The 60,948-nt window shown below is 34.8% G+C and overlaps 3 protein-coding genes across 3 annotated transcripts in view; 1 reads left to right on the top strand and 2 right to left on the bottom strand.

Annotated features, from left to right (window-relative positions):
• Smp_127500 (hypothetical protein) overlaps nucleotides 1-10,542 on the top strand; it is a gene marked incomplete at both ends in the record, with an annotated part of 19,745 nt that extends 9,203 nt beyond the window's left edge. The window contains 5 exon segments of the mRNA XM_018799255.1: nucleotides 4,195-4,323; nucleotides 6,331-6,384; nucleotides 7,364-7,451; nucleotides 10,455-10,458; nucleotides 10,462-10,542. Of these exon segments, the coding sequence (XP_018651062.1) occupies nucleotides 4,195-4,323; nucleotides 6,331-6,384; nucleotides 7,364-7,451; nucleotides 10,455-10,458; nucleotides 10,462-10,542 (356 nt within the window).
• Nucleotides 10,543-12,330: 1,788 nt separating this feature from the next.
• Nucleotides 12,331-12,415, bottom strand: Smp_010000 (putative translocase of inner mitochondrial membrane; the record flags this gene model as incomplete). The annotated part of the gene is given in 2 exon segments (XM_018799256.1): nucleotides 12,331-12,393; nucleotides 12,398-12,415. Coding segments are annotated over 2 exon segments (81 nt in total).
• Nucleotides 12,416-26,929: 14,514 nt separating this feature from the next.
• Nucleotides 26,930-60,574, bottom strand: Smp_009990 (tyrosine kinase; the record flags this gene model as incomplete). Its single annotated transcript, XM_018799257.1, has 23 exons — nucleotides 26,930-27,922; nucleotides 31,041-31,184; nucleotides 32,746-32,931; nucleotides 36,992-37,250; nucleotides 38,058-38,415; nucleotides 39,510-39,732; nucleotides 40,585-40,678; nucleotides 41,741-42,038; nucleotides 42,977-43,152; nucleotides 43,983-44,163; nucleotides 44,633-44,829; nucleotides 46,026-46,123; nucleotides 47,333-47,465; nucleotides 47,655-47,825; nucleotides 49,780-49,946; nucleotides 50,758-50,811; nucleotides 51,231-51,411; nucleotides 52,690-52,943; nucleotides 53,891-54,044; nucleotides 55,632-55,733; nucleotides 56,781-57,039; nucleotides 58,545-58,723; nucleotides 60,556-60,574. The coding sequence occupies 23 exons, from the start codon at nucleotides 60,572-60,574 to the stop codon at nucleotides 27,277-27,279; spliced, it is 4,533 nt and encodes a 1,510-aa protein (XP_018651064.1). The 3' UTR covers nucleotides 26,930-27,276.
• Nucleotides 60,575-60,948: the final 374 nt, after the last annotated feature.

Raw genomic sequence — 60,948 nt, forward strand, 5'->3', positions numbered from 1 at the left:
TGTTTAAAATTATTAGTCTCTTTCGGCAAATAAATGTAAATCACACAGTCCTGTCTTCTTTAAGCCACTAACAACAAACCTACTAACTCCATTATTGTATTCACTGCACTATCAATAGGCTATTTCAAATTTTTTCACACTTTCGGTCAGCAGACCAGAAAGTCAAACAACTAGGTCATAAGCATTTTTATTATTTGAATAAACAACATAAAATGCAAGGTCACAGCACACTTTTATTTATGAATCTTTGTATTTGCATAAGTAGGATCTTTGGACTGGTATAGCACTGATTAATAGATTTAGAAGCAACAGACTGTAGTTTATGAACGGCAAAATATGTATTAATCAGTATATCATACAATAAGTAAAATTACCATAAAACAAAAGTTTGATAAATATGTTATAACTTGTGCCCTGTTAATATATCACGCGATACCGACGTGCAATGTTTTATAGTGTAGAAGTAGGTTGGGAGAAAGCTCAGGGCGGCCAGACCAAAAAGTGGCACAAATCCATGAAGTCACTGACAAGTGGACTGAGCCATGTCGGTAAGTGTAGACTACCTGGTTGGGATCCGCGAGATGATAGCAATCTATGGTTTGAGACCTTGAATGACATGGCTCAAAATCGTTTGCAATGGCGAAGGTGCATCCACTCTTTGTGTTCTCCCAAATTCTAATCTTCTGAATTCTTCATATCCCTACCCTTTTTCTCATTCCAAATTTATTTACTGGATTATACCCCTTGAATAACATCTTCAAACGCTAATCTTTCACATTAATGCTTATACTCTTACTACTTCTACCACTATGGGATTTGAACTGACAACTGCATCTCTGTGTTAATGTTGTATGGCAACTCGAACTGATGTACGTACGTACGAAGTTCTACGTTGTGACTGACTGACTGATATCACGCGATACGATCTCCAGTTTGTCACCAACTTACTTACCAGACCAATGACACATAAGCCAGTAGGAGCAACTTAGAGTCAACTCTGAGTTCTTATTGGTCCTTGAGATGGCAGCTTTTCGCTTAACCCAACCAATATATGTATAATATTAGTCCATAAATAATTCTTAGCGGTTACCATTTATTAATTCTCGTCCAGATATAACAAAATATTCACTAAAATTATATAAAATGATTTTTAAACTAGTTGCACATCACTAATTTATTATCGTATTTCAACACAAAAATCCTAAACAAAAATTATTTGACTTTTAGCAACTATAGGTCGCTATTATGAATCATTTCGTTTGTTTGTTATAAGGAAAAAAAACTTGGATCATCTGACCTGTATAAATTTTCTTAAATATTCTGATCAATAATGAATAAAATTTTTGATACGTAGCAAATGAACTTCCAGATACTTTTTATCACATTAATAAGAGTCTTATTTCGTAAATTTCAAAAAAATATTAGTCGTGCGTACAATTGTACGCCCATATTACATGAATCACTACATGACTAATTTACATGATTCAATCAGCGTTGTAACGAAATGAGAACTGTATATTAAATTTGTGATTAAATTTATAACACCCTTCAAGTGAATATGTTTTATTATAGACTACACTTAGTAAAATTATGTGTAATTACGTTTGTACAGTTTAAAAAAATGCCATTTTGTGAACATTTCACTCACTGAAACGTCGACATTCCTTTTATTATTTCATTAAATTCATGAACCAATCAACGCTAGGCAACCATTGGAAGCACTGGACGGCCGCTTTGTCCTAGCAAGAGACTCCTCAACAGTGTGCATCCATAACCATGCACGCGGTATTCGAACCCAGGACCTTCAGTCTAGCTCGAAGCATTTAATTATTCCTAGCTTGAATGGTGTAGGTAAAGGACGTGTCATTGATAACTCTTTTAAAAATGGTTGATTTTCACCTATTGTTGATTGGTTTAATTTTTTTTAGGCGAACTAGTAACTATGATCACGATAAAGTTGTGTTTATTTAGAATGAACTTCCCTATTTCGTCCGATTGATTGGCATGTAGTATATTCACCATTGAAACTTACTACACCATTTTGGCATCATACATATTTTATCTGTGCAACAATTGACAATTGAGTAGTTCTACATTCCACCTATTTCTATCTCATTTTTATGTCTTGTGACTCAGATGACATTTAAATAATATTCGAAATTTTTCTTAGCGGGACAATCTAGAAATAACTACACATAACTGAAAAAACTTATTCTAGTATCTACATGACTGGTGATAATAAAAAATACTATTTTTTCTATTTTAGTATTTATTCTATAGTATCATTTCTTGCAATCTTTTTTCATTCAAGTCAAGCAATTATTATCAGTATTTCATTCACAGTTTAATAATACTCCTTAGTATGTCTGTAAATCCTTAAAACCTCTTTATCATTAATGTATAAAAGTTAGAGTCTCCAAGATTAAGATATTTTAATCATATTACAATATATTCTTTGATATTAGTTGATAATGGTTATAAAAAATTGTATTTGACATAATCGTTTGTACAAACACATTCGAATGTTGCTTTTGAGTAAAGTAAGACTATGAAACATGATGGACCAAATGAATTCTTTGTACTGGTAAACAATGTTTATATCTTCAGTTCACTTTAAGTAACATTAGAACGCGCTTTCATGCTATTAACTATCACTACTTGCGTCCATGTGATTTCATTATGTGTATTATTGTTTTGATAATAAACAAAACGGTTAATTTGTCGATACCCAATTGATTTTCTAAATTCCTAATCATAATAATGCACTGGTATACATGTTTTACATTTCGAATTTTGTTGGCATTCCACATCAAGCCACTTTAATTCTCGCTATACTCTATTGAATATGTTTGGACAAGCGTTCAGCATTAATTGTTTTAAGCCCTATACATCGTTGATAATTAACATTTTGGTCAATGAGCAGTTAGCCCATTAACATAGAAGTATCATTAATTGTCTTAATTCATTATTCATTAAAACCGTTTACCAAATAGATGAGCCGACTGAAACCTATGCTTAGAATCATCCAATCAAAATGAAGCATCATCCATTGAAATCAACCAATCAAATTGCAATAAAAAGGAGGAGTATTAAGGGAATAAAGACTATATAATTGGTCTGGACCATATACTAGGAAATTTAGATCGAACCAATCACATGAGTAATTTTCGAAAAAATAAAAATGGTAGAAATTTACGAATTTCACTCCCCAGCACCCCGCTCCGTACGAAACTTGTCAGCCTTCACCCGAAAAAATGATTCTTGTTGAAAATTCGTTTTCACTTACGTCTTATTTGTCTCAAGTTTATAGGCCCTAACTAGAGTATGAAAGTTAACCATGTTGAGTGTTAGGCAGTTACCCACCGAAGACAATGGAAGATGGTTTCTCAATATCGTGGATTGGTTGAAGTTAGACATTAACACCATTGGATGTCGGCTAAGTGATCTCTAGGCGCGCGCGTGTGAGACCGAAGGTCCTAGGTTCCAGTCCCGCACACGGGATCAAGGATACTCACTGCTGAGTAGTCCCAAACTAAAATGGAACGGTCGTCCAGTGCTTCCAGGTTCTCAGTGGTGGTCTGACGTTTATCGTCTCATAATCTCAATTAAAACTCAACAATCTACACAACCCTATATTGATAAATACTGAATAAATGTTTAATAAATCCACCTATACTTTGTCTTTCTGATCAGAATATAACTATAACTTAATAATTTCTTGAATAATGCCTGACTTACTGATGCATTCAAAGAGTATTGTAGCCGTGTAGTGATTTCAGTCTGAATCCTAGTAAATTTTCATACAACCAAATGTTTCTGTCATAAAAGTAAGGCAAATCGCTAACCTATATAACAATCATGATGGGTTTTTGGAAAAAAGGTGATTGAATTCATCCAGTTATCCACAAAAATGGATGGAATTAGTTACTTCTTTTCAACCAATACAAACTGTCAGTCCCGTGTATACAATTAAAAGCAGTGCATTCATTTGTCACTATAAAGACATAATATAACTTGTCCTACTGACAAAAAATTACATAATTAAAGCCATTTTTCCATCTACCTTTTACATTATCAGGGACTTCGTCTCACAGGATAATTTACTACTTATCAGTTATTGTTATACAGATTTTATTATTAATTTATTAATCACTACACTAACTCCTTATAATTAACATTAATTAACAGTTCTAGGACCATCATACAACTGTCCATCAGATACATTTCGTTGTTGGGATGCGGCTACTAATTGTATACCCGATTCTCTGACATGTGACACAATTGCGAATTGTCATGATGGATCCGATGAAAATGGTTATTTGTGTAAGTGTAGTATAGTAGTGAATATTTTTCTCGTCTTTTTATTGGTATAGTTTACCTATTATAATCCCTATTAATGTTATGAATAAAACTAATAATTCTAATCCATATTTTTAAGTGTTGGATGGATTATAGTCCGTTTGTAAAATAAAAAATATGTTCTAATTAAGTTATTCTATGGGTATTTAAAAATTTCTTTTGATGGAACCTCACCGGAAAGGTACTCATATTACTGATTATATGAGTAGAAAGTATTGAGAATCTACCGACTGGGTTAATCAAGTGCTAATTTACTCGTCTATGACTCGCACATCATTTCTGTAAAAAAATCTGACTTAAAGGTTATGTCATCGACTAGTGGAACGTTTTAAATAGTAAACTCTGTATTCATGGAGAAAAATTGTTCAACTGCTAATAAATTATACTTTTCTAATATTCAGATTAACTTGAACGAAATATTGAAGTTTATCTTTGTTAATTTTAGTCTGTTACTTATTGATTGCGGTGAATATCTTGATATATTTTATTTGGTGTTAATTGTCAATGAGCAAATGTTTTTCGAGCCGTTCAAATAAATATTCTTTCATTCTAATCGAAATTCAACCTTCGAACCCCTTAACTGACTGGTTAGCTTAACGGTACAATGATTGTCGCTGATCCAGATCCACTAAAAACAATGTATACAGTTCTTAAATTTTGTAAATCTGATTGTAATTGTGCAGTCTATTAACATTCCAAGATCGATCATTTCTTTCTGTACTTCACTCATAAAATGAGGAACTACTCAGTTTAGTAGCATCTGACTAGGCGTATAATGTTATTCAAAATGACACTGTAGGTGTTCTACAGCTAAATATATGATTCTACATATCATTAGGTTCCAACGTTTGTGTTGGAACGTCGTTTGGCGATAATCCTATTGAATCACAGAGTTAAGTTTTACAAGTATACATTATGTGATTAATTAACAATGCAGTACAATATAAGCCACACAGTTTAGAAACATGCACATTATCGCTCATCATATTTGATGACATTGAAAGCTTATTGATATGAAAAACCGAACACAGCAGCCAATTAAAATGATGTCATTTAGCCTAATTATTTCATTATAATGCTTGTTCAGTAGACATCCGTTTACATTTAACAATCTCTTTAACTGGTTGATTTAACGAAGCTGCATTAAAAGCTCGAAAGGTTATTCGGAAAAAATATAAAGTCTCTATAGCATCTTTCATGTTTTTTCAACCCAATGTTCTCATAGAGCCATCAGTGAATTTCAACAGAAATGTGGTCTGTTATTAAATTCAATATGACCTACCTTCTATCCGACCATACATTGTACTAATGAGCATTTACTTCTTAGGTATTTTTATGCAAATGAAATGTAAACACTGTTAGCTTCCCATAGGTCTGTAGATTGAACTTCACCTAGAGTTCCTATCAGCTCTCAAACGTATTCTAGATTTTTCTTGTTTTTACACTTCCATTGATTAGGATATCAAGTTATTACGTTTTATATATCAGGGTAATTTCTTATAATGGACGATTTGGAAATTCTTCCAGTTCAAAACGGGTTCCATACAATAATTATTTGCGCGATGAAAGAGAAAAACGTCCCATAAGGAAGATTTGCTTTGGTGAAGACTCTAGAAGATTTAAATTAAAACCAAGTTTACACTGATTCAATTTAGTGGTTATTAATCATAGTAATTACCAAACTGAACAACTCTCACTTGAACGTGAAATACCATTAAATATTATACTTAATAAAACTATACTGAACGAAAAATCATAATGTATTAGTTAACAAATATTGTTATGTCGAGTAGAAGTTTACATTGAATCAATTCAAGGTCAAATGAACAGAAATCCTATTTAAAATTAATACATAATCTTCCCTTTAATTTGTGACTAATAGATTATATGAAGGGATTTAAGATTCACAATATGACTATAAGAGAAGTAAGTGATTAGACCAATTTTGAATTTTCTTTCCATTCAACATAGGTACTGGAAGAATTAACGGTATCCCCATCCCATTATTTGCAATTATTATAACCAGTAAGTAAAAAGTTGACATTAAAATAAATAATTCAACGTAGTAGTCTGACATTCAATAATTCTGTTCGCTTGTTTTATACCTTCTTTATTTGTATAAAAAAAGCTACAACTGATAATAAAAAGGGCAGTACAAATTATATATATATATCATTCGTTCAATGGTTACATAATTATTTATCCAGCTCATTGATAACTAAATCTGTTAAACATTCGCATAACATTTCAAGATATAGCTGTATCAACTTATTCATACTTTAAAATTTAGAAAATTCCCATATCGTTAATCAGAATAACATTCATGTTATTCAGACTGTCGAATTCCTATTAGTTTGCGTATAACAGAGAAATCCTGCTTAAGATATTTTCATGTAATTACGTACAGTAGTAATATATGCTACTATATATCATGATCTTTTGAAAACTAATTGGTCTTTGTTCAAACTTCGTTTTATGTACCGTATTTCTAGTTTTTATTGTAAATTATACTGAAAGCAATTTAAAGTTATCCTACAAAAATAGTGGATGTTTTGCAATCACCAGGACACTACTACAACTAGTATCCGGTTGTCATCATTATCATAGCTTAAAAAAACCACTCAGTGTGGGATATAAATTTTTCAATAGAGTATAAATTCTCAGGAATTTGTGGGTCCAGTATTAGATATTATTAAGTTAGCACATAGTCTACAATAATAATTCGGTAATTATCTTCGTTCCAAAGGACACATCATTGTTATCTCAGTTGTGAGGTATTGTAACGAAGAATACCAGTGAAGTATCTAATAAAATAAATTAACCGAGATGAAGAACCGCTATCTTTGTTATTCTCACAATTCCAGTCACTTTCTATGGGGGTATTCAATGTACTACTGTTTACTTCAGTTAACTGAGTTTAAATTCTCTGCTTCAAAACAATTTATTTTACAGATCACCCTACTGATTTGTAGTAAATATCATGTTCTCTTCTGTACTGTTCTAGTATCAATTTTCGGACTTATTCTCTTGGTTTTAACTATTGTATTTGTTATTCGTAAACAAAGGAAGCATAAGCGCAAAACAGAGCAAACGTAAGTTATGACGATTACACTATGTATGCTTTCGTAGTAAACATTTTAATTTCTTCATTTGATCAGCAGTATTTTATTTGTCTTAAAAATAACCTGTTATATTGTGATTTTAAACTGATTTTTTGAACCTTTAGTCGATAGTGTTTTCCAGCTGAACAGTGAAAGCATCTTTTATCATTATAAGATGGTGAAACATTCCAGGACTTTTCGACTTCTAAGTGCTTTTAATCTATTTGTAGCACAAAAAGACTCGTAGAATAGGCTCTATTTTTCATCAATGTTATTCTGTACTATACAGTTTACGAAGTCTAAAAGGGATGGATAGTTAAATTAACTTCACGAAAACTCTGTTTAATAAACTTCAGGAAATAAGCGGTGTTTGTATGGTAGGAAAGAAATCCCTACTTATCCAGGATCGTAAAGGTTATAGTGTAAGAGGTGACCTAGAGAATCTTTCGAATTTTGTTTAGAAAATATATTGAGTATTCACTTACACATCCGATAAAAATTTATTTGATAGCTGAATAATATTTGATAACTGCCTTAATTTGACTTGGGAATATTCAGTATTTTATCATTGAAAACAACACCATTTAGTCAGAATCCAACAGTTAATATTTTCAAATTCTGTTAGTGTTGTTATTTGGCGCCAACGTTTATCTATTATCACCGGTGGATAAATTCCTCGCTTGAGAATGAAATAAGCATTTGTGGCTCTTTGGTTCCCACGGTTCTCCAGCTTTAGTGTGCAAGTATATGAAAAATTGCAAGGGATCTTTTTTGCACAAAGCCAAATTTCTAGAATGCAATATTTGAAAATGCCACTTCTCTTGTCAATAAAATGTTTGTAACCAACTAGGGTCAACAGGTAGATATCAGCTGCTGCTACCCATCGAATCTTAATTTACGACAACAGACCAATAAGAGAAACTATGCAAATGTGTAATTGCTTCGTTTTAATGGTATTCCCCGATTACTATTCACAAAAGTTTGAGAAAGATTAAATTGTACAGTGAGAGATTGATACATTGACTTAAAGAGTTCACATTGTATAAAGACGTATAAATATGTGCAACCAACTTATATTTGAACAAATGAAATCTGATCAGTAATTGTGTCCTATCCCTATCATATTTTTCTCACAAAAATATCCCTAAAACAACCCAAGGACAAAAATTTACGAAGCGCATCGCTTTAAAAAGACATTAATGCTATTTTCCGAAACAAATTAATAGATTTACGCAATGGTCGTGCATAACTAGTAAGATTCATGATCGAGATTAATGATATTGAGAAACCTGACATCCCCTTATACTTTTCCCATCTTCTGTATATACCTAATTTCTTTACTTTTCCGGGATTTGTCCTGATAATTTTATCTCACTGTGTTAATGGTAACTTAAAGCCATGCACAAACATGTTAGATTCTAAGTTACACGAAACTGACTTTTCATATTAATTTTGATTTTAGGTGGATAGATATGACTACACAACCTTCAGCCAACGCACATCAGTGTAAGTCCATTATATGTAATAATTTCAACCAATTATTGATCTATAGTGAAAGGAAATTAACCAAAACATGGAGAATACCATTCTGTCCATTAGGATGGACGGCGTGTGGAGTTTGTGCAATCTGAATATTGTTTACTTACATAGGCTGACATCAGGGAATTGACTGAAGTTGAAGGTGCGTACTACGAAGTCTCGACCAAGTGGCATACAACTCAAGTAGATAGACCCAAGCGTCGATGGCGAAATCTTGTATGCTGTCGTGGAGCCCGCAACGTAGTACGAAACAGCCTTCCAGTTATTGTTAGACCAAAATAAATCCATATAATCTATCCTTAGACCTACTGTTTTTTAGAAGTCCACCATTCTAATGACTCAACTTTGCCGAAAAATAATCATGTAGTTGTCATGTTTTTCACTATCATGAAGGAGTTTGTGCTGGATCATTAATTCTCTGGAGACTAAAGATCCCTATCTGGACTCTCACAGTAGTTCTAGGTATCTGCTACTAGTGATTTAAACTGCAGATTCCTTAAGAATCAACTGGATTTGTAAATCGAAATGTGACTACTGAACAGTCTTCATTACATTGACAAACGATTTTGGGTGTTCTATCACATCCCTGACAATATTTCTAGTGGCGTTTTTGTTGTGCTATTGCCTGTTTTTTTTATAGCTCTTCTTACTGAGAGAACATGACAAACTGACCAGAATTTCGAAACGATTTGGGAGGATGCGAAGAGAAATCTGTGCAGTCACCATTCTGCCACAAGAAGCAACTCTTTTATATTGGTGTACATAACTCTATTTCAATAGAACACTACTTGTAATCAATATACATGTACAACCTCTATACTTGTAATATCTTTGGGTTTCTATAACCGGTTTCATGTCCAATGCTAAACGGTGATAGTTTATCTTTCGTTTTTTTTCGGGTACGTTATATGGTGGTAGACATGTCGGTTGATATCCACAGATGTTAAATATAACTAACTTATTCATCGGTTGCCCAAACCAGAGTAGGTAGAACAGAGCTGGGACTTGAGAACTAAGAGTTAAACGCCTTGACTACCAAACCATCCCTCAATTTACCTAAGATTCTTGAGCTGTTTTGAGTTATTTATCGCTAAGCATTTACTTCATTTTTATAAAAGCAAACCACTCGCAATACATAGCAGACTGTTTGCATATCTACAGGCACATATATTTCATTTAAATGTCACCATCTTACGGATGTTAAGCGCGATCTAATACATTAAAGGATTTTCGCAGTTTGCCACTATCTGGTCGAAAATCTGGTAAACAAAATAGAACGTTTATGCTCAGTGCATAGATTTAGGCAAAACTGGTAAATCTGTTGTAAACCATTATCTGCCGATGTTGAAATGTCTAGTTAAGGTCTCCCTGGTGTGCTTTGTCATCTGGTATCGAAAGTTAGAAACTGATTAAATAAATAAAACCCAGTATTACTTGTTTCAAGTTGTACAAGTGGATATAAGCGCCTCACTTAGAACCTCTTAACAATTACAAGCTTAATTTAATCACCGTGTTGAAGATACATTCATCTTTTATTCACTAACTTTTGAATGTGATATTACTTTAGGGTATTTACCACTTGAAGTATAAAACAGGAATATTCTTATCAGATAAACTTCCGTTTATATAGAAAAGACCCAAAACATGAGTTAATAACTAGATTTTACAATTGTACACATGAACAAATGTCTCCGTAGCCAGTGCAGTTAAGTATAGGAACAGGGTATTTAGTTAGTAGAAAATAAAGACATTTACTACACTATATACAGGAGTCCAAATATGATTACAAGTGAAGTATTTCACTTGTTAAAGCACGCTACTGTTGCATATTCGCCAACATAGATTGAAATCTGCTACGAAGAAGCATGGAAACGTCCAAGTAACGTTCTGTACAGTTTTCGATACAATTTGCTTTTTTCGCATCCATTTTCGAGGACGGGTATCCAGCAGCACACTTATCCCAACACACCGAAGTCAGATGATTGACATGATTCTGAAACTCCGCCCTTTGTTGTATCGTTTGTATAAATGTCTGCAATTCCTTATCTACCCCATCCGAATCTCGTGAAGAAAGAGCGGATTCGTAGCTGAAAAGTTGCATTTTATAACATTTTTTATCTGATCCATACTTTAACTGGAATGTTTGAATATATAAATGTCAAATATCAAAATCCTGACCGTTGCTGCTACCTTGACGTGGTGGTCGGGCTTGCCTATCGTGATGAATCAACCGAGCTATACTGGCTGGAACAATCGTTCCTCAAGGTCCTACCATGCCAGGCAGGTCGTTTGAAGAGCGGTGAGACTAAAAGCAGCAAATCCAAGGTCCGAAGGCGAAGTCGTACTGCTGACTGTACAGAGGTGTGACAGCAGTAAGGTGTTTCCTTCAGACAACCAGCATGACAGCGATGCTGCCTTCCCACAAGGAGGGGTGGGGTTAGAACAGGTCGACCCTAAAAATGCACACCTTGCCTTATCCCACGGATACCCGTCTCCGGCGGTAAGGTCCTTTGAAGAACGGAGCTAACACAAAAACTACCCAGAAAAAGGTCGTGTGTGACCGACCTCAAGCAGTTGTCCCTTGGGGACTGCGGTCACGCTCTCAGGTCATTAAGACCACTTCTAACCCAATTTCTTTTTCAGGTACCTCTAGAAGAACCCTTCCACGGTGTGGGCAACCGGGAAGTGATAACTGCCCTCATACCTCTAACAGCACTCAAGACCACTGTATTCATAATCAATCTCCTTCTTCAATTCCTACTATTCCTTCTACCTTGACTTTCAACGCTAAACTTCCTCTCTCGGTTTCCTCCTCAAGTGTCACCATGGCCAACGATTCTAGTGCGCGAAACGCTGTCCCAGGTCTACTAAAACCTCGCTCCAAACTACACATTGGAGCCTTCAACGTACGTACCCTATGCCAAATCGGTCAACAGGCCTCCTTAGCTAAAACCCTAGAATCTCGTACCATTGATGTATGCTGTGTCTCCGAAACACGCATACAGGATCCTAGTGTGGTCATTCACTTGACCTCACCTCGCCAAAATGGACAGCCAACGAAATACACCCTCCGTGTATCTGGCGACCCGTTGGCTAGTTCTCGTGGACTTGCAGGTGTAGGCATAGCACTAAGTACAAGGGCAGAATAGGCACTATTAGAATGGATCCCCGTTAACAGTCGCCTGTGTGCTGTCCGGCTAAATGGCTCCATAAGAACTCGGAAGGATAGGGACACACGTCGTTGCCTTTTCGTCGTCTCTGTCTACGCTCCCACTGACTGCAGCCATGATGAAGTGAAAGATGACTTTTACAGAAAACTCTCTGAACTTCTTCAGAAAGCTAAGCGCTCAGACATAGTAGTCGTAGCGGGTGACTTTAATGCCCAGGTAGGCAGCTTAAATCAAATAGAAAGACATTTAGGTGGGTGTTTTAGTATTCCGGCTCAACGAACCGATAATGGTGATCGTCTGTTGCAACTATGCTCAGACAATCGTTTATTTTTAGCAAGCACTAATTTTAAGCATAAGGAGAGACATCGTCTAACATGGCGACCACCTGCACCAAACCAACGATGGACTCAAATAGACCATATTGTCATCAGTCATCGTTGGAGAGGCTCAATAGAAGATTGTCGCTCGTATTGGAATACTTGTTTAGACTCTGATCACGCTTTAATACGAGCGCGCATTTGTCTGCGCCTCAATGGACGCAGGAAAAGTACACTAAGAAGACCCATTAGGATTGAACTGGAGGACGAGAAAGCCAAATGCGAATTCCAGAAACAACTGAGTTCACATTTAGGCGGTTCTGTAAACGAGACTGACCCAGATACTGCTTGGAAAGACACACGAACAGCTGTAGAAACAGCAGTAACATCTATTAGTTATTTAAATCATAGGGTTCCAAAAAACCAGTGGATTTCTTCTAAGTCTATTTCACTGATGGATTCTCGTAAACTCATGCCATCAGGCTCTGAAAACGACGAAGAGCGTAAACAAATTAGATCTAGGTTAACTAAAAGTCTAAGGAACGATCGTGAGCAGTGGTGGGCAACGAAAGCAAAAGAGATGGAAAAGGCAGCGGCTGTAGGCAACACTAGGCAACTATTCAGACTAATAAAAGAAACCGGAATTAAGAAGTCAAGTGTAAGTGAGACAATCTCGGAAAAAGACGGAACCCTTATCTACTCTCAACCCAAACGTTTAGAACGATGGGCGGAACACTTTAAGGAGCAGTTTAGCTGGCCTTCAGCTACTGCACAACTACCCACTATTCCTAGAAAACCTGAATGGAACATTGAAGTAGGCCCCCCGACCCTACTTGAAGTTCAAAAGGCTATAACTAATCTGAAACGAGGAAGAGCAGCTGGTCCAGATGGATTGGTTCCAGAGGTCTTTAAATATGGTGGTCCAATTTTAGCGATTAGGTTGACTAATATTCTGGCTAAAATCTCGGAGACGGATGTAATCCCATCCGACTGGTCACAATCACTGATTGTCCCAATATATAAAAAGGGGTCAAAATCATCCTGCGATAACCATAGAGGGATCAGTCTGACTAACATAGCATCTAAAATAATAGCCTCAATAATTATCAGGCGCCTAAGTAAAACTCGTGAACTGCAAACACGAGAAAATCAGGCTGGCTTCAGATCGGGTCGTGGCTGTATCGACCACATATTCACTATTCGTCAAGTTTTAGAGCACAGACACGCTTATCGGCGTCCGACAATGATAGTTTTTCTTGACTTAAAAGCAGCATTTGACTCTGTAGACCGAGAGGTTCTGTGGCAGTGTCTGTCATTGAAAGGTCTACCTCAGAAGTACATAAACCTTGTAAAGGCTCTTTACTCGAACACTATCAGTCGAGTGAGAGCTTATGGCGAACTGTCATATGATTTTACAACCTCAAGTGGTGTCCGTCAAGGCTGTCCACTATCCCCTTTTTTGTTTAACTTCATTATAGACCTATTGCTGGAAATAACACTCTCTTCGACTGAATTTTCAGGAATTGATCTCCTACCAGGGGGACCACTAAGCGACTTAGAATACGCAGATGACATAGTCCTGTTTGGTGAAGACGCTGACAAAATGCAGAGTCTTCTGTTGGAACTCAGTAATAATGCCAGGATGTTTGGGATGCGTTTCTCCCCATCCAAATGTAAATTGTTACTCCAGGACTGGCCTGCGTCAACACCCGAACTAAGGAGTGAAGTGGTCGAACGCGTCGACAACTTCACTTGGAAGTCTGATCAGCCCTAATGGGTTGGTGTCTGACGAAATCTCAGCACGGATTCAAAAAGCTCGTTTGGCTTTTGCCAACTTACGTCACCTATGGCGAAGACGAGATATCCGTCTATCAATTAAAGGACGAGTATACTGCGCATCAGTTCGCTCTGTTCTACTTTACGGCTGTGAAACATGGCCATTAAGAGTAGAAGATACTCGTAGGTTACTAGTATTTGACCGCAGATGCCTTAGAAATATTGCTCGCATCTGCTGGGATAACCGGATAAGTAATAGTGAGGTTAGACGCAGGGTATTAGGGAACGATGGTAAATCAGTTGATGAGGTCATGAATCTTCATCGACTGAGATGGTTGGACCACGTGTTACATATGCCTGAACACCGATTACCACGACGCGCTATGCTGACTAGTGTAAGGGATGGTTGGAAGAAAGTTAGGGGCGGTCAAACCAAAACATGGCATCAGTGCTTGAAGTCGCTAACTTCTAGTCTGAGCCATGTTGGCAGATGCAGACTACCTGGTTGGGGTCCGCGTGACTATCGTAACCAATGGTTGGAGACTCTGTGTGACATGGCTCAGAATCGATCACAATGGCGTAGGTGTATACACTCATTATCTTCCCTTAAACCTTGAGATTAAAATTGCTTCATAACTTTTTTCCTTCCTGTACTATATCCTTATATACAACCTATAATTTATATACTACCACCAACATTAAATTAACTACTATGAATCCGGTGTTCATCTTGTTGTGCTAACGAGGTATGGCAACTTGGGCCGATGCGTATATGTGCCTGGTCCTACGTTGTAGCTGACTGACTGACTGAAATATTAAAGTCAACATAAATCCTAACAATTTGATGTATGGAATTCTAGATTCAACCAATAATTAGAGCTTTTGGAAGGTAGGACACTAAATGACGAATATCAGCTGTTACCAGTATTTCCTCGCGCCTACACGGAAACTCACTCCTGATAGTTTCATTTCTTTATTTTTTTAAACATATAAGCATTGGGAACAAGGAGGCACCAAACAGATATGAACCACACAAATCACTCGAGTCATGTGAGGGCTGGGTTACCGTCCGGGTGCCCAAACCGAAGCAGGTGGCTTTCTTGAGGGGGGCGCTCCTCAAGTCTTTGATATAAAGGTCTGACCCACACGGCAGTGGGGCGACGTAAGGAGATGCAGTCCCATGATAGTCGGTGACCAACAATAGGTTCACATGCCATTAGTCCCCTCAGGGTACTGGAGCCCATGTGCACCACTGGTTTTCAAACAGGGTTTCCCAACTCCCCTAGGTGGACGCGCCGTGTCCACCAACCCGGTTAGAGCGCTGGGCATTCGCTCTTTGTCCTCTCAATTTCTTAAACACCCCTGCCGCGAGACAGTGAGTAGGACTTCCGTGGGTAAGTTATTATAGTTTCCAAAAAGAAGATATCTTTCCTTCTGTTGACATTATTTACCCTTTCCTATTAGTTTTGAAAGAAAACCTAGTCGGATTCTAAAATGTACATCAGTAGTGCATGAGATGTTTATGAATTTTAACATAGGAAAGAAAAACTATAAGCCGAGAAACTTACTCAAACGACATATATGATCAAAGGGGAGGAAGGACTCAAGGTTATAACTACAAACACTAAAACGAGTGTGTTGTTGTAGCGATTCAGTTCGGCCAGAAGGTATTATTTGTGCAGAGGTAGCATGCAAAGTAGTGTGAGTGAGGAAAAGTGAGAATGAAAGAAAAAGCGAAGATCCAGAAGGCTCATACAAGGCACTTACATTCAGAAAAGCAAGTAATAGACAGTACACCTCGCTAACAAGTGCCAATTAGCACGAAACCCGGGTCAAAGCCTTCCTGTTGACCACCTCCAACCACCATCTTTACTCTTAACATACAGTAACTGGATTGCAAGAAGATAGGAAGGAATATTATCAAAATGTGTCATACCGCCCCTTTTTCAGCTAAGCAGACTAATGATGCTAAAGATGACATAGATATTCAGGGTTTGATAACGCTTTTCTTTGTTACACCTCTGTAATCGAATGATGCCAACTCAGTCAAATCAGAAGTCAGAAATGAAGATATATTTAGAAAGCTATCGATACGTCAAGAACGTTTGGTCTAAACAGGCCAGCAGTTGCGGTGAGTGCATAGCACGGCGCACCCATTAATAATCTGCTGTGAATGCGTAGCCGATTGCCTTTAGCTAGTGTGTATTCAGTTAAGCTAATGGGGTCAGCATATTTTTTGAGGACATACAGAACCATTTATTTTGGGGACTTCTTCACTGCTATATTATATTTCAGTAATAACTTACAGTTAAGAGGAAGTCCACTCAGATGGTTCAGATAGTTCTTAACGGAATAGAAGAAGCTTTTACCTAATGGACGTCCGTATCTAGTGGAAGTAGATCACCGATATCTCAGGTAGGAACCTAGGTATATTATCGATAAAAGAGGAGAAAAAAGGTTGGTAGATCATATTAAGATGCTGTCCTTAGTCCTTAAGAATAGGTCAAGTTTCCTCCTAAATTCCAATGAAAACTCGCCTGGACTAGCTGAACCTGCAGCGAATTCCAGCATTTGACTACTCTTGAGGAATAGAAGGTGTGAATACGGTCCGTCCTGCTGTGTTGTGTTCCAAGTTTCTGGGTGTTACCCTTGGGGTTTGTGTTGGGATTAAGCTTATACAGATGTTTAAAGGGATGCCCAAAAGTGTTAAAGATTATGTATGCCGATAGAAGTTCACCTATAAAATGCCTGTACTCTACTGGGTTAAGGTTCAGTGATTAAAGTTACTCTTCATAAGGCTTGAATTTGAGTCCCCGAACTGATTTCTTGGATCACCGTTGGATATGCTCCAGAGTGTCCTTATCCTTTCGGAGCGAGGGAGGAAATACTGTGTTGAGGTGCTTGAAATAGGGACGAATAAATTTCTTGAAGATTATTTGGAAAGTTCATCTGTCAAACTAACTGGACGTGCACCTCAACAGTACCCGGGCAAGTTTGCTCGATAGGAATATTTTCCGCAGTTAGCTTAAGACGTCAGACAACAGAGTTACAACACTCCTAGATCTTTTTCAACCTGGGATACATCTAGAGGGGAATAAACTTAGTTGTCGTTGTAATCCACAACAATTTTAGATGGACTACTTTCAACTTAGAAGTATCAAAGGTAAGTCTGTCGTCATCTGCTCAATTTTGAAGTTGAGTTAGACCCTCCTGAAGTGCCAGTTTATCGTCTTGGTTACATACTCTTCTCCAGAGTTTCACATCATCTGTGAAATATGATAAATCTGACGATAACTGCTGTGGAAGACCACTTATATAAGTCAAGAAAAGAAGAGGCCCAAATAATGAACCCTGGGGAACCCCACTAGGACACTAGATAGCCTGAGAGAGATTGAAGTTAACAGTAACCTTAATATGTCCACTTCTTAGGTATGAAGTGAACCAATCAATTAGCGACGATTTGATACCTGATCGTTCGAGCTTAGTGACAAGGCATATATGGTTGACCCTATCAAAAGCTTTTGAGAAATCAAGGTATATGATATCAACCTTCCTCTCGGGATCAAATATGGTTGTTCATCTGCCCACCGCAGTCAGCAGGTTGGTTATAAAAGAGTAACCCTTCCTGCAACCACGCTGTTGGGGTGAAAGGAAGCTCAAGGATAATAAGTAGTCGTGTATACCGTCACACATCACAGAATCCATAATTTTCGAAGGTACAGAGAGAAGGGCCACCAGTCATTAGCTAGAAGGTTCGCTGAGTCGGCCACTTTTGAAAATTAGTGTTATGTGAGCCAGCTCCCAATTTTCCGGTAATGTGCCTCAGCTTAGCGAGTAGGAGGAGATCGCGCTAAGGGGCGTTGTCAGGATTGAAGCTGCTTCCCTCAGTATAGCAGAATGAACCGTATCGAGACCAGGAGAGATGTCTTATATATGTGCCAAAGTTTCTGGTGCACCAAGTCAACACTCAGCCAGACTTCTTAAAGTCCTGTGAAGTTTCAAGTAGATCGTTTATAAATATATTTCGTGTGGGTCGGTCGAAAGGTCCAAGGGTACTGTTCTGCCAGAAGGTTGGTGATATCACTATCGCTGCTGGTTAGGCCACCAGGACCTAGCAATTGGAGGAACTACGCTTTCGGCTTGCGAAAAGATGCTACATGACAGAATGAGCTCTTCAGATTGAAGACAAATTTGTCAACTAGCTTTATTCGAAACTGTAGCCTATCTTCCCTTATTGTCCTTTCGCGTCGGCTCCATGCTGGTTTAAACTGCTTATATGTACGTTTATATTCCACCAAGTAATACTCTTTGCGTTTAAGCACTCGAAAAGCTTGATGTTTGGTAACTGTACTTTCTAGTGATTTTTTGGAACTGTTTGCAGGGCAGACTGTTTGTTTCACATAAGATCGTGTGCATTAAGATGTACCAACGGGCGTCCATATCAAAGTGAAGATGAACTTACCATTTCACCTTCTGTCGTTTGTCCTGTGAAACCTAAACATCCAACCGATTGAAATTCCAAAGTCTGTTATCAGGAGGATGCTTTGCACTGTTTCGGCTATAAAATTGAAGGCTATGACGGCGTGTTCATTTTACTTGTTGTGTAGTGAGCGAGAACACAAGTGGGGACAGTCGAATGTATATGAACACAAAATTACAGAACACCTTAGTAAAATCTGAGAACCAAACTGTAAATTCTTCATTTGCAAAATGTCAACCCATTGTCTCAAACTTGACTGTTCCTTTGGCGAATGTCAATCAATTGTATTAGACGTCACTGTTCATTTATTTCTACAACAACCATTCACTTTTCTCGTTTTCCTTTCTTCGATTTTCTTGACTGTCTGCTACCAGAAATTTCGCTCTCGATTGACGGGACATGCTACCTACATCAATCAAAATCAGCAGCACACACCACAATGGAGATATGATTGAGAGGTTGCCTATTGACAATTCTTCTTTTCTAGCTTTCAATCTGAGCATGATGGCGTCAGACTATTTCTCTAGCGAGTTGCTACAAGTTGGATGGATGTGCTTTGAAGAAAGATTGTAGATACAGAGCTGCTCCATCCTACCTTCCGGTTTTTCTATCGCTGAGAAACAAGGAAATGCTACGTATTGCCAACTCCTTATCAGTATTCTAAGATGTTCACGTTTCAGATATTCCTGTCAGATGAGTATTATTAGCATTCAACTCATTGGTTTTGTTCGGTTAACTCACGAAATCGGTATATAGGCAGTTAATGCCTTCGATTTGAAACGTTTGAGCTTTACAGTCCTATTTATCTGAATGAGGCTTATGTGAATGGCCAGGCAACAGGTTCTCCGAGTTCGTAGCTCCTGTTCCTTGTACATTGTTCTCTTCTTGACAGTCTACTAGCTGAACAGTCAGTTGCAATCTGCTCTTGTACTTAATTCTTGCGTCATGTTCCCTGTCTGGATGCATGTCGTCTGAATTTGTCAACCGGCGTCTGGTACCATGGAATGTTTCGAAAGTGGCAGCCACCATTTTGAAGGATGTGATGTTTATCTTCATCGACCTGAAGCTAGAACTCCTATTCTTCTTGAATAATCGTACCATTTGACAGCTCCATGAACTTCTACTCTTAAATAACGTAAACTGAGTTTTACGAGTCCGTGTGTACTGCAATACCTTAGGCAATGATATTTCTCCCTCGAAAGAACGTCCCGTAAGATCCATAAAGGTTGTTCCTGATGGGGTAAAGCTAATAATGTAGTATATCAGGCTGTATTGTTATATCCTCTTTCGATTTCAGCATGTAATTAGCCATCGAAACATCCGCTGCGTCAGTAGTGTTAGTAAACGTTACACGAATGACTCTTGGATGATTTTGGTGCTTGGTAACCTTCCTCCACGTAGGCCATGTAACCGTTAGTGGAATAATTTCAGGTAGTTTGAGTTTCTCTAAGCATCCTATCTCTTTCATCCTGCAGACTTCCAGGTACGTCAAAGTTGTGTCTAAGGTTCACAATTATGAAAGAATCATCTCGATCTGCGATTGATTTTCTATATTTTCTACTACGTTGAAGTTAGAGTCTTTTGGTTTTGAAGTTACAGTGAGGTCAGGATTCCTGTGCTTTTTGTTGACGGACTGACAATCCTAAGAAGAGGCTGCACGGCCAATTCACCGGCCAGTCTTCTTATAAGATCTGGGCTGTTCAACATTTTTGATGGTGACATTAGATCCCTTTTAACCCTGTTGGTAATGTCCCATTCCCTTAAAGTTGACGTTTTAAGTACCGCAGTTGTATTTGTGGAGGGGGCTTCTCTGAGACACAAGTCACCTGATGGAGTCTAACACCATCTATGTTATGGCGATGCTGAGTTTCAGCAAGTCCACACCAGTATTGATGAATGCACAATCGATACAAATGTTATCAAACAACTTCTTCTTTGCCTTACTGAGTGTCTTCGTTTGTTTGTTCATTTCAAGGATGCCTTTTTCAAGCCTGTCAAAGGACTGACAATACTATTCAGAACACCTTCAGCATTCATATTGCAAGTGCTACATACTTCCTAGAAAGTCTGTAAATGACTCGTGAAATCAGCCTTCGCATTTTTCACGCTGCGTACAACAAGTGACACCAAAACGGCATCCAGGTCGATTATGTATGTTCTCAATGACCATGCGGAAATATAAGTTGTCAGATAAATCATAGCAAAAGTTTACGGCCACGAAAAAAGAAAATACTCAAAACAAATAAAACGGGTATTGTAAAGACTGAAGACACATCAGAAATAACCTTGACTGGTAAAACGTTTCACTAAAGAGAGTTTCAGCAGTTCATGACTTTGTGAGGGAAAAACTTTCAGGTACAACAGATTTGACCTCCGTTTTTGAATTTTTCGGAAATGTCTCACAAGATTATTAGTACTAGAGAAAAAGAAAAGACACACTATGTCAATACCAGGGTCACTGTTCAGTAGGCCAGTACCAAGTGATCTCGGATTTTTCATTTGAATAATGGGTATAGACGAGTGAGTCTTAGTCCATCAACTGAGGACACGTAGAGAGACATTCTGGTCATTCACCGTTGTACAAACATATCCGCTATATATTTAAACAAGGACTTCCCGCTCTCGCTCCACATTTCAAATGTGGGTTCAAAAACTTTGGCTATGAAAGCCTAAAACATTTTTCCATACAGGTGATGAAATCACCTACTGATAACTATTAAAACTCTTTAGCGTTTGAATGCAGTTGTCATGCAATTTTACCGAAAAATGCGTAACTCCGAAATTCTTAAAGCTTGGATGCATCCGAGTCAAAAGTACGATACTCATTGCTTCCTGCAAGTAAATTGTTTGGGATATTAGGGTTGTAATCGTGAGGAACACTTGAGTAAAAAGTACAAAAACCCTAAGTAGATTGTAGCACTTAGGAAGATAGTCGCAAATGTTATTGAAAAAAATGTTGAGACAATAAAATCTGAGAAAACATCATTCTAACAAATTCTCAAGGGACTTGGAAATATTTACTTTTTTCAGAAAAAGCAGACATTCGTGCAATCAAGTGATGTTTATGGTGTGTTTACCAGTTGATTCACTGTGAAGGTTATCGATCTAGGTTTTTTGGACAACAACTCGTGCTTCTTTCAAAAAGGAAACATGATTCATATTTCTTTGAGATAGTCAAGTCAGTCAATAAAACAATAGAAGATTCAGCCACTTAATATGGGATACATCAGTTTAGTAGTAATGAAAGAAAAAACGAAGACAGATATTTAGAAACTTTGCAGAAACCAGAAAAAAGGTTAAAATCAAAATTTCATGTAAAAAAAATATGCTGATCTCATGGGAATCAGAAATTTACAGCTTTATAAACATCAAGATTGTGACGTAAAATACAGTTTTATTTTTACATAAAACGTTTACATGAAAGCATGTCAAAGGACTTTTCCGCTTGTTTTAACAAGGAACATTAGTTAATCATCACTTGTATGTATTAATCTCATGACATAGGTAAGAACACGAAGAGGTAAGTGAGGATTTGCTTGGTATTCAAAACAAACGAAAATTATCATTTTAATTCGATGATTTTGTACGTAATCCACATTGATTAACATTCATATATGTATGCACTAGATTGAAAAGTGTTAAGTATTCAGTAATCAGCGATTACAAGAAAAAAGAACGAAATATGCAGAAAATTTACAACTGAAATCATTAAAACAGATGCCAATTTGGTATTCGTTCAAATACAATGAGTTATCGTCACATGAAACTTAACTTTCAGGTATTTCAATGTACAGTCCTACAAAAAGGATCTTACAGGTGTCTAAAAACAAACTGAAAGACTCCGAAGTGGATCCTAACGTTCTAGCGTAGTGAGCGAACAGAAATTACCAACTTCTACAACTATGCTCAGAAAACAAGTTAGTCTTAGCAGGCAGCTTTTTAAAGGCACCATCTAGTCAGACGAGTTGAAACGTCAACATAATAATGGATACAAATTGATCATATACCCACTTTCCACGGTTAGAGAGACTCTACAGATGACTGGAGCTCTTTCTAAGACACATCACTGAACTCTGCTCATGCTCTGTTATGAATAGCTGTGTCCCTTCATCTTTCTTGACGTAAAATGCTGTGGCAAGAAGTCCCTTTAGAATTACTCCTACCATAACATATAGGGAAACCCATGGACTCTGTAGCATTTAGGGTGTCATTATATGACCAGGATCTCATCGTTTAGGCTCACAGTACGATGACAGCCAAAGAGAAGTGAATTATGAGCCAACAAAACGTCTGCGCAACGATCATGAGCAATGGAGGGCAGTGAAAATATTGTCAATGAATAATGTGGTAACGACGTACTTCAGAAGACCGCTTTTCAGGCTTGCTATAAAACAAATATTAGAAAATTGTTGAGTACTCAGATGTGGTGTTTGAATAAACCAATGACTCCTTTGTAATGTGAGTGTTTGATGTTGAATTCCAAATACAATACATTCGTTCGTGATCATCTAATACTTGATTGAATTGCGTTGTTTCTGAGATTACTAGTTTATACTATGATTCAGATACCCCTAATTATCACATTAGACTATTCTGGAAGAAGATAGTATAAGGATATACTCACATTCTAGGAGGATGAAACACGGCCTAACGTTTTGAAGAACATCTTTACTGATCTTCAGCTAACTTTGAGTTGTCGACTTTGCCAAACAACCTCAATAGGGAGTCATTATAAGCTTCTCAAATCTTAGTGAAGGTGGAAAAGCTTCAGCTAATTCAAAGGGACAGTGAATGAGAGTTTCTAATGGATTTATATGAGTTTTGAGAGTGTGAACCAGTAAGATTAGTTGAAATATTAACTAGAGTCTTATGATCACTTCCAACTGACTACGATCGTCAACCATTCCGCTATACAAGAAGAGATTATAATACTCTTTTGGTGACCACAGTAGAATCACCTCGATCAATACAGGTTCTTTAATATTGGCCACGACAGTCATACAATGTTTAACAAGGACTAATGAAGACTAAAGACTGGAAAATCAGGGTGGTTTCAAACGTAGATGTAGTAACGACACAAAATATTCACCTTTTGCTTCGAATAAAGATATACCTACCAACTCTCAACTAAAGTTGTATTTCTGAGAATTGAGGTAGCGTACGACACAACAGACTGACGGTCCCCATGAGAGTACTCGTCACTGAGATGCATTTCAAAGACGTACACAAACCATGTACAGCTTATTCACTCCAACAGCACTGACTGATTGGGAGCTTATCGTAAACTGTCAAAGGTGATTGATATCTTTAAGCATTATTCATCAAGGTCATCCGCTATGGATTTAATTGTGCAACGGACACCCCTTTAAAGATAATGGACTCATTATGTGAATTTCGAGGAACTAATTTCAAAACAGAAAGATCTACCTTCTGACTTGAAATACCCACACGAAAAAGTTCTCTTCAATGAAAACTCTGATAATGCGAGATCTTCTTTCCGCTCTGAACAATAATGATAACACCTTTACAATTCGATTCCTTCCCTCCCAACCTAAAATGTTACTTCAGGACTGGTCTTTGTCAACTACTAAACTAATTATAGGGAACGAAATGGTTGAGTATGCCCATAACTTCATGGAGGTTTCACCAGTCCTTGTGGTTTAGTATATGACGAAATCTCAAAATGAATTCAGAAGATCAGTCAGCCTTTATCAACTTGGATTACTTGCGGCGTAGGCTGGACAAAAGCCTTGCAGCTAAAAGTAGTGCATAGTGTACATCATGACACATACTCCTACTTTGTGGATGAGAAAAATTTGGCCCTTAGAAATACAAGATATTCTCAAGTCACCTGCACTTAGTTACAAGTATCTTTTAACCAGTGCTCTTGGGTCATGGGACCATCAAGTTTGACATTCTGCGATCAGACGAAGGGTTCTACGTTACTTTAACAAGTTGACTGGTGAGGTGAAGAGTCATTGCCAACTGATATGTTTTGAATATATGTTACGTACGCCTATCCAATGGCTACATGGACTCTCAATGTCAAATGATGTAGAAGCAGATTCAAAAAAAGTTAAAGGCGGTCAGACCAACATTTTGCATCAGTTCACGAGGTCATTCACAATCGAACTAAGCCATGTTGGTAGGTGCAAACAACTTGATTGCAATTCACATAATTATCGTTACCAATGGTCACAGAATTTGAGTGACGTAACTCAAAATCGTTCGTTCAAGCACAAGGTGCGTTCACTCTTTGTTCTCACGTAGATCCCACTGAAGATACCACCAGTATTGTAGTTTGGCAACTCTATACCAGTAACACCTATAATCGAATTGCGCCCACTCAGTTAAATCAAAAGTCAGAAGCGAAGAGGCTGGAAGATATATTTGGTGGGTTATCAATATATCGGGAAGTGATTGATCTAATCTGGATAATGATCGTAGGAGATGCTTCCCATGCCGTTCTGTAACGTGATCTGGTACGGATGCATGACCGAGCGCCTTAAGCTAAATGAGTCCACTAAAACTAATGTGGTCAGCCTCCAATGTCGAACACTTACAGAGCTATTGATTTTGGCGATTTATTTACAGCTACACCACATTATAATGTTGTATGCTCAGGTTATTCAGATCCTGCAACTGATGTGCGTCTGTAGACATAGGTGCGCCTTATGTGGATGGCCTTGATATTGGTATTGAAATAAAAGCATTTTTGAGCACAGATGGATAGTTCAAGTTCCAGAGAGAATATCAACTCTGTGATACGAGTACATCAAACCGACAAGTATAAAATGGCACGAAACGGAGATTCTAGATTCTATCTATGCTTAAAAATTGTTATACCCCATAAAATGTCTTTATTTCCTAAACCCATACTTTCTTCAACCACATATATGCCTAATCACTTTGATTATCACTAATGCTGTCACCATCCTTGTTGCTATGTTGTTTGTCTTGACAGTTGTACTCCTCGGCCCTGACAGAATGAGGAGTATTGAAACGCTGTACATACGTCCCAGGTCCTAAGTTGAGTATGACTGACTGGGATGGGAAAGTATTAAACGGTTTAATTACGGATTATCTGATGTTTAAGGTACTCTGATTTCGATGCTCATATCTGAGAATATTTCACAATAGATTCGAATCGTTTGTTTTATCAGTTCATGGATCTCCACATATATCTACTTACTTTAATCCTAAAGTTCGTATCGCATTCCAGAAATTATTTGTTAAATGTAGTCACGCCTTTAAAAATAAATAATAGTCACGTTCAGTCCATACTAATTTATGATTTTAATCAAAAAAGGATCGAATTCTAGTAGTAAAATATAAATCCTGATATGATACAAGGTTGAAGAATGACGATCAAGTATTTACTATATAACCGTTCATGTAAGTTCGCAGTTCCGTAGTTAAAAATCTAGACTTCTGAAGAAAATCCGCAACCAAACATTGTAATTTATTAGAAATTCTCCTAGAAAATCGTTTCTAAAAATCAAAGCTTTCCATATTCATATAATAAAAAATATCGAAGTACTCGCTACAGCTAAAAGACTATCACTTAGGGTTCATCTTTCACTTGAACATTATTTTTATTCATTTGATTCTACACACACATGTACTAAATTTCAGCGTACGGACGTAATGACCCTGAAAACTAAGAATAGTTAGATGCAACTAAATTGCTAACAAAAACTATCTTATTCTGCATGACGACACCAACGAATGTGCTTAAATGTGAAAATTCAACCCAGCAGTGCCCTGTAGTGGCTTTTGTGCGCCTATGTAAATGTACTTTAACTTCTGGACATATACTGATGTCAAACAACAGGTGACTAGCAAATAATTTTTCTTTGCGATAACTCCATACCCATCGTAACGAATTGAAACCTATGTAATTTGTATCCATGCTAATTATAATTACGTACGTTTATATCTATGGTTTGCTTGCGTATACGTCTGTTATTTATCCTTATCTACCGTGTAATTGGTCATACATTAGTTATCTTTCTATTTGAGAAAACTCAAACTTAACTAACCGTTCTCATTGTCTGTCTGGAAAATCTCATGGATGAAGTATATTCTCCCAGAAAATATATAAAATTAAACTAGGGATTTTATTTAGCTGAAGTTAATTAGGAGCTATATCTGCTAGAATTATTACATATTGGACAATGAAACTAATTAAAACATCAAACTTTTTAATTTTAGTACTAAAAATTTCACGTGAAATACATAAACCGGCTAAATTTAATGATCTAAAGTGAAAAGCAGAGTAACAGTATTGATCATCAACTGTTATCTTGTTTAAAAAGAACTTGACAGTTATTTTTAACTTTTGGCAAATATCTCGAAAAACAACCTGAATAAACAGTAGCAAAATTGAAGCGTCTGGGCAACTATACAATTTCATAGTAAAGTTATTTATTATCAAAAAAGAAGGTGAAAACAATTTGCAAAATAATGTAGAAATATGAGATCATACAAAGCTATCACAAGGAATGACAATTTTTAAAAAATATTTTTTTAGTTTATGCGATAACGTTTCTAGTTCTACTTAGTTCAAAGTTCGTACATTCATCAGTATCAAACTTCATTATATGATTGGATATCAAAGGAAACGATTCAGAATCCACGAAAGCTGGAACGGCAAGATTTGAGTCCGGTTCACATAATCTTAACAAACATTGAACCTCTGACAGAGCAATGCCGTTATCATTTTGTTTCAAAGATACATCTTCAGAACTACAATTCACCAAACGAGTCTCACTAAAGTGACCACTACCGATAGAACTTTCATTAACTGTCGCTGTTCGACTAATGGCACCAAACTGCATTGACGGTGCAGAAAAATCATCAGGAGGGTCAATATTTCGATCACTGTAATCATAACTAGAATCTTCATCAGTACCACAGAATAAGGTACTCAAAGCAGACGCAAGTGCATGTGCGGGATCTTGATTACATGATATGTTCAATTTACCTAATGAAACAGCAGGGGCTTCCAAAACCTTTGAACGATTATCTCTATTTACAAAACTTTGTTCACCATGATAAAAAAAACTAGCCAGTCGAAATTTCGCATCTCCAAAGCATGGTGAAAGTAGAGCGCATAGTCCTAGGAATGTTGGTCGCTTCAAGGGATTGAAGTTCCAACAATGAAGCATTAATGCACGACTAAATAGAAGTAAAAAGGAAATGTAATTAAAATACAAACTATTTAATAAGGGAGGATGAGTAAAAGACCAAAGGAGAATAAAAAATTCCAAAAACAATAGTCTCAAATCATGCTAACTGTTAAATCTAACCAGCAACAAAAAACATCATCCTGAAAATCAAAAAGAATTGTTTTCACTCCTACAATTCTGATGAATACATAAATTTTACACAATACTCATCTCATTGATGAAATGTCATTTTAATTAATTTATGTAGAGGATAATGAGGCGAATAGCTTTTATAAGAAAAAGGGATACAGCACAATAATCAACACAGAAATGAAAAACTTTTGAATAGACGACCACACGTCAAACGTTTAAGCGATACTTAGATCTAACACAACTATCATGCTATTTCATTGAGACGGAATACATGTTTAGGTTCTGAATATGTTCTAATACGAGTACTCATTTGTTTTCTCCTCACTTGACGCACAAAAAACACATTAAGAAAACCCATTACAGTTGAACTCAGCGATGAGAAAGATGAAGGTAAATTTCAGGAACAACTGAAGTTACATACAGGCAATTCCGACAACGAGGATGACCCAGATGTTGCTCGGAAAGATATGCGAACAGCTGTGGAAACAGCGGAGATATCTATTGGTGATTTGAACTAAGGGGTTACGATAAACCATTGGATTTCTGCGACACCTAGTGCATCGGTAGAGTTTCGTAAGCTCATTCCATCAGGCTCCGAACATGATGAAGAGCAAAAACAAATCAGATCTAGGCTAATCGAAAATCTACGGAACGATTATGAGCAGTGGTGAGCATTGAAGGCGAAATAGATGGAAAAGGCAGCGGCTGTAGGTAACGTAAGACAACTTTTCAGACTAATAAAAGTGACCGGAATTTAGAAGTCAGGTGTTAATAAGACAAACTCAGGAAAATACGGCATTCTTACATGTTCTTAGTCTAGAAGTTTAGAACGATGGGCGGAACACTTTAAAGAGCAGTTCAGCAGGACTTCAGCTACTCTACAGCTACCCACCATTCCCAAACAGCCTGAATGGAACATTGAAATAGGTTCTCCGATTCTAATTAAAGTTCAAAAGGCTATAGCTAATCTGAAACGAGGAAGAGCAGTTGGTCCAGACGGATTAACTCGAGAGGTCTTAAGAGAGGGTGGTCCAGTTTCAGCGATTAGGCTAACATTTTAGTTAAAATCTGGGAACTGGACATAATCCCATCTGACTGGTCACAATCACTGATCGTCCCAATATACAAGAAGAGATCAAGATAATCATTAGATAACTATAGAGCGATTAGTTTGACTAATATAGTGTCTAAGATATCAGCTTCAGTAATCATAGGGCGCCTAACGAAGACTCGTGAACTGCAAATACGAGAAAATCAGGCTGGCTTTAAAACTGATCGTGGCTGCACCGATCACATATTCACCAATCGTCAGTTCTTAGAACATGGGCATTCTTACCAGCATCTGTGAAAAGGTTCTTCTTGACTTAAAAGCAGCACTAAGCAACAATACCAGAATGTTTGAGATGCGTTCCTCCCTCTCTTAATGCGAATTGCTGCTTCAGAGCTGGTCTGTGTCAACACCTGAACTAAGGATAGGGAGTGGAGTAGTCGAACACATCGATAACTCCACTCATCTTGGAAGTCTGATCAGCCCTAATGGGTTGGTGTTTGACGAAGCCTCTTCACGGATTCGAAAAGCTCGTTTGGCTTTTGTCAACTTACGTCACCAATGAAGACGGTAAGATATCCGTCTATCAATTAAGGGACGAGTATACTGTATGGCAGTCCGTTCTGTTCTACTTTACGGCTGCGAAACGTGACCATTAAGGGTAGACGATACTCTTAAGTTACTGGTATTTGATCATAGATGTCTTAGAAATATTGCTCGTATCTGCTGTGATCACCGGGTAAGTAATAGTGAGGTTGGACACAGGGTATTAAGAAATGATGGTAAATCAGTTGATGAAGTTGTTAATCTACATCGACTGAGATGGGTAGGCTACGTACTACGCATGCCCAATCACCGACTACCACGGTGAGCAACGCTGACTAATTTTGGAGACGGATGGAAGTTAGTGGCGGCCAAACCAAAATGTGGCGTTAGTCCATAAAGTCACTAACTTCTGGTGTGAGCCATATTGTTAGATGCAGACTACTTGGTTGGAGTCCACACGACTATCGTAAACCCTAGTTGGAGACTCTGGGTAACATGGTTCAGGATCTATTACAATGGTGTAGGTGTATACACTCTCTGTCTTCCCTTAAACTGTGAGATTAAAATTACTTTATACCCTTCTTTCTACGAACTAATTCTTTCTCTCTGTATCATATCCTTATATGCAATCTCTTCTTTTAATATATTGTTACCATTGAGGTAACTGCTTCTATGAATTTGGTGTTGACTTTGTTGTGCTAATGAGGTATGGCAACTTGGCCCGACGTATATACGTGCCTGGTCCTACGTTGTAGATGACTGACGAGTGATTTCCACACCAAATTGTTTCATCGCATGACTATAGACAAAAGATATTGTTTCCACTTCTCATCTCTTATGTCATTTCGAACAATCACGATCACGGTATGTAAAACTCTTTTGTAGTAATATTACTAATCTAACTGTAGGACGTTTGCAGCTGATGAGAATCCTTGAAATATAATGAATTCATTTTATCCTGGAAATCTTGTTCATCTCGCTTAATTTAATATGAGCATAATTGGATATGCTTTTAGTGTGATTTTGTTACTTATACATTATACATGTTTTGGTAATGTTGATTTCGATTATATTTCTATTGAACAACTTTGAACCAGTTTACAAGATGAAATGTTGGGATTATTTAGGTTTTAGTGGCAGGGATCATCCAAATGCATGTTTTAAATTTGTATTCCAACTTCATTCAAAATCAGTAGTCAGCTTGTAAAACATTAAAAATACAGGTATAAAGAACCTCACAATTCTACAGAAAATTTATGTAAAAGAACACATGAAAAAACATATTCAGTAGCCCAAAGAATGAGAATATGAAAATTAAAGTATGATACGCAATCTACTATAAATACTCGATAACGGGACAAACACCTCTATAAGAACTTACAAGAGTTCTGGACAGTTGGTAGGTGAACCATTGGATAGAAGTGTTTTTCCACTGAGAACGTACTTGACCACTTCTTCATGAGACATACCACGATAAGGAAGACATGCCATAGTAACTATCTCCCACAAAACAACACCATAAGACCTGTGTCATTTGAAAGTATGATATATAAAGAAATAGGGAGTACATATAACCGATTCGTTATAAACAGACAATATGATAAAGTGGTAATTTTCTGATACACTTAGTTTCTTATAACATACAAGGAAATATATAGTTAACATCCACAAAACGACAATAGAATGATGTCTTTGCTACTTTTGCGTTTAGTTACCATTAATGATTAATAGGTATTGATCAAGCACTGAAATATGAGGTAATCCTGTGAGATTATTGACATTTCCAAAATAAAACGAACTTTTCTATTACACTATGATTTTAAACCATTCTGAGAACAACATGAACCTATGATAAAATCTCCCTTCAAAATGTCACTAGAAATGGTCAAACCACTGAGCAATAATGAGTACATAAATTTATCAGTGAGATATTCATTAGGCTAGTAATAAAAAGGAAAAAAAAATTAGTCTTTCTAGGCTATTCCTATATATTATAACGCCGTTAACTAAATATTATAAATTTACTTTTGCAATAAAAATTATATGGACAAACATTACGATTTTAAATCCTCCTACTGATTTACCTTTAATATTATTAAATTTCCTCAAATTTATAACTGATAACTTCGAAATTTGATCATGATTATTATCATTATTATTATGGAATGTTTAAGAATGAACAGTAGACTTGTAGTTTTACTGTTGATTTCAAACCTCAACAAATCACAATGACTTATAATTACTATGAATCAAAGTTAACAGAATAATTGGATATGAGTGATTAAAATGCTGTTTCGACCATTGATGTTGACCGAGGTATTTCGATAACAAAATGAAACATATCCTGTGGTACGAAGTAAAACAATACATCAATGCACTGCATTTGGCATTTAATACCTCATTTTTTTAACGGAAAACAACTAAGGTGAATGACGACAACCGCGAAAATTTCTAGTGAGACCTGATTAACTCTAGGTATTTCGTGTGTTATTATTATTATTATTTGAACACATAAATATTGGTACAAGGGGGCACCAGATATATATGCGTCACACACAAAAATTGTCAGTTCATTTAATTGCGTGAGGGCTATGATACTGCCCGGATGCCCAAACCGAAGCAGGTGGTTTACTTAGGGGGCCACACCCGGAGCCTTCGACCTAAAGGTCTGATCTATAAAGCAGCGGAGCATTGTGAGGAGATGAAGTCCCATGGTAGCCAGTGACCAACGATTGGTTCATACGCCATTTGTTCCTTCAGGATACTGGAGACCATGTGCACCATTGGTTTGAAATCAGGGTTTTCCAACTCCCCTAGGTGAACTTTCCATGTCCACCAACCCGGTTAAAGCGCCAGACATTCGCTTTTCGTCCTCTCAATTACGTAAACAACACCCCTATCGCGAGAAGGCAGTGAGTAGGAATTCCTGGCAGAAGCTGTATACGCGTGGCCGTGTGAGAGCATTTCGAGAGAGAGGGCGGGCCCTCCCCACTCTCGGCCGTACCAGGGCATTTGGGGGCAAAAATGAAACAGTAAAATATGTTGTTATTATTTAAACAGATCTTTCTAAATAGCTAGTAACTAACCAAACATCTGATTGTGTTGTAAAGTAAGCAGTTTGAAGAGATTCTGGGGCCATCCAACGAATTGGAAGTTTAGCATGACTTGTTTTGTGATAATAATTATGTCCATAAACATCTCTACACAGTCCAAAATCCCCAATTTTAACCGTAAGACTGGAATCAACAAGACAATTACGAGCAGCTAAATCTCTACATAATGAAAACAATAAAATTTTCTATTGAATTGTATGATAATATGAAGTGGTAAACTAACCTGAATGTGCTAAAACAAATTATTTGACAGGAAAACCGACTTCGTTGTGAATTCCGCGATCTACTTAATTTTCGCTAGAAATCGGTGAAGAATATCAAGAAATAACCCTTTTAATTCTTAGTTTAAGATTTCAGCTAGGTAAACATGGTGTCAATTCATGAAGACCTTAACCACGTGTTTGAGCTACATCAGTAGGTGCAAATTTCCTGGTCAGGACCTACGTGTTATACATAATTATTTGTAGAGAATGTTGGATGACATTACCCTAATGAGTAATAACGTGTATTTGTATTCATCCTCAATCTTCCTCTAAATCCTGAGTTGAGTATTAACCCTAACCTTCTATCTTTCAAAAGGGATCATCCCTAAGAAACTGTACTTATCATATTTACATTTCCATTGCTTTCACCATAATTTCCCATCGTTTCCTTCTTAACTTCCTCTGGCTGTGTTGAAGCATGGTAATCTGATGCTTGTCAGCATATCGTACCCACAGTTTTGATGAAATTGACTCGAACACGCACTACTCAATGTTATACGTAGAGGCGTTAGAACTGGTTTATTCGAACACGGGCTCACCTGACAGACCGATTGTAGAAAAACCTTGCAGATAATTAGCATAAAACTTAGGTCTGGTCTCTTGGTAGTTGAATAAAGCAACCTAAAGTTGATATATTGGTAAAGTTTGATAATGTAATAAGAAAACGAAGATTATCAGAACTATGTGATATATTAGCGCAATACATTTCGAACAATCTGATCACACATATACATTTATATATAAAAATAAAAGGTCAACTAGACTGGAAATTGGGCGGAGGTAAGAGTAGACAAGGATAATAATAATAAAAATAATGTGAAAACAATTTGACACCTAATCACTCTGGATAATAAGCATATATTGCCAGGGTAGGTTTAAGGAGGGAACAAACTGTTTTTGAATACACAAAGGGGGTTTGAATTTTCGTATGGCTAAGGCTTCAACAAACCTCAGTATGCGCCCTTTTACACTTTTAAACAACACAATAAAAGCCGAGTTAAGACCAATCTTATGACCACTATCCGTCTTTGCTTACAATGCTTGTGAATTAAGGCTATATCCAGGCAATACGCACATATGCAAATTAGAGACTGACCAGTTGCAGTCCTAACACATCGATGGGAAGATTCAAACAAACAATACTAAGTGAATTTAATCTTATGACCTGTTTCGATTATATGTTTGGCAATAGAGGATGATAGATGTTTATCCTCTACTCTTATAGGGTCATTCGACTCTATTTGTTTTTGAAACCATTTTGGTACATGTTCACCCACCCTAATTTTCAGATCACTATTGCTTCTCCCTATGTATGTGTGACCACATACACACATTTAAGTTGGTAAACGCAGTGGAATGTGACACAATCGTTTTCATGTCTTCTAGGTTTTGAATGAAGCATGGACCTCGTTCTTTCTTTGATTATAACCTTCGCTGCACAATGCGTTTTGTTGATGACTGATTTAAGCCTTTGTTTCAATAAAAGGCTATTTGAATCACCTGCTTAGAAGTATATCTAGGAAGGGAAGTTGGTCGTTCTTCTCCTCTTCGCATGAGAGACTGATATGGTTTTGGATGGTGTTAAGTTTATTCAATAAGCAGTTTATATCTTCCTTTCTTTCACAGATTACTAAGATATCGTCCACATATCTCTTATAAAATGACATGTTTTCGATTAAGTCTTCAGACAGACTTTCCACATGTGCCATAAACACATCTGCTAGTAATGGTCCTAACGGAATACCCATAGCAACCCCATCAATCTGGCGAAAGTATTAGCCTTCATAAGTGAACTGAACTTTATCAGTACATAAAAGTAATAAATCTTTAAGAATTTTTAAAGGGATAGGTAATTTAAGGTTGTTTGAAGATATATAGTCACATAATATGTCAATAGTCTTTTTTAAAGGCACATTTATGAATAAGGAATTCACGTCAAATGAGCACATTGTTTTTCCCTTGATATTAATGTCACCTAAATGGTCGACCAATTCAAAAAAAATCCTTTAGAGAATACTTACATAAACGTCTTCGAATAGGATCCAGTAATTTTGTTAGCCATTTGGCTAGGTTATGTGTGGGTGATCGGCACTTTAATAAAATTGGGCGTAAAGGAACCTATGGGTTCTGAGATTGATGGGGTTGCTATGGGTATTCCGTTAGGACCATTACTAGCAGATGTGTTTATGGCACATGTGGAAAGTCTGTCTGAAGACTTAATCGAAAACATGTCATTTTATAAGAGATATGTGGACGATATCTTAGTAATCTGTGAAAGAAAGGAAGATATAAACTGCTTATTGAATAAACTTAACACCATCCAAAACCATATCAGTCTCTCATGCGAAGAGGAGAAGAACGACCAACTTCCCTTCCTAGATATACTTCTAAGCAGGTGATTCAAATAGCCTTTTATTGAAACAAAGGCTTAAATCAGTCATCAACAAAACGCATTGTGCAGCGAAGGTTATAATCAAAGAAAGAACGAGGTCCATGCTTCATTCAAAACCTAGAAGACATGAAAACGATTGTGTCACATTCCACTGCGTTTACCAACTTAAATGTGTGTATGTGGTCACACATACATAGGGAGAAGCAATAGTGATCTGAAAATTAGGGTGGGTGAACATGTACCAAAATGGTTTCAAAAACAAATAGAGTCGAATGACCCTATAAGAGTAGAGGATAAACATCTATCATCCTCTATTGCCAAACATATAATCGAAACAGGTCATAAGATTAAATTCACTTAGTATTGTTTGTTTGAATCTTCCCATCGATGTGTTAGGACTGCAACTGGTCAGTCTCTAATTTGCATATGTGCGTATTGCCTGGATATAGCCTTAATTCACAAGCATTGTAAGCAAAGACGGATAGTGGTCATAAGATTGGTCTTAACTCGGCTTTTATTGTGTTGTTTAAAAGTGTAAAAGGGCGCATACTGAGGTTTGTTGAAGCCTTAGCCATACGAAAATTCAAACCCCCTTTGTGTATTCAAAAACAGTTTGTTCCCTCCTTAAACCTACCCTGGCAATATATGCTTATTATCCAGAGTGATTAGGTGTCAAATTGTTTTCACATTATTTTTATTATTATTATCCTTGTCTACTCTTACCTCCGCCCAATTTCCAGTCTAGTTGACCTTTTATTTTTATATATAAATGTATATGTGTGATCAGATTGTTCGAAATGTATTGCGCTAATATATCACATAGTTCTGATAATCTTCGTTTTCTCATTACATTATTGAAATTTATCAAAGTGACTAATTGCTTTATAGAGGTTAAAGGTTACAAATAGATTAAGTGAACGGTTATTAGAATTAGAGAAACCAGTTTGCTTTCTATTATCAAGTTCTTTTCAAGATGTCTATGTGTAATTGCTTTTGACAAAGTTGATAAAAGACATTCAACATGCGTATAAAATTTTCAAACATCATGAATCAATAGATAAATATATTACATCAATGAGATAAAAACATATGCTGAATCGCATTGCACTTGTAACTTGGACTGATCCGGTTATTAAACATTGAAGAATTTGATAATAAACTGACCACTAAATCGTCTCCTTTATTCGGAGGAACAATTATGTTAACATCTAAATATAAAGGCATTTATAACATAAAGCATAATTGACATATATTTATATAATAAATTAGTTTTTTATCAACTACCATCATTGGTAAGGATTTGGTTAGATAACATTGTGTATTGAATATAATTTCACCATTGCTTCTGTAAACATCCATGTATAATAGTTTTATATAAGGAAAAGATAACAACGAAGTTAATAAATATGACTACTTTTATTGTACCAATGATGAAATACCATTAGGAATAAGTTGTCAGAATACAGCTATCGAAAACATAACTAATAGTTTCTAATCAATTAACATTGATATTTTACTTCATAAAATGTATGAAATCCCTCTTTGTTAAATAGAAAATCATTACCTATGAACATACTGTTTAGCAGATAAGTATGCCATACCATCAGCTATTTGTGTTGCCCATAGATACGCTTGTGATGAATTAACGGAACCTTGTCCTTTGTCACCTAAATAACGTAGATAACTAGCTAGATCGCCTTTAGCCATCAATTGCATAATAACTAATGGACTTTCTGGTGCTACTTTATTCATTAAACCAATTGATTGAATGTTATTAAATAAAGATGTATCGTCAGAGTTTGTAAATTGTTGTTTTGATAAACCTGTGAAATTAGGTAAAAGTAAATTAGAAAATATGTTATGACTGAATGCAATTTAAGCTTATAAACAGTCAAATATGAAACGTAACTTGCAATCTATTTTATTAGAGTTTAGAGAAATATAACTGTTGAGATACACCCTTAACTTTATGTAGTTAAGATGCAAGTAATGTAAACAAGAATTGAAATTGGATAATTAATCATAAATCATTTACGAATTGACACAGAAGCGGGTCGGTTTCAAGTGGTCAAAGTTTACATTGATATAATGAAAAAGAGATGATTGACAAGAAAAGTAAAGCAGCCAAATAAATATAACAATAATATCAATTGTAGTAGCAAATTAAACACAAGAAATTTATGAATAGAAGATTCGAGTTAATTATTCATTTCATTTTCAAAATTTCAACCTTAAGCGGAATCTGAAAAAACTCCAACCAACTATTTAAAACATCTGAGAAAACTGCAACCTGGATCGTTTCAGATTATAGATCTCAGTAACACTAAAAGATAATTCATGAAATTAAAAGTGTATTAATAAATGATTCAATTCATCTGCAACTACACCGCAACTGACTAGTGTTTGATAATGAATCAGACTTTCTTTTCACATCCAGTGAATCCATACAAGAGGCAACAATGAACACAAACTACACAAGCATTTGCTGAAAAAGGTTACTTGAAATAAAATTCCCCATACAACTTACTTTTATTTGATGAAGAAGAAGGAAGTAGGATTTTTTATAAATGAACATAGATCAATTTGAATGTAGAAGAAAAGTAAGCAGAATACAAACACATATAACATACCCAATGTGTGACAATTAAGATCTTCACCATCCAACATTTGTTTGCGTAATGAAGGTGATATTGACGAGGAAAGCAAATAAGATTGTTTTACGTTTGGTGATGACGACGACGATGATAATAATGGTAGAGTTGATGTCCACTTTAAAATTCGACTGACAAAGAGACACAGTTTACCAAAATGATACTGATGTAATAAATTTATACATCGATCAGTAAATGTTACCGATTTATGTTTATGCTTAGTTTTAGTTACTAAACCAAGTAGACGTACTAGATGATAACTTTGAAATTGCTTCATAAAGCATGCTTCATTAATGAAATCACGATGATCAAATAAAGTGCTGTGCATGCTGATTGTCTAATAAAAAGATCACAAAAGAAAGAAGATCAAACACAAGTGAGCCAAGAATATTTGAGCAAACAATTGTTTTCAATAACTTCATCATCAGGCTCTACAGTTATAAGTCTGTAATTATTGTAATATTTAGCAAAGGCCAAAATAAGGCATGTATTAATGAATTTGACAATGTTATATGTTAAAAATGGTGAACGTTTGCATCTGTTACGACATAAATATTTCAAAATTGTACTATTCATAACTTAGAAAGTTCAGAATGATTTGTAGTAAAGTGTCAAGTCATAATCAATACAATAGTAATATGAGAAAATAAAATATCGTATGAACAAAATGCATAGTAGGAGAATTTCGTCTTGTTAATCGAGGTAGTAATAATAATAATAACGCTGTGTGAATATATTATGTAAAAAGAGATGTGTTGGTAAAGATGAATCTGTAAATTAAGAGACTGGAAGGAGCGGTAAGAGATTTACAATATCCAGTTTAGGTATCTGGTGATCCAGTTGTGGACCAAGGCAAATACAAAGGCTGAATATACCTCTTCTGAAAACACAAGTTAGGTATTCTGGAGTTGGTCCAGATGGCTTCAGCTATGTAGAGTAGTCGTAATTTAGCTTATTTAGGTAGACTGTTTGAAACTTGATATAATACAAAGAGAGTTTCATCTATTTTAGTATGATGTTTATTATCTATCAAGTGAGAAAGAATGACGCTGTTAATCGATTTAGTAACTTCTTTTCCCAACCGTGCTGACATATGTTTACGAACACACAAGGATAAAGCCCTCGAAGTGAGGCCTACGTAACTAATTACACAGAAGTTGAATTGGTATACACACAAGTGAACTAATTTAATGTACGGACACCTATTTTGGCGGTCGAGGTTCAACACTGAAAGTGGACGTGGGACAATCAAGAAAAGATATCCACAATCGAATCAATATTCTAAATAGAAAACGGAAAATATTTAATGGCGATGATAGTATAATGAAAAGCAAAATACCAATTATTAATTGCATCAGAATACGAGAAACACTCACAACAACAATTTGTTTGGTAAGTGAAAAAAACTGTTGAAGAATATTATCTACCTACCTTGATAGCAACAGGTATATTTCTTGGATTGTTATAAAATAACTTAGCTGGCGTTTTCAACTGTTTTACAACACCTTTATATACAGTACCAAAACTACCACGACCAATTGGATATTTCCAATGTAAAACATCAACATCGTCTTTAGTAATTTCCCAATCGTCAACTTCATAAATTGTACAATAATCAGGATTGTTTGATGTCCAAGCTGTAACCTTTAAATAACTATGTAAAGAAAGAAAAATATAAAATCAATATAAACAAATTATTTACACTAGGCACAGACAATAGAAAGTAGGCAATCTTTACTTTCAAAAGATCTTAACAACCATAGACTTGAAAAGTCTTGAAGTTAGTATAATTTTAAATATTCTGTCGTCCAGTGGTTCACGAAATTCACGTAAGAAAACTTTGAGCGAAACTGTTTATCACATGATCTAAGTTATACAAAAGGTTGATCGCAGTCCGAATATCTGTGGTAATGTCTAAGACTATGACATTAGGTGATATGGGTACCAATCCCACCAGTATTATCAGTTCCCTTATGTATTGTTTAGCTGACTAGTGTTAACTAGTACAAAGCCTAAGTCTGGGGTTGCTTGTCGATAAACTTGAACCAATTAACAGACTAAATCCTTGTAGACAATGATGAAATTAACTACATCTTTTGAAATTGTAAGTATTGTATTGAATGTTAGCTCAAGAGTAAGGCGCGAAACATCTAACTAATGCAATGAGGGTCAGACGAGTAGGGAGAATAAACCTCAGTGGATAATAGTAGACTATGTTTACTAAAGGATGTTAATTACTACATATACCAGTCAGATGACTAACGTAAATATATTGAACAGTATTTGTAATACGATATACTTTTTTCATTGAATGTACACAAACAATTATTTTACAGACAGTTGCACAAAAGAGAAGACAACAAAAAGAATTAATTTTACGACAGGTAATCCGTTTAATCTGTCTTTTATTCATTGATTTAATTGGTTTTGGAAAAAAAGAGTATTTACTAGAGACTTTCTCCATTTGTAAAAAAAAGAATCGACAACAACATTGAGTAGAACTTACTAACGACGTGCTTTATACCAAATAATCCCGAAAATGAAACAGAGCAACGAAAATGCACCTACAGTGATTGTGCAAATATTTGCAAGTTTTCTTTCTGAAATTAAATTTTTAAGAATATGAAACAATTATGTACATAAATTTAAGACTTTTTAGTTTCTAAATTTTAAAAGTATCTTGGTGAATCGCAATGAAAATTAAAAGAATACAACATTGTAATCAAACTAGGAACTAACTCATTGAACGGATATAATGCCTAGTATGATGATACTATGTCTAAATTAATGACATTATCTTGATGAGAAATGTGAGATTGAAATACGTAGCTAGAAAATTGAAAACACAATTAGCTACAATAATGATCCACGTATTCAACGCAACACATTGATTGTTGATCACATATGAAGCATCAGACTACTACATGTTATAATTTTTAAATATTTTATAAACATTTGTCTATACAAAGTGTACATTCATCTTTAAAAATAACACTTCAAATTCTATGATCACTAAATAATGTTTGAGCTAATCACTTACATTGTTTGTCAGAAATAAACGTATTCTATGATATTTATGATTGATAAAACCTATTCCTATGTGGTCGACAAAATTATCACATTCCAAAAGTCCTTCACATATGTTGTCAAATAAGCTAACAACCAGAATTTTAATTATTATTTTTAAATTTTTGGATCTTTCTGTAGTCGATTTTAAGAATTTTGATGAGACTGTTAATCTTTGGCGGATTGTATCGATATTGGTATTAGGTTACCAGTATTCTAGCTAGCAATGGAATCTACAATGCATGTTTCACCTTATATGGAAATCGTTAGTTGGACACATTTTAAATATTAACAACGGGAAGATTCTAAAAGTTACAGAATTCATCACCCTTGTATAAGATAGTGGATAGATGGTAACCATCTTTACTTAAAATCAGGAAATTGGTTTATACAAACAATAATATTATCGACTTGAGCCCTTGGTTGTTTTAGAATGTGCGTTTCTAAAGTGCAGAATCATTGGCAGTGATTATTAGTGACAGAGAACAAGAAATACAAATATAACTAGTCAAATTTTCGTGTTAATAATTATTACACATGGATTTAAAATAACGAGATAATATAAATTATAGATGACGAAAATCTAATAAACATACGGTTTACTATGCCATTATAATCTGTATAGAATGGAATATTGAAAATTTCAGTAGGACTCCATTCTCCACGACCGGCAAGCGAAATGGCTAAGATTTGGAATTCATAGCTACCTGGGGACAGATCTTTGATTAAGATCCCGCCTTTAGTAGTATTACTATCACCATTAGAACCACGTTCACTTCGTGATACTATCTTTTTATTAAAATCCGTAAATAAACTTGAAGTCAATGATTTCTGTTCTGGTTTGACTGTTGCCCAATGACTTAGTGATACACAATTTGTTAACCATGGTACAGACTGAAGATAAATTAAGAATACAAATAGTGTTTAGTATAACAAATTTTTGGTGTGATGATAAGTGTCAATATTAATGAAGTTACAGCTCTATTGACTAAACATTTATTTATGAATTATATGATTATTTAACGAATTGAAAATCATTTATTTTAGTCAAAAAAAAAGTTTGGTAATACATCTGATAGCTTAAAGAATCTTTAGCAGAGCAGTATTTAACACATCGCTTTTTATTGAATGTAGAGACAAAATAGAGAACAGAAGACAAAAAAAGATAAAAATTAGTAGGAACAAACAACCAATCGCAAATATGTGTAATACATTTCGAGGGACAAAATACTCCCAGCGAGCTAAAGGGAGTAGTTGTTTGATTAAGTTTCATTCCGTAGACAATGTAAAAATTATCGATCAACAGACAAAAATAGTTCCAACAACCTATACACATTCAACTTTAATGTTTCTTCGCAGTTTATTGATATCAGGATTGTCAAGAAATAAAACAAGGTAATCGGCCAATTTGTGATTTTACTTAGCAGAAAAGCTACGAACTCTTTTGTATAAAATACAATTCGGTATCAAAGCAAGTGATCACTTTATTGAAATTTACTTTGTGATTGTATCTCACAACATTAACACTAGAATGTAAAATAATCAATTCAAAATCCCTTGAACCATTATTTACATGATCACTCGAATATAAATTTCATTTCCATCATTTTGAGTCTAATCGTTTTATTTTTCTTGGAAAATGTTGAATACATTTTTATTTTTGGCAAACATTTGGAAGAATAAAATACTTCAGAGTTTATTGCTATAGACTATTCATTGACAACTTCACAGATAATTTTACTTGCAATCTAAATCTATCATAATCTATAATTTATTATTTTGAAAAAAGAATTGGATAAAAAGAGTGATCTCATTTTAAATGGTAAATTTACCATGTCTGAAAATGAATAATTATCTGTGTGACTGTCATGATTTCTTGGTCTATAACGCAATATATAATGTATGATTAAACCATTCGGTTTAATAGGACTAGACCATGTAATACGTATACTGCCCGGACCATTAGAGGATGCATAAATTGAAGATACAGGAATGTTATCAGATTCAACTGGAAATAGGGAAAAAACCAAAAAAACAATAAAATAGTCTTAGTGATTAATTAGTAATTTTATTATGTTGTAACTTCAATCGTAGTTGACTCATTTTCACCATCTGATTAACTGTTTTTTCTACGACTGAACAAAATCTATTTACAATGGCATTTATTTAGCTCCAGGACTAATGTATTCTTTAAAAGCTCCGTGTTATTCACCTATAGCCTTGCCGTGATGAGTCTGCATACGAGGCTTGTGGAAGCCTTGTATGATTTATCACTGTAAGAACAAACACTGGCGTGACTATTAAAATATCATTTTAATACTGTAAATTACTTTGTACTTATTCAGACAAATAATTATGAGATTCTATTCATGTACATTTTCTATATATGTGTGGCTGTCCGTATATGTCCGACTTATCAATGATTTATTTGAACTAAGAAAACTATCTCAATAAGGTACACTACAATTAACTTCCACATCAATCCACTAGCTACATCGTTGAGTGGCAAATGAACACACACAGCACGTAACGACTGATCACTACATAAATTCACACAACATAACTCCAAACTTCCTACAATCTTTGTACTTTAGATACATGTGATATGCTGAATTAATTGATTCGGAATAAATCTCTTTCAAACACATCTTGTATACAACACAATATACTACTGTTATCAGAATTTGTTATATAAAGGGATCAGTCTACGAAATACAGGGATCACATGCTATTAGAGTCAGATGCTCTTACAATACAGAGAAGTAAATGAATCAGTTATCATAAACAGAGGGGAATTCATAAGAAATATACTATGAAAGAGTGATCGAAAAAACGTACCATGAGGATTTACACGATTTATTACGGTAGATCTTGGACTGCATAGTTCATACTCACAGGCTGCCCATTGATGTTGAAGTTGATCAAGATGAACAATAATTCCAGATTTCTTATTAAACCAAGGTGGTGGATAGTTACATTTTGCTTTTAATGGTTTTTCATGAGAAATTGAATCGTACTCCTAAAGTATCAAAAAGTGAAGACAAATGAAACACACCATACTATTTAAAAAGTTATTAGTAGAAATTTGTAAATGTACACTATAAATGGAAACTTGTTGCAATTAAAAATAAAACTATTGTTTGCTTATGCAGAATAGATGAAATGTGGCTAGGAGTGTAATTCAGAGCGCGCGTTTTGTCCTATTTGAGACTAGTCAGCTAGATGTGCCTGAATCCCAGAGTCGTTATTCGCTTGTTTTAATTGTAACCACCAATCGAACATTCGAACGGATAAAATAACTTTATAAAGACCAAGCAAAATGATAGACTAAAATCAGTATTTTTTTATCTCACCATATTTTGTTACTAATTAACAAGGATAATATACATTTATTTTAAAGAAAACGTAGAACGCATCAAAAGTTTCTGTCTAAAGAGAATAAAGGAAGAGATAGAAAAGATTTAAACAATGACCAATTTTTAACTTACTAAACAAGCTTGTATTTCAACAAGCACTCTTGTAAATGGTGACAATCCTGTTAAATATTTTACGTTCTCATTAACTGATTGAATACAAGTTTTCTGAGGATTCGTTTGGAAATATGAAATATCTTTGAAATAAGTTGAAAAGTTTTTTTGTACAATGAGACCTACTGTACCAGATTTGAGTGAAAAATTTTCATCCACTATAAAAAATAACAAAGAAAAGTTAACGAACAGATAAAATAATTTAAGGTGAATAAAACTTAAAACATGATTGAAAAGTAAGAAAATGAACCGATTTCATATGCGTGATTATTTTTGGAAAGATAGGAATTAACGCTAACCCATGACGAATAAATACCATCAAAATGAAAGTTGAGTTGTAGAACAATACCTGAGTTAAACAGGAACTAAATGAAGGAGTAAGCTGGTTTATAGGACAAAAGTTTAATATCGGCGTATGAACGATTGCGCTTGACTATCCAAATTATTGACAGTTATGTTAAAAAAAGATATAAGAATATAGGGTACATTTTGTACGTCAACTAATTATCATTTTACATGTGTGCTCATACAAGATTTGTACGTGACACGATGACCAAATGGTATTTCTCTTTATACTCTACATTATCAAACATTTTGCATTAGATTGTTCAATTGAATAACTGAGAGAAACTGGACGGTATATATTTAAGGGAACTTGAATAAAATTAAGCAATTACAGAGGTCAGTAGTCAGTCATAATAAATATCTGTTAACTGAAGTTATCACACATCAACACAACGTAATGAAATTAACAAGATAAAACAACAAAAACATCGAAACAACTGTAATATTATTGATGTTGAGAAGTACTAAACATAAAGAATATGATTTCAGAAGGAATGAAAAGGTATGTATGGAGGGATATTGGAACTCACATTTTAGAAGATGTGAATGTATCTTCTCCGTCATTGATTTTAAGTCACATCACTCAACGTTTACAGTTACTGATCACGATTAATCATGAGTACTCCAAAAAGGCAATTTGGATGTATGTTTTGGATAATTAGTTATTATTTGGACTGGTGTCATGTTTGGTAATGCCAACCTTGATGAAAACCTATTTCTATTGTGGTCTTGGTTTATATGTCAAATCATTTGGAGTCTGGGCAAATAATATGGCCTAATGAGTAGCCATGATTCGGATACACTATATCATTTTGTTTATCTATCGACTAGCACATAATCCATTGATTTTACCAACCTAAAAGTTCCGCTCATAATTCATAAAAAAACCTCTATAACATAGTGATACCACCTAAAAGAACACCTCCTTTAGCAACGCGTGTGAAAACTAAATTTAAAATTTAAAATCCCTAAGTATATAATGTTTACAGCATATACATGAAAGCATTACCAATATTTACTGGCAAAAGGTTCCCAGAATCATCTGTCATCCATCTGCTCACAGACGAAGGCCAATAATTTTCGTTTGAAGACGAAATTGTCTGTATACTAAAAATATTACAATAAACAAGATATATATACATACATGCCAACTACTGTTTTGACTTTGACCACGCTAAGACTATGCTCAACAGCCGAGAAACAAATTCAGTAACTCATCTATAGGTTATTTCAATCCTACATACGGAGCGCATGGTGAGGTTTAGTAAGTTGTGGTATTTATAACTCGATGGGCGTAAAACTAGCGGTTTTCGATTTGTAACACGCATTAATCCAACTAATATTTTGTACATCGTAAAGTAACAATAATTGTTGATTTACAAGTGTAGAGCCTAATGAAGAGATTACACAAAAAGACGATAAATATTACTGTATATTAGAGAAAAGCCTGATGAGAATCTAATTGAAAATAATACTGTTTAGTTATATGCTGTTTTAGGTTACAATATATAGTGTTTTAGTATTTTAAAAACACATTGGGATCCCAATGCATCGAAGGCACTCGATGGGCTCCTGAAGTTTAAAGACCGTGTCACAGAAGCAAAACTATCCTTGGGATTTATAAATGACTGTATATAGACAGACAGATATACTGAAACATAATGAAAATCATTGCACTGAAACGAAATTTATCTTAATCCTAGAACCCTTTTATACGACATGCATTCAACCAAATAGATTCACTAAAAAGACACACTATCGGTTTAGAAAGGAAAACTTCCATTATTATTCCGAATATCTTGTCGAATGAGTCAATGTCTCAAAAACTGGAAATTAGCATTTTAGTTATTGAGACATAGATATATGAATGTCCTGTATTGGACAAAACATTATTAAGTGTTTCTAAGAAATTAAGAAATTCCATGATATAATGAACAAATATCAATGTACGAAAGACAACGTTATTTTACTGAGAGTTTAATAACGAATACAATAAGTGCAAACAATGCTGAACAGAGATTTATAAAGCATCAACAAATTGTACACCAATAAGATACATATCATGGACAGATACCTTTTTGCATGTTAGATATTTTCCATAGCTAGAACACTTAGTTTGATGTTAAATTATTAAACTTTGTGATAAAATAATCATAATCACTCTATCAAAGCTCAAAGAACAAGAAAGTTGTGACAATTAATTTTCTGTTACTTTTATATGTCTTCAGAAAAATAGACTAAATAAATCAGCAAATATGAAAATCAAACACTTCTTTTATATTTGACCAAGCAGAAAAAAGAACGTAACACACTAACTTTGAAAGTTGTTCAATTTCATGCAAGTTAGGACAAGATGAACAAGAATCACAGTAACCCCTTTCAAAATTAATATGATCTGTGTGCCTGATTGGTAAATTTGTATCCCAACCCGAGTGGATCCAGTTAGGTTCTAAAACGAACAATTAAATATGGAAAGAATAATGACTATCAATGCGATTCAAATTTAGACTATGATAAAAAAGCAAGTCTAAAGTTGATTGATGCAACTAAATTGAACAAGATAAATAACGAAATTCTCGATAATAGGACAAAAGTATGTACGGTGGATTATTGTTTATAGATATACATATATACTCACTGTGTATACAGAAATCCTGTGTCAAATAATCAGATGGATTATCTTCAAGAATACGAATCCATATCAAATAAGTATCAATGATCCCACTTGGTTTCGCTGGTGGCATCCACGTCAAACGAAGTGAATTTTTATTGACAGGTTCCAACCACGGATACTGGGGAGGAGATGGATCTGTAAATATATATAGACAATAACTTTAATAAATAAGGTGATAACGCATCCCTCTGGCAAGTTCGATGTAAGTCTCATGTTAAAAATTGTATGATTATCGAGAAGTTTTGTGGTGTGTTCGTAATCTAACAAATATGTTTATTGATATTGGAAATTCTACACACAGACATTCATTAGATTATTGAATAACTACTAGTTTAGTTCATTCAAAATTACTGATCAAGCAAACATTTAAAATGATGTGTAATGTATTATGATTACCGTTTCCGATGTCGTGGCATAATTCGAGGTTGCTGAACAAACTAGTCAGTCTGCTTCTACAGCTTTATTTTCTTTTTTACGTTGGCTAAGTAATCTCGTTCTGTCACAATAAGTAGTAAGTAAAAGTATTTCGCAGCCATAGCAAACAGCCATATATCAGTGGCAGACATTAGTAGTTAGCTCAAGTACACAACCTTGACAAATCAGTTATGTTTCAAAATCACACACCTCTAAAAAACTGCCTGCTTGTCTGCAATTTGGTCGGATAAACAAGCAGAATGAAATATTATGATGTACAACTTTTCAATAACAATCATATTTAAGATTTGAGACAAATTATATGCACGCCTTAATAACATCAAATTACCATTAAAGACATCGTAACTAATACAACATTAAGAACGTAATCTTAAGTCCCTTCTTAATGAGCAGCTGAAAGAATTGATTTGATTTCATATTCTTGGTACTGTGAAGCGTTTTTTACAATAACACGAACCATAACGATAAGATTTTGAGTGGATAGGGGACGTTTTGGAACACTATACATCACGATTAGCACAAATGATGCAATTTTGAAATTTAATTATATAGTTTAAAATGTAATCTTTACCACGAAAACTACGCTTAAAATAAACATCGCTAACTCCATGGAGTCTCGCAGGACAGTCTACATTAAAATATATGTAGCTTTCACACAATGTCAAACTACAACTCCAATCATCATGAACTTATAGTGAAACTATATATTATGTATAACGTGTTTGATGAACATGAAAATATTCAACAAACTTCACAATGAATGACTAGTCGCGGCATTTTCGAAATTGGTGATGTCTTACAAAACGAAGGTATGTTGTTTCTGGTCAGCGTATTTATATCTCGCACGAATCACAAGAAACAGATAATGAACAAAATGACCAAACGATAACCCATTTGGTTAGTCAAAAACAGATTGTTTTAAAAAGATTAGTACAAGGGTATGTACAGTATGTTTGGTGAACAAGCATGATCATGAACTTAATTTTAAACATAGCTTACTACTATCAAAATTAATAATTGACTTATGAAATATGATGCATCCCATGGGTTAGATTCAAGTAATTATATTTGGTTACAGTACACTTGACTAGATAAGTGAACATATTTTGAATTGGGTTGACAGTCAAGTTAAGAAATACATAAGATCAGACTCATTAAAATTTCATTAGTTTGTTAGTATCAGAAAATTATAAACCCATAAGACTCAGAGATTTTCTTCGTTTAGGCACAACAACATTACAGCACCAACAAAGCGTGAATGTGAACGAAAGTTTCGCATTATCAGAAGTCGATTGGATATGATAGTCTGAATATAGGTTTATACAAGCCCCGATACAAACTTATTCATTAGACTGAGAGTAAAGATTACAGAATTTCAATTCAATACCTGAAGAGTAACATGAAAATCATAAGGATTAAGAGTTCTAGAATCGAAACTAAGAATAATAAAAAGTTCAAATGTGTGATTCATGAACTACGGATACCCGATTTTATGGTAACTCTCTGACCCATCTTCTACATGAAAAGCGTTTATTTCAAAATTAAATTTTTAGATACCTGTTAAGAGTATATACACAAACATACATGTATGTTTAAGAAAGTGATATATGCCCTAACTTACTGATCGATAATGTTGTGAAGTAAACCAAATTACTAACAGCGCCAGTTCGTTTCAGAGGGAATTTCATCTCCACGTAGACAACATAACGCGTAGCAGATTCCAATTTAAATAAAGTTAATCCACAATATAATTCTAAATGAGGAAGTTCTGGAATATTGTCTCCAGGATTTGAATCACATGATGCTGTTAACATACGCCATCTGTAAAAAAAAGTCATGATTAGTATAGTTTTTAATCTAACTTTTATCAATCTAGTGTGCATTTTATGTTAATATACACAGTGTTATATCTGGAAGAGAATAAATGAATGGTAAGCGTTAGGAATTACTTGTGGACTAATATTACACGAATATTCTCATCGTATGACTGTTGAGTAACTATATTACATGTATATTCATATTCCCTTCATTATAAGCTTTTATTTAACCTATTAACTAATATCATACGATTTACTATTCTTGAGATATTCCCAATTTATCAGTAACAGTTTCTCGCAATCGCAGTCACTTATGGCTTGATCTTGTACAAGTGTTACTTTCTGTTTAATGCTGTGATGTGGTCTGATTTTGCTTGTATGTAAACCAAGTGTGTTTGAAATATAGGATTCGTATAGTGGAGGCTGAGATTGGAGTTATGGGCTTAACAGGCAGGGATAAGAGGAAAAAGGACCAGTCGGAACTCTAGGCTGTCCGTACTGGTGTATGGATCATTAGTTGGGTCGTATAAGTCAGCGTATCTAAATTGGCAATCATATTTCGCGATAATCGTATAAGCTATGGGCATAACGTACAGAAAGTTTATGTAAAAGTTTACCATACCTATCGAGAAATTTGATATATTTATTGTGATAGAATAATGTACTTTGAAAAGGTTACTTGAGCTATTTAGTAATCACTTACTAACTATTCTAAAAAATAATATTTTAATCACAAAAAGGCAGGCACATGCAGTATACGTGGAAATAATTGACACTTACTAAAAAGAATTTTGGAATAAAAACAAACAACTTACGAATTCTTATCGTAGGCTCTTCGGTCTTTGACAATATTTGGAATATCTTTAGGGCTAAAAATGAAAAGCCAAGTTATTTAGTAATTCAATGAATAAAATGTATGTATGTATGTATGTATGATGATTAGCAACAGAAAACGTATAGTCTTTTCTTCATTGAAAAATATGTAGATTAACAGAGTTTTATGTAAGTATATGTGATTATTTTGATCTAAACTTATAAAAACTTCATTATTAAACTGAACGCTTATATAACAAAAAACAATAAAAACTTGATATTTCGGATATCTAATCCCGATTAAAATATTCAGCGAATAGCAAACAATTTAAATATTTCATCATACCGAGAGTGTAGCACCAATGAAAACTGATGAGATAGTCTTTCCTGTTAAGCCATTCGGAATTACTTTACATGGAAATATTACTCAACCTCAAAAAAACAAAAGAATCAATGACTGAGGTTTTTAACTTACGCTGGCTGATAGAAAAGATACATTAAAACAAGTTCATCCACATAGCTAGAATTTAAACCATGTGAAAAGTTAGCATTCATAGATGTATCCGCAAACTGGATGGTAGACGGATAGGGCCATATAACACGAACACTATGTGAACTAAGACCACTAAGTTTTATGTCGAATTTACGCCAATTACCTAAGTGTATAATCATAATTAAAAAGTAGAATTAATAAGTGAGCATATTGATTTTTAACAGTTTAAGGTAATCATATCATATAAATTTTCCAAATTTCTCTTATATAAACAGAATGTTTCGGGGTTAACTGAGTTTGTACTTAAAGAAAAGCTGTTATAGCTACTAAAATTTTCGTATAACTAAACATTTCCTTCATCATACTAAGGTTTGAAGCCAAGATATTTCACTGTGGAAATATCATGACGAAATACACAACACAAATTAACGTAATTAATCACTTATTGGTTGTTTTAATCTTCCCACTGACGCTTAGAACTGAAATTGATCAGTTTTAGATCAACATATTTTTCTATACTGTTGCGAAACAGGGATAATAAAGGCAAAGTATCTATGAAGACTACAGAAAGTTGACCGCAATGACTTCCAAATAGTTTTTGTGGAATAATTAGGTAAAAAATAACAAAAAAACTTGATAAGTAGAGAGTGTAACACTAGGTGTAACCGAGAATCATTTGATCCCTTGAAACGCAAGCTTAGTGCTTGAATATCAAAAGATAATCTAGAGTGAATGTTACACAATGATTTCCACGAGGTTCATTCTTTGAAAATGAGTTAGACTCTCAGTCACTACCTCAAGAATTTATGTTCTTGTTAATAATTTTGCCTGAGGGCGGCAGACAGATATTTAATAACACAGCATCAGTGGAATTGGAGGAGAGAATCTTGTCTTTGGCGAAAACCATCACAAAAGTAAATTTGTACCTTACAGTGTCTAAACATTTCAGTGAACTAGTTGATCATTACGCATACTGTCTTGTATATGATGTGAAGTTTTATAAATAGTTTTCATAGTGGCAACAACACTAACATGTTACCTGGATCTTAGTAAGATGAATGGATTTGAAATTGTGAATGGTTTGTTGAGTGTCCACGTGCACGTAATAATATGTTCTCATCAACACTAGTAAATTGTTGATAAAATAACGTAATACATTTTTTATTCTGTGAAAGTTCACTTTCAAAATACCTTCGTTTGCGAATATTCATTTTCCATTGAGTTTAAATTTACTACAAATGACGATATATCAATAAATCACAAGTAAAACAACAGTCTATATATAACGACGTTATGAAATATCTGACCGAACGCCTACCTAGGTGTTTAAAAAGCTGTATTAGAAAAGTGGTTATTTAAAAAAGTTTAGAAAGAAGAAAAGGAATGTGAGAACGTGTTAAAGGTATCAGCTAATAAAATTACATTACATATTTAAACCTACAATAAGCTAAATCTCCATTTGTAATTGTTATCATTTCACGTTCGGCTTGTGTAAGTGTGATATTATTTCCCTCTAATTTGATTTTATTAGAGTCGAACAGTTCAAAAATCTTCTCAGGACACAATTGCCGATTCTGAGTGATACGGATTAAACCATTGGATAAAATTTGTAGACCATCATCATTATTATTAGCATCGTTTGTTACAGACCAAAGATCACGTAAATTGTCATTTCCAAATAATTCAAAAACGATTCTATGAGTGAATAAATAAAGTTTTAAACAACTAAATAAGAATTAACACATAAATATTGATTTCATGTAAAGGCAATATTAAACCTGTTTATCAGTATTATTATGAACGACAACTGAATAACGGTGGCTTCATATAGATTGATTATGGACTCTAAGGCTTGGAAGTAAAAATGATACATTATTCTTCATACCTTCTCATATTTATTTCAAAAATTCTCTTTCTCTGATCCATTCAAAATAATGACAACCTAAACCTGACCATAACTTTTGAGACAGACAGCCAACCACTTATATGTTTTTTATACATAGATCATGTTTATAGTTTCATAAAAGATTATATTTTTATATATTAACCATAGCCAATACATAAGCTGTATGATAATTTCTAAAAATCCAATGCCACTGACTTACCAAAGACAGATTTTATGTATTCATATGTCGGACACACCACTTTTCTGTTACTGACTCCCTGTTCGGACCGAAATATGTGGAAATGAATTTGAACCTGATGCCTGATGTTCAAACACTACTCATTTTCATATGAAGCATAAATATATATTACAATAACAATTTTAATGAGTTCCCTTCAGACATACTGTTACTGTTGAAATCGTTTTTCATGGATACAACAACAGACAGCTTCGCTTGTACTTATCTTACTTAACTTTCAATCATTCACGATTAAAATCACAAATAGTAATAATGCTTTTACTGAATTAACGATTGTGACGAAAAATTTTAATTCTATGAAATCATCTCCACTTATTAAAATGAGATATCATTGGGAGTTTTCGTTACGAGGTTTTCAGTTGACATGTGAAGTTAAAATCTTTTGCCATTAACTTTTTCATATATTCTCCACGTTTATACCAAAAAATGGACTACTGCCTGTTAGGTTTAACACTAAGAAATAAAGCAAATATAAACAAATATGTGAGCACAACTTACGGGTGATTGGAAATATTTCCCCCTATTTGACCAATAGAACGAACGTGTCGTAGAAAATTTAGATTATTAAGAACAGAAGAGCGTACTATACGCAGACTATGATGTATCACTCTTAGATTTGCAAATGCCCTGTCCAATAAGAGAGCCACAATTTCTGTAAATACCGAAAAAAAGATACTACACTGTAATATTAAATACTGTAACATGTGTGCAGTGTTATTGTGCGATTACTGATTGATTGGAAGTACTTCCCTCTAGTAAAAGTTAGGGTAAATAACATTCGAACAAGCAAACTCTACTGTACATTATTCTCCTTCTCTAGGATAAACGATGAGTATTTGTTGTTAATTCGTCACTTCAAATATAACTACTTAATCTAAACTCGCCTCTACTTAACATAAAACCACACATACTCAATATTATATTACAAGAATTAAGAAGAGCCTTTTCACCTTAGTTCACACCAAGTTTATTTACTAACATGAAAATAGTAACTCTACTGACGCATTGTATGAAAACACGAACAAAGCCTTGATGACGGATATAAATCTCTTTTTACTGAAGAACACCATATATCATCAGAAACATGCTAACAGTATTATATCTTATATACTAGCGTTTCAATCTTTCAAATATAATACGGTTACTGATATGTTAAGATAAATATTTGCGAATCTAATAATGTGTAGTATGGTTTCCAGGTTATAACTTCGTAGTTACTTTTTTATGCTCGAATACAAGCGAAATAAATGATTTTGATGCTGTATTTGAAGACACATTTCCACACAACACGAGCTCTATATTTTAAAAAGTAATTCAGCAGCTGAAAGATTTAAACGTGTTTACAGACACTGGTATTTACTATCTTTGATTACAACGAATTTTAACTAGGTTACACAATAACTTGTAATCACTTGATATTTCGATATTATGCAATTTAGTAACCACCAGCATAGCCATAAAGCAGTAAACTATATTAAAGATATCCTAAACAGCGATAATAGCCAGAATAGGATGAGGCAAAGCAACAACTGTACGGATAGATAGTCGATAAGATAGATCAAGTAAAGATAACCAATTTATCTGTGTATGGTGACACTGATCTTTCAATTAAAAATTCTACTGCCTAATAAGTACGTGAACTGTGCAACTGTTTTCGGTGAGATTTCAGAAGAACCAATGAAATTGGTAAAATAAAAAAAACTCATTTTAATTGGGCCAAATGTTTTAATGCAAGGTGTAAAGACTCCAAGGGTGATATGCAGCCAAAACAACCGTACCTTGCCTATGTTAATTAAAACATCAAACGCGTACGGCCTATTATGACTTTTGACTGGGGATTTAATGTCCGCATGATCATCGGTAAGCTGAATTTGAGAAAAAATATATGCACAAGATACAAGCAAATAATGAAATGAGGCAGATAAAGAGCCTAATTATTTACAATTCCCAGTGACGTTTCAAACAGTGGAAACGAAGATAGAACAAGTGCAACACCGCAAATGGAAAGTATTTGAAATTAGAACAAGATCGAAGTACCCTAAATTTCTTAAAATTACGTGTTTTCAACCCCTCCTTTTCGTCTTTATTGGACAAAATAATATTTAAATTATATGAACTAACTCGAATGTCACTAAATATCATTCCTTATAAGTGTGCAACAGCTGGATATATTATTCATCCCGTAATGAAAATTAAATCTATTTGTATCACACAAAACAATAGCTTTTACATCACTTACCAGGTTGACCTTCTTGAATACTAAGGTAAATAGCTTTAGCCGAATAACAACCAGCCAGAGTATCAAGTACTTTCAAACTATGTATTAAAAATTCACGACAATCTATAAAAGCAATTCCAAATATTAACAATAATCAAATTGCAATTCTTAATAGTTTTCTAGCAATTTAATAACGAATAGAACAATTAATCTTCATTGTTTGAATAAAATTAAACAAACGAAATATCCCTATGGAAAATACACAAAGATGCCGGTTAAAAAAAGGCATATGATTATAATGATTTGGTACAGCAAAGTCGGAAATATACAGTTGTTGATTGATGATAAAATGGAATTAAACGACTATTTTCATAAATATTTGAATGAATTTTTCTATTTAAAAAATCACTAAAAGAAAGATTATAACTGTGACTGGACTATAATAAGAATTAGGTTAGATAAAACAGGTATTTACGCAGAAAATGAAAAAAAGTTTCAATTAACTACAATGCAATATATGCAGCGAAAAACTATAAATTATCATGAACATGTTGGCAAAACAAAATGTAATTTACTCGATTAGATAGAGTCAAAATCAACGTAAAGTCTAGACTTTTTATGTTGTTAATACAAAAACGCCGGACCAGCTCAGTTGACAGGACGTTACAGTGACGATCTAAACGTCTCAAATCTGATCCCCGGTTCCGGCAGGCGAGCATCAATTTCGTGTAATGGCAAATCAGAATTTTAGGCGATCAGCTTTCACCGCCCAAGTCTCAGGTCTGAACCCCGCCCCGTCTACTTCCGTTTGGGAAACCAGGTAGTAACATTGGTGCTAGCGCTTGGAGTGTGGCCCATATCCAAGTACCTGCTAAATGAGTTTATTTTGTACCAATATATCGTAAATACATTAAGAATAGGATCATTTTGTTTAAATAAGGTGACAGTCCATGTCATTTCGTAAAGAAAGTGGTCCAATGATTATTATTATGATTAGTATCATTATTCTTATAAACCAAAACTGTAAATTTTCAATTAATAACATGTTGGTACATTCAATCAACAGAAAGTCTCACATCTTTGAACATTATTGTTATATGTGGTTAAGGTCAAAAATTGTTCATTGTGATGACGGTAATTAGTATTGTAAAGTAAAACTGATAATCTCACGTTTAAGTTCACACTGATCTCCACATGGGTAACAAAGACCGGTTTTAGATGACTTCTTATAACCCACAGGACAATTTGAAAGGCAAGATCCATTGAAAATAGTGAAATCCGAGTCTATTTTAGCCATGATATCCCGTGGAAATGAATGATTTGAAAAACTATTCGCGTGATGATCTGACATATTTGGTAAATCAGCATAAGTTAAATTGGGAAATTGAGTTAAGCACTGATATTCTGTGACGCATCTTCGATTAAGATACTGCAAGTAGAAATGATAAAAGATTCTAACGGAACGTAACTGACGACAAATGAGCGCAAACGAGAATTCAGAATGCAAAAAACAAAATAATTTTAAACATGTAAACATTTAGTTCGACTTTTCAGAAGATTAATGAACTGAAAATTTCTCAGAAATGGTGAGATTCTATCACAAGTTTTTTTACAATTAGACAACATTAAACAAATAGGCAAAGGTAGGTATTTCATCTGTTCCGCTCTGAAACACGAGTGTAAGTCTACATCAACCCAGAGAGGTGAAGTTGGAAGTAATGGAGAAACTTTTCCAATTAGTACGATAGATACAAAACCTTTAATATTATCGCCAATCCCGTACCTATGATGTCGGAAAGGTTAGACATTAAACGGTAAAGGGAGTACTATATGCGAGCTAACTCAATGCTTAAGGAACAACAAGTAAACGTGCATGGTAACACTTCAACGCAACCAACAACGAAAGCAAGAGGAGATACAAATTGACTCTACAACGGTATTCCTAACACATACCAATCTATGGTGGTTTGATTACGTCGCTGCATTTCTTTCATTCCACAACAGTTAGTTGTGCGACGACGCCTTAAAGCTCAAGATCTCCTATTCGAAGAGGTTTCATAACTTCATATGGGTTCGACTGTGCTGCCTCTGTGGAAACCCTAGCATTTAGTCCTGAAACAATTTAGAGACAGTGAAAATTAGGGAACGAATTACCTAATATAGGTGTTTATCTACCCATGTAACCACGAATTACATCAACATAATAAGAGCAAAACAACATCAAAAGACAGTGAAGTAAAAAGCATAATAATGCCGATTGTCTTAGCAGACTATATATAAGAAAGACAAAAGAAGCAAATGAAATAATAAGATCGAAACTACAAATACTACTGGAATCAAACTCATGAACTTTCGGATATAGAGAAGAGGAGTTTGATTTTTTTTACCAGTATATCAGGATAATTTTTTTAACTACAGTTTTCTAGTGACATTATGATCAACTTTTAGAGTAACAGCGGAACTCACTCCCAACGTGGATTACTAAATGGCCAGATGGGGGCATGCTTTATTTATTCACCAGTTACACCATATATGAAACTAAAACATTATATTAACGTGCAAATTGAGAGGCAGCTGAAAGTATATAAATGTTCGGTGTACATACTGGTTAGAAAAATTAGAATGAATCGTTTTTGTATGCCGGCTGATAAAAGAGACTCAATAATTACTATAAAACAGAATTAATTCAACTCAATGAGTAATTGACACATTTTGGACCACTATATTTAATCTAGACTTACTTGATGTACACTGAACACATATATTATTTTGAAAATGAAGCAAGTTTAAGCAGTTCAACCCACTCAATAAAAAAATCAAGTAAAATAGCATAATTAGTAATCACTTGAAACTAAGTGAACTCGGTTATCAACAAAAGATCATCTGGAAGTAATTAAAAGGTCATATGAGATTTAAAACTGGATGAGAACCTACCTTGAAAGTTCCGCCTGGACATTGTGAGACGCATCGGTTTTCGTGCATAACGTTCTTACACGCAACGCACATACTTGGGCCGTCACCGTAACATCCAGCAAGACATTCTGGATGACAGCATTTATGAGGACGTTTCATTGTACAAGTCAAATTAAGAAGTGTGCAGTTTAAAGGGCATACTAGGAAACAAGTAAGAATATGGAATTATAACCAGTTAAAAACTTGATCAATAGAACCATACATTTTATTTTTGTTACACATCGAGCAGTAAAACAGAAATAGATGCCATTTTAATGATATGGGTCGAGGGTAAATAATTCAACAGTTAGAACATTTCCAATACCGTACGTTAAACAACAGCTGAAACGAAAAGACCAAGTTTTTTTGCAAACCATTACCATTTTCATTCATACAATAACTTAGCAGCTTATATCTGTGAATCAGTGACCTGGTTAGTTGTAAACTAAAACGCTTGTTTTCGTCTTGAAACACTTAGACACAACTCGATACAACTTAAAGAAATGTTGGATTTTATGCGATCGTATCAATATACTAATAAAACTGAACGAATGTTAAGTAACTTGTGCGATGATCTGTCTTGTCAAAATAATTTGTAGTTTCCTACTTTTATTATTTCGTTCTGAAGCTAGTTAAAACATTTTTCCGCGAGGATTTTTTTGAATATTCGCACCATCTCTTTTCAGATGGATAAAAGGCGCTCCTTACGATTCTTGAATCGAGAATGAAGAAAACAGTCGATGCAGTTGTAATGAAAATATCAACACAATCTGACAACTATAGAATCTTTTTTGCTGCATCTACGCCAATTCTATAAATAATCTTAATATTAGGGAGATAGGTTGTAAATTTGATAAATTCTGAAAGTCAATATAAAATATATCACGAGATAGTCCACCTTGATTACTGAAACAAAAACCAACCACAATATCCTGTGTCACTTCAACAGTAAATACCAGACTATTTAAAGAGGAAATATCAAGGACTCGGAATACCGAAATTTTTCCAAGCGGCACGGTCTATATGACCTAGCCTGAGCATTTCTAAGGATAGATGTAGCATCTTGTATAATTGTGTCAGTTTTATTCGACCGTAAACTTATTTAAGCAAGAACATTAAGATATGAATCATACAAAGCAGTTCTGAAAAGTAGACACAAAGATACAAAAAACAAAATATTTATTAACCGAAAACTACTTAGACAAAACTTGTCCAAGAAGTTATTGTTACTGTTTTTAAGTAATCAGGCAAAATACAAAAAGAAAACAAGGTTGTTAAGTCATTAGTTTGAAACTGGTCCATACCTAATTACACATGAAGTTAATCCACTAGCACTATCTCCATGATCCCGTCCAGAGAGCCAACATGAGCAGAATCTTATTATACAGTGTAAATATTGTTTTTATTTGAAGTTATATAACATAACGAAAGATTTATTTATTGTTTCAACCAGTACTAGTGGTCGTGAAGAAACTGAAATGATGAATACTTGGATATATCCAGGCATGTCTGAGTCACAAAAGTAGGTGTTTTGGAATGAATCCGCATGTTGAGAATCCACCTTCACCACATACAAATACAGGTTGTTAAACAATGGGAATAATAACTGGGGTAAGGGCCAGATACAAGATTTCTTACGAAAACAAGGGTGGACGCCTTAAAGTTATTAAAATATCACCATTAATATACGATGAAAACCCCATTACAGAAAAATGACATGATTTCGAGCTGAATTGTTAAACCATTAGATAATGGTCAACACAAGATATTGATAAGCGGAACTCTCAGTTCAACAGCTGTTAGTTTGGTGGATATTAAACACAGCATAAATATTTTAGTGGTGACAGGGCACACAAATGGTAATATGATATACCCCCTCAGACTAAATCATTTTAAGCATATTTGAAAATTAATATTTAGGTATCAAAATGACTTCACCAAAGAATTAACGACTGTAAAAATACAATACTTAAAAAACACAATGGTTATTTACTCGATTGACACTCATTCATTGACCAACAATGTCCATCAGTGGGAGAAATATCTCTTAATAAGGGGCTCCAAAGTCCTATTGCTGAAAGCCGACCAGTACTTTGTGAAGCCACAGAGCAACCAGATGAACAGGTATTTGGACACAATCCATTTTTAACGATCTTAACCGAAGACACGTCCCCATTTTGACCCTGAAGGATTACATCCCAGTCAATAGTCCTTACATAGCACAGTTGTGGATTACTGTCTATACGTACTCCACCTTGCTGAATCACTCGGAGGGAAAAAAGACCGATATTCTTTGAAGGAAATAGAAAAGAAAAAGGCATTAGAACAAATTAGGAGTGATATTTATAACGCGACGTATAGGCAAGATAAGGTTTCTTTACATTGA

Source organism: Schistosoma mansoni, chromosome 3, assembly GCF_000237925.1.
Source record: "Schistosoma mansoni strain Puerto Rico chromosome 3, complete genome".
NCBI classification, from domain to species: Eukaryota; Metazoa; Platyhelminthes; class Trematoda; order Strigeidida; family Schistosomatidae; genus Schistosoma; species Schistosoma mansoni.